The 70,288-nt window shown below is 41.7% G+C and overlaps 1 protein-coding gene across 3 annotated transcripts; it reads right to left on the bottom strand.

Annotated features, from left to right (window-relative positions):
* Window positions 1-10,084: 10,084 nt before the first annotated feature.
* Window positions 10,085-60,688, bottom strand: LOC135845482 (zinc finger protein rotund-like). Of its 3 annotated transcripts, none has more exons than XM_065364061.1 (7): window positions 58,475-60,688; window positions 55,576-55,887; window positions 42,717-42,794; window positions 42,395-42,434; window positions 41,440-41,777; window positions 20,726-20,794; window positions 10,085-14,846 (listed from the first exon to the last, which is right to left on the bottom strand). In XM_065364061.1, the coding sequence occupies exons 1-7, from the start codon at window positions 59,294-59,296 to the stop codon at window positions 13,572-13,574; spliced, it is 2,934 nt and encodes a 977-aa protein (XP_065220133.1). In that variant the 5' UTR covers window positions 59,297-60,688; the 3' UTR covers window positions 10,085-13,571. The 3 variants fall into 3 exon arrangements, with proteins under 3 accessions (XP_065220133.1, XP_065220134.1, XP_065220135.1); XM_065364062.1 differs by having other exon boundaries at window positions 42,717-42,791; window positions 58,475-60,686; XM_065364063.1 differs by lacking the exon at window positions 20,726-20,794 and having other exon boundaries at window positions 58,475-60,687.
* Between the last annotated feature and the right edge of the window lie 9,600 nt (window positions 60,689-70,288).

The following is a 70,288-nucleotide window of genomic DNA, read 5'->3' as shown; positions in this document are numbered from 1 at the left end:
AAATGCGGCCAACATGCAATAAAATTCCATAAATAACTCGTGTTAATTCGACACAAAGCAAACACCAACAAGCAGATAGGAATAAAAAGCCACGCCTACTTACCAAAAACTAAATAAAACAATGAATTACATGTAAAAGCATTTTAGTGGAAATAATTAAATGTTCATTCGCTTACCAAACTGTATTGTATTTATTCCTTCCTCGCAAGTAATGAAAATTTCTGATCTTGAATTCTGAAATAAAACATCGGCTGGATAACGTGAATCAAAGACTGCTACACACATAGGTACACCAAAGAAAATCACGAAGCCAAAAACATGATCTGCACCGGAATTGCAAAGCAACCGCACAGGTCCAAACGACGTGAGGGACTGAGCCAGACCAAAACCACAGAGCAGTAGTGCCCTCGACGGAGGTAGAACGCGGACTGAGCTCCGCAATTGTAACCCTTCTCGAAGTAAACAAAATTTGGAACTGAAATACCCCACACCCACCGCACAAGCCTCACTAACAACATCTCATCTCCAATCACTTTACATGGAGTAGAATTCAAGCAATGGGCATTATAAATTTCGAATTTGTAACGCAATAGCGGACAATAAAGATGAGAAATGAAATTTTAACAAAGGACACGTTCCGAAATCACATAGCAGGTGGTAAAAATAAAATCTCTCACAGCAGGTGTTCCTACGGTAAATGTTTTTTTAATCTATGTATGAGTACCATAATAAAAATTTGCAATCCTATCAAAAATGTCTCTCTTATTCGTTCAAATGAAAAAAAAAAACAACAAAAACTTCAAATTTCCAAATAACAATAAATTGTTCTTAAACATCAGAAATGAGACCATTAAAACAAGAGAATGAAATGCAAACAAAATAACAAAAACTTTTTGAAACTAAGCAAAAATCAAACAAAAACTGCAGAAAACCAAAAGCAGAAAGAAATAGGTAAATGTAACTAGATGAACAAAATTTTGGAAAAATTGAAAACAAAACGGAAATTTGGAAAAAATTGCCATTGCATAAAAATCCATGAGAAAACAACACAATTTCAGAAACAAAACAACGAAAATAGACAAAAATTTTGGAAAAATTGAGAATACACAAAAATATGTAAATGAACAAAATTTTGGAAAAGTAAAGCCCAAAATCAAACACCCATGAAAAAAGTGAAAAAACTGGTTCCATCTTAAGTAAGCATATTATCACACACAACGTCTAAAATTTGCAAATGAAGCATTCCTGAAAAATAAAGAGCTCAGCGCTCGACTGGAAATAGAAATTATCAAACATTAGTCCGTATTCATGTCGTAAAACCCTGAGCGGTGCTATGACAGGCGTCAATTATTCCTACTTATTTTTGATGAAATTATTATTATTAGATATAATTATTACAAACAATAAAATCGTAAAAAATGCAACCTATTTTTTGAAACGATGCGTGAATTATCTGGTTATACGCGAATCACGCCAACAACACACACGTTAATAGATTTGCATAACCAGTTTGCCGTAAATACGCAAATTACACCAGCTTGACGGAATAGGGTTTGAATTTTTCTACATTTAAATACTAAGTACTTTTTCACAGTCAATTCTTCATAGTGGGATGGGGAAGAAAAAAAAGTGAAAATTTTATTCTAAAATCCAACGAAGTTGAACAATAAACTAGGGGTAAAATTGGAACATTGAAGCTCAATACAATATTTCAAATCGAAAGGTTGGGTATAAAAATTCAACCAAAGATAGGGGAAAACTCCGTTTCAAAATTGGAAGAAAAGAAAAGCATACTTGCATTTCAATTCAAAATCTAACAAAATTCAAAATTTTAAAAAAAATTCAACTCGTTAAAATATTATCTAATAAAATTGGAAAAATGACTCTTTTTGAAAAAAAAAACTAGACAGCTGCGCTGCTGTAACAGTGTGCGTAGCTTATTTGTTACTCTTACTTTCAATTGAAAGCATACACTGAAATCGTGACGAAAAACCAAAAGGGCAATGCACAACGCGTTGCCAAAAAGCACCGAGAACCACAACGCTATCTACAGATACCAAAAGTACAAAATCGCTACAATACTATAGCATAATACTGAAAAGCTCACCGGCACAACCAGATTCCGAATACGCTGCGCAATACTGAAAGCTCGAAATCACAACGTAATACTAAATACATTATGCCAGACTGAAAGCTCAAAAGCTCAACGCAATTTCTACAGCACAACACAAATTTGCGATTTTGATTTTGAAAGAAAGGATAACGAGAGTTCAGTTTTAAAAGCACAACGTGATTTTGATTTCGAAAGCACTACGCAATTTCGGAAAAAAAGCACAATGCGATTTTGAAAAAAAAAGCACAACGAGATTTTTAAAAAAAACGCGATTTTGAAAAAAAAAGCAAAATCACAAATGACTGGTGGGATTTAATTCCGAAAGGGTAACCACCTGCTTTCGTTGTCTAGGTACTGAACTTGTGTAAATGAAACACCTGCAGGCGTTCCAAAAACATTTCTCAAAATCGAACAATGGAGAAAATTTTATAACCCTTGCGGTGTTACATTTAGGTATAGCGAGACAGATAAGCGAATACAAAGGGTCATTTAAAATCAATGGGCGGCAAATCACTTTGATTTATAACTTTTAGAAAATAACCAAATTTGAAATGTTTGAAATTGAACAATGGGAAAGATAACACTGTAGATAAGAAATTTCAAAATTTATGTAACACCACAACCACAGGGGTTGTAAAATCTTTTCCATTGTTCAATTTTGAAAAATAAATCCGAAATTGCAATTATAATTACGGCGTTGAATGCCTCATGTTAAGCCGCATCTACGTATTCGAGCCAAAGAATTTTTCAACTTTCAAACCAAAAGTTGAAAAAAAAACAACAGAAAAATTCACTGAAAAAAAAAACCAAAGCCCCAAAAAAATTTAGTGCATTATTGAACATTTTTTCAGCAAAAATTATCAAAAAAGAAGTAAACCACAGAAAAATTACTGCCCTGCAAAATTGCAAATGATCGTGAAAATGCAGCCTAATAAGAGACACGTAAGTACGTAAAAGGTCAGGTAAAATCTTGAAAAACAACAGTGCACTCCAAAATCAAGTTAAATACTGGGATTAGCGTTGTTAAAAAACAATTCAAGCTTCAGGAAAAAATTGTTTTGGAAATTTACAGCGCGAATAATCAAAGTAAGTTACACCTACTACCTACTTGATTTAATTTATGAGAAAAATCCTTAAAGTGGAAAATTTGGTATCTGTAAATATTTTTCAGAATTCCTTTTTCGATTTTCTTTTTTCCGATCCTTTTTCCTATTCCCATTTTTACCATGCTCTATTTTCCCAGGTTTCATTCCTCCTGGAAAACAGCTAATTCTTCAGTAAGATTTCCCCACACATTTTTCCTATTTTTCCTATGCCTATACCCTAATACAGTAACAACGCTACAAACATGGAATCATCGATCACAATCGCCTTCCAGGAACATAGAAAAATATGAACTTGATTTGAAGAAGAGATACATAATTGTCACAATTTTTCATATTTCAATGAGACGAAAGCCCCCATTACCGGAAATTCCATTCCATTCGACCGAAACTTCAATGCGCAGTTTTTCACAAAAAATGCACATCATATTTACGGCAAACTGGTTAGGCAATTTTATTAGCACCTCTTGTTGATCATCAAAGAACATCCTCAATTTCACGATGAGGACCGATGTAATTATTTTTTGCATTTTGGAGATGCCTAAAAACTCCTTAGCCCTCGCACCTTCTTCATTGAAAACGGGCGCTTACCTCGCAATCAAAAAAGCCTGCATTAATTTTGACGTACTTAATATTCGTAATCACTAATCAGCGATCTCGAATTAGTCAGGAAACGTCATTAAAAGTGTAAAATTTGACAATTTTTTCCAGCTCATTTCAAGTACATACGAAAAAATGCTATTTTCGAGTAGAAGAAAGCTGCGTATCGGTGATTGGACGACAGAATTGAATTCCTCGTCCCAAAAAACCCCCCTGGCAAAAAAATGGAGTCGCTGACGCGCATATTCAGATAAGTCGATTTTTGGGTAAAAAAGCTGCATTTTGTTCCAAAAAGTGACCTATCGAAATATGCACGTCAGACACTCCAGTTCTTGAAAGGCGGTTTTTTGGGACGGGGAATTCAATTCCGGTGTCTATTAAACGACACGCAGCTTCCTCCCGCTCGATTATGTTTAGGGTCATTTTTATCTGGAGTCGATTTTTGTCGAGAGACGCTGCTTTAGCGAGAAACTGCAAATATTTCGCCGTATAAGAGTCCGATTGCAAGAAAAAACGTGATTTTCGAATTCAGCGTACTCGAATTAGTCAGAAAACGCGATTAAAAATTCAAAATTCGAAAACTTTTTTTTGAGGCCATTTTTGATGTCAAAAAAGATTGTGTGCGAGAGAACGGAGCACTGTGGTGAAAATCTGACACCGGAAATGAATTCGCCGTCCCCAAAAACCCCCTGAACCAGACTCTCAGCTCGATTGGCGACAAAAAGATTTTTTTTCAAAAAAAATGTATGAACGTACCCCTTTAGATTTTTTGGATTTTTTTGATTTTCAAAAAAATCGAGTAAAGGGTCGCTTTCGACTAATTCGAACAAGCCGAGTTCGAATCTGGTGTCAGATTTGAGCGATCGCCTAATCTTTGCGAGAAACGGGCGTATATCTCGCGATCTGAACATTCCGCATTAAATTTGATCATATATTCGAAATCAGCCCCCTCGAATTAGTCAGAAAACGCGATTAAGAATGCAAAATTTGACACCTTTTTTCAACCTCATTTCGAGTCCAAATAATGGCAAATTTCCCGTAGAAGGCAGCGTTCTGGCGACACTGACACCGCAAATGAATTCGCCGTCCCCAAAAACCTCCTGAACCAGATTCTCAGCTCGATTGGCGACAAAAAGTTTTTTTCTCAAAAAAAATGTAGATATGAACGTACCCCTTTGGAATTTTTTTGATTTTTTTGATTTTCAAAAAAATCGAGTCAAGGGTCGTTTTTTGATTTTTTTGTGTCTTAAAAATTTTCAGAAAACTTGGTATTTTTTCAGAAATGATTGTGCATACTTGGTTCTACCCGTGTCGCATTACTGTCTTTCATGTTAATAGATTTGCATAAGCAGTTTGCCGTAAATACGTAATCCTGATGAAATAATTTCTTCACGTAAAATATCGAACTTAAATGTAATGGGACTTGGGATTTCATTTCATCACAATTCCTTTTAAATTTCCACACTTACTTAGTTAATTAAAATTTTCACTATTCCCCAACTGAATGTCCGTAAATATTGCTCATCTATGAACTACATACTTCCTTCTTCTATGTTAATGGATTTGCATAAGCAGTTTGCCGTAAATACGTAGATCACGATGAAAAATAATTTCTTCACATAAAATGAACTGAAATTGAATGTGGCTTGGAATTTCATTTCTTCACAATTTCTTTTACATTTGTATCGTTCAATAAAATAGTCACTATTCCCGAAGAAAGTATCCACGTGTACTACTCATCTACAGAAGACTTGTTGTCAATTTTGAAAAAGAATAATTCTAAAAATAAGCTGTTATTCAGACCAGAAAAATCCAACGTCTATGGTTGTTTTTGAAAATGAAAGATTGAAAAAAAAAACGGCTGTAACAATTCGCAGTCACAATTAAGCCATAAGTTTGTAGACAAATTCAATTATGGATGAGAAAAGTTCTGCATATTATGAATTACTCGTATATACCTACATATATCATTTAAATTAATTCATCCGAAAAAGATGCCTTCGTTAATTAATAAATTTCGAACTTGAAAGAAGCCATTATCAATAGGTAAATTATCTGCAGCAAAGATTAACCCGCAAAAAAGTTTCAATATTTTTCATCAAATTCACTGCAAAAACAATAAACCCAGTCAGCTCTTTCATTGAAATTTTCTACTCGTCCTAAATACTATCTACTAAATATACCCATTACCCACCCATACAAAACATATTTTGTCGCCTCGTCGAATTAAAAGTGATTATTGCGCTTAACAAAGCGAAGTAACGAAATAAATAGATTGTTATAAGATATTGTTGCAAAAAATGTAGAATACACTTACCAAATTTGCAGCCACGGTTTAATCACATTCCACTACTGTAAAGTGTAAACAAAAAAATGGCGAAACCGAAAAAGCGAACACCGCGAACACTAACTGATAACGCGAGAAATTGGCGCACACGTCCGTCAGCTTCGACTGCCGGAATCGAAATGGCATAAAAATTTATCAAATCCGGGACCAAGCCAACGGTAGAAAAGAGTGGGGATAACCGAGACACCTCCCACTGAGCGCTGTTACAAACCGAAACCGGAATCGTTAATTCAAACAAAAATTCCACATACTAGTATAGACGAATTTTCGTTATCTGTCTTCCCATTGTTGGTTTTTGTAAATTTTAAACTTGAAACACCTGCTACATCGATGCTATAGAGCATTGTCATATCAGCGCTGTGCGGGATAGTTTACCCTCTGCCTGAACCGCGAGAGGACAACTTCGCCGACGCCACTATAGATGCCTACGACTTTTCATGTAAAAAATGCCATTTTTTTCGATTGTACTCGAGTTTGGGTGAATTTTTATGTAGTCTCAAATTAAAGACAATAAAATTCTGTATCGATTGATGTTAAATTTTCATAATTTCGCGTAAAAATAACGATTTTATGAATACTTCTATTTTACTGATTTTTGAATACTATATACGTCATCTTTAAACTAAAAATACTCGAAATTTTCAATGAGCACATATGTGTTTTGAATGATTAAAATATTCAGAATTTCATCCTCTTTAAAATGAGTTTTTCCCGAAAGCTCTAGCTTTTACCGTTCAAAAGTTTTCGAAGCTTCAAGTTGCAAAAACCAGCTGCGGGCAGTAATTATTGAACTTTGAACTGAAATTAATCGAAATTTTCAGTGAACACATAGGTATTTTAATACAGCGAAATGTTTGTAATTTCGTCTTGTTTATAAAATGGGGGTTTCCCGAAAGCTCTGCCTTTTACTGCTCAAAAGTTCTTGAAGATCAAAGTTGCAAAAGTTATCACTGATCAATATCAACGCAAACTGATATTGATGATACAATTTGACCACTTTCGGCAACTTTGATCTTCAAGAGCTTTTGAATGGTAAAAGATAGAGCTTTGGGTACAAATCTATTTTAAAAAGGATAAAATTACAAACATTTTGCTGTATTAAAATACCTATGTGTTTGTTGAAAATTTCGATTAATTTCAGTTCAAAGTTCAATACCTTACTTCTCATAGCTGGTTTTCGCCTTGTTTTTGCAACTTCAAGCTTCGAGAACTTATGAACGGTAAAAGGCAGAGCTTTCGGGAAACCCCCATTTTAAAGAAAATGAAATTACGAACATTTCGCTGTATTAAAATACCTGTGTGTTCACTGAAAATTTCGATTAATTTCAGTTCAAAGTTCAATAATTACTGCCCGCAGCTGGTTTTTGCAACTTGAAGCTTCGAAAACTTTTGAACGGTAAAAGCTAGAGCTTTCGGGAAAAACTCATTTTAAAGAGGATGAAATTCTGAATATTTTAATCATTCAAAACACATATGTGCTCATTGAAAATTTCGAGTATTTTTAGTTTAAAGATGACGTACGTACATAGTATTCAAAAATCAGTAAAATAGAAGTATTCATAAAATCGTTATTTTTACGCGAAATGATGAAAATTTAACATCAATCAATACAGAATTTTATTGTCTTTAATTTGAGACTACATAAAAATTCACCCGAACTCGAGTACAATCGAAAAAATTGCGTTTCTTACATGAAAAGTCGTAGGCATCTATAGTAGCGTCGGCGAAGTTGTCCTCTCACGGTTCAGGCGCTAGGGTATGCAGCAATTTTGTAAATGCTCTATAGATAAGAGTGGCAGGTGTCTCCATTTTTGCCATTCGCCTTTGTTCATCGAATCACTGCACAGCGCCACCCTAATTTTATCGCGTATATAAGGTAGAAAAATGGAATTTAGATATTCTATTTGTTGATAAGAGAGTAAGTAATTGGAATTTTTGATGGAAATATAGAATAAACGTGGGGCGGCACCTATCACCAGTCATCATTATTGTTATTCGTTGAAACCAATTTACATTTTCATAGACGGCGTTTTACCATAGCCTATAAAGGCTAAAAATTAAACCTAATGGTAAATGGTACCATAATATCTACTCGTAGTAGCCAAAAATTTGGCTGCAAGTTGAGCCAGCACGGAGCGGGGCACCTCTATAATAAACAAAATACCTAATTTGAAACGTTTGTTGATTTATTTATAAAAATTTTTCGGTTACATAACGCGCGAAATAGGATAGAGCTTAAAATTTTCAAGGTCAACCGAATAATTTAAAACGTGTTCATAAACAAACAAGAATGTATAAGAAAAATACGACGGTAAAGGGGAGCTGCGTGGGTAATTAACATGTTGAAAAAGGAAAACGAAACTAAACCGAACCGAACCAAACGAAACGAAACGAAACGAAACGAAGGAACGAAAAAAAATAAAATAAAAAAACGAAAAAAAGCAAAAAATAAATAAAAAAAAAATAAAAAAAGCGGTTACTTACGGTAATATTAATTCGTTGCATGAATACGTACGTATACCATACTCGTATACTGGTATGCGGCGATAAACCAGTTTATAGAAATAATTAAAATTCAGAATTAGTTGCTCGGCTCCGCATCTAATAATTATTATTTATTATTTTTATTATCGATAATTAAAATATTACAATATAGACTAGCTGCGGCTGGTGTAGCTGTAGGTACGTCTACGTTTACGTACATACTCGGATATGTTATGATTGTGTATCCACAAGTATCCAATTTGAGTGTTACCTACTCCTACTCGTATTACGAATCTGCGTATTATGGGCACTTTTTTGATTTAGGTAGGTACCTACTTTAGCTAGGATACATATTGTATTTGATACGAGTAGGCATTTTTTTGCCGTCTCGTAATATTGAATGATGCAAAAGCAAAAGATGACGATATGGAAAGAACGAAGAGTCGCGTTATATGAAATTGAAATAAAAATAAAAAAGCTCGTTGGCTGTATCGTATGTATACCTACTTACTACTTTTGGTTGCGCGTGTCGCTTATCTTTTTTTTACGGTATCGTTAGTTGTACAGAGGTACCTACTGTTACTAGGTATAGGTAAGTAGTTAGTACCTCTACCGACCGATACCGTATCTATTTTCGCTTTCGCGGTAATTTTGTTGGTTTTTCAGTGGAGTGAACGATGCGTCGGGCTCGCCAAAGCCAAGTCGCTATTTTCATTACCTACCTAGCCCTACCTATTTTCCTTTTCGGTTTTCAAATGCCGAGCTCAGATTGACGCATTGACGTAGTAGGTAACTGAAGAGCTAGACCTCGCGAATGCCAAAATACATGTACTCGTAGGTAGTGATATTGGATTGGATGATTCGACCGTCTAACTGGTGCAGTACGAGTACCAAAACGTAGGTAAGGTAAGTAATGGTAAGCGAAGCCGAAGCGAAGCGTACATATGGGTGTACGAGTACACTATACACTTATTGGGCACTAGTGTGTACTGTGTAGCCATAGCCATAGCCATAGCCAAAGCTAAACGAAACTTCTAAACAGGTGATTTTTGTAAACCAGTTTGTTCAGCCTACATTTTGATTATATGCGCAAAACCTACGCTATTTTAGCCTTGTTTTAGAAATAACATGTTGTAAGATTCTAACCTTGCCAAAACAAGGAACATCCAGCTAATAACTGGGTGTTTTACAAAGATACCGAATGCTAATTACCGCCAATTAAATTTGGTTTTTATACGACTTGTTCTGCTTTTTCATTTTCTTCTATATTTATACGCGCTCCACGCCACGCCGGCACGCCACGCCATACCTATGTATGTATTTTTCAACCAACTACCTCTACCTACCAATAGGCAAAATTGGCTACTGGCTAGATATAGTAAGAGTGATAAAGCGAGGGTATTTCAGCTAACCGTAACCATAATGCACTCGACAGAATAACACATAATACACAATTTATATATTTTTTTTTTCAAAAAGGAAATGATAGGAATTTTTCAGAATCTTCAAAATTACATCAATTCGAACTGAAAATTACAACAATTACTTATTCGATATAAAATTTTAATACAAAATCTCAAATTCAATCAACAAAAAAGAAAAATAGGTACATAAATTTATAATACCTACAGTATACCTATACACAGGTATATGTACTTCGATAATGAATAATAATACTTATACAACTAGAGGTACCTAAGTAAATACATTTTATAATCAAAATAATACACGTAAGTACATAAAAGTTACATTATTAATTTAAACACGCCGAATGCCTATTGCCTTTTGCCTTTGAAGGTATTGGCTGACTCGGGCATCACCCTCCGCTCTCCCTTCCCTCTTTCCATTCATTTTCACTTTCACACGCTTACACAAGTTACCTCTCTCCCCTTTTCTCTTCGGTAATATTACCTATTCTTTTATTCGTTGCTATCTACTCGTACTACTCGTAGTACCTATTTTACCAATTTGCCATTTTCGATAGCGATAGGTGGTAACTCTACCTACTTTTCGTTTCGTTCTTTCTCAATAGTATTCTCAATTTCTCATACCTACGAGTAGTTTTGGTTTGCTAGTTTGTTCCTTATTGCGCGGCGCACGAATCCAAACGTCATTTACACATTAACGCATTTTTGTGCATAAGTACGTAAGTCTATAGGGTTGCTTACGTATGCAAAGTATCATTTTACGGTAGGTAGAGGTACACAGACAGACAGACAGACATACGTACATACGCACAAATAGTTTCAACAAGTAGGTAAGAGTATACGTAGTTTGTCTATATGTAGGTACGGTAGAAAAAAAACAACATTCGCCGCGAGTGAAAAGTCGAGAAAACGAACGAAACGAACAAAAACAAAATCAAAGAGAAAAAGAACAAGAATGACAAAATACGTAACATAAAAGTAGGTAGGTAGGTAATACTTAGTAATTTGTAATCGATAAATCGATAATTCGATAATAGTACTCGTACGTATAAATAGGTAGGTAATAATGTAAAGGTAATTTAAACCGTATAATTGTCGTAACAATAGACATAATTACAAATAATTAAAAGATTTCAAAAGTCGTCATCGTTTATGCAAAGAGATCAACCTGATTTATGAGATCAATAATATAATCCGATACGAAAAATTTACAGGTCGCAAACAGCTCGCGAGCCGGAGCGCGCATTCGAATAATTTGGGAGGAAAAACGCGTATCCAAAAAAAGTAATAGCCTAACAATAATAACCATAATAATAATAATAATCATCGTAATAATGATAATAAAAAAATAAAACAAAATAACACGAAACACGAAACACGAAAAAAAAAAAAACGACGAAGAAAAACAAACAACGAGATAAGGCCGCCAACGAGGGAAGCGCAACACAGATAGCAAATTAACAAAGACGGAATGATGGACAAAAAAAAGGGGGTAAAAAGGAAAAACTGAAGAAAGAGCTAGCGCAGAGTTGAGATTGGCGATCGCTCAAAATTGCATTAAAAACCTAAATTCGCGGACAAGCGAAGTCGGCTTCGACGAGACAAGATAAGGAAGGCCGGCCCGCCCGCCCTTACTCAACGACTGAACGGAAATTTAGAAATGTAGCGGGCACCAGCGGAGTTTTATGGCTACGATTTCAGCGAATAAATACGGAATACGGACCGAACGCGAGCGGTTGCCAAATACTCAAATTATTCGGGAGCTCTCCGCTAACCGGTGGTACCCGCCACCCGGTACCCGGTGCTCGGGGCCTATCCTACAAATGAAGGTAAAACTGAAAAGAAACGTAGATAGATATCAGTGTAATGTGTATAGGATACGAGTACGTACAAGACACGACTACGAGTGTCTTGTGTAGTCCTCTCCAGCTGTAGCTGTGGCTGCGGCTATAAAACAGAAAACGACTCTCGGCTTAGCGCTCGGTGGACGAGCCGAGTACTGGCACTGGCTACAGCCACCAGCCACAGGTACTCCGACTGGTGGCTGTGCGAGTGTGTGTATCAGTGTACATTTATACGAATTCATTTATTTATTTATTCGTCGTCGTCGTCGTCGTCGTTGCCGCTTCGCAAATAGAATTCTTAATTAACGGGCTCGTTTGACGAAAAGTAACAGTGCTGCGATGCGAACACAACACGCATGTGCCAAATCATGGACAAGAAGCAGAACCACAACCGGACAAACTGCTAGAAACTGGTTCGAAAAATGCATTCGCCGAGATCACCGATGATACGCCGATAAAAAACCGCGCATACTTTTCATTTTTTTCTTTTTTCTTTCCTTTCGAATGCTTTTTAAATACAATTACCTACGAGTACACCACCGTACGGCGTACACGCACACGTACTTTCAGGTTCGTTATTGAGGGGAATCACGCAGATCGACGAAAAGGTACACTGATACACAGACACACTGATCGCTGACGATGACGAAGAGTAGGCGCGTAGCTCTACCCAACAACCTAACGACAATAATTAGCCATCGATAATGACGCAATTTCTCAATTTTTCGTTTAATTTTTCGAGAACTTCCACAACTACTCGTACATACAAAAGTTTCATCGTCATTAATTCATTATCCAGTCCAGTATTTAAACCGTCTACTTTTTGTTGTCTTTACCCGGAGGCGCGGCGGATACTTCGGAGTAGGCAGGTTGAGAATTCTTATTCGCGACCGAATGAAAATTGCTATTTACGTAGTCGTTCGATCGCGGATCGCGCCCATATACTACGAGTAAGTACGTATTGATCATGGTAAAAAAAAAATAATAAAAAATTTTAAAAAAACGGTAAAGATACCTATCCAAGTTTACGTCTCTACACATATTCGTAACAAACTGACGAAAGCGAACGCCAGACGAGAAAAAAAATGATATAGGAAAAACGAAACAATAAAACAAATAAAACAAAAAGACCTTAATTAGCGTTCGTCGAGAAGGATACTTAGGTCTCTGGGTACACACACACACACACTCAAAATCAAGCAAGTACGATAAAACGAAACAAAATATATAAGTATGTATGTAAACAAATGCGCGAGCTAAAAATAATTTAAAAAAAAAAACACACAAAAGAACGTACGTACAAATAAACGCGTAAAAAAACAAAACAAACGTATTGGTAAGACGGGGGACAAAAATAGAAAACGTAAACTACATTCGTAAAAGTTGGCGGGGGGAAAAAGGAGGGAAAAAGAGAAGGAGGAGGGAGGGAGGGCAAGAAGAAAAAGGGCGAGTTAAAAAAAATGCACAACCAAAATAATTAACGCGTAACGTTCAACAAACCCAAGTCGTCGAAACTGCAGAGTACTCTTGGCATTTACGAGTACATCGAGCTGAGCTGAGCTGACCAAGCGGCGCGGCGGCATGACAAAAATACGCGTGGCGAGCGTCCGCTAATGAGGAGCCGGAGCCGGAGTCAGAGCCGGAGTCGGCGTTTTATAAGATCGAATCTTTCTTGTCTTTGATTCCTTGCATAAATTGCTCGGTGAGCGGCGACTGGTAGTTGCGTATCTGCTGCAGCGAGATGAGCTGATTATGAAAGTGATTCGACGATATGGGATGGGAATTCTTGGTGGACATGTCCATCGAGTTGGGCATGTTGACGAGGCCGGAGAGCTGGCCGCCGGCCGCCGCCATTTTGCCGCTGCTGAACGGATACGGTAGGTAGGCGGCGGCCCGGTCCGCTATATGGTGGTGGTGCTGCGGATGCGGCGGCAAATGGTGGCCGGGATGGTGATGGTGGTGGTGCGGATGGTGGTGGGCGCCGATGCCCATCGACTGGATCGGCGTGAAGGCGGACGCCGACGAGCCGGACGAGGTGGGCGTTTTGATGGCACCGGCCGGCGTCGTCGACACCGTGATGATGGGCTCGTGCGGATGCAGCGGCGACAAGGCGGACGGCGTCGACGAAGACGGCGTGCCGCCGCCGGAAGCGGCGTTTGCTGCCGCTGCTACGGCGTGCGCGTGCTGCGACAGTCGCAGCACGTAGTCGTCGGCTCCGCCGTTCATTTCGCGATGCAGAGCGGCGTCGCCGCCGCCGCCGCCGCCGCCATCGTTATTTCCGCAGGCGACCGCTTCCTGCTGGTTGAGCACCTCGGCCAGATGGTTGGCGGCCGAGTCGGGCGACATTTTGGCGGCGGCCGCCGCCCAGTACGGCGGGCCGCCGTCCACCATGGAGGCGCGCGTCATGCCGAGCGCGACCGGCGGCCTCTTCTCCAGCCGTTCGGCGTGCTTCTGCATGTGCTTGGTCAGGTAGGTTTCCTGCGTGTACGACTTGCCGCAGTACTGGCAGATGTGCGTCTTGAGGTGCTTGGACTCTTTGTGCTTGGGTATGTGCTCGAGGAGGGAGGGCTCGTCCGAGAAACACTTGTAGCACGAGTTGCACTTGTACGGCTTGTCGGTCTGATGGCAACGCGAATGACTCTGCAGATTGCTGAGCTGCGAGAAGGCCTTGGTGCAGCCCGGATGCCGGCACTTGTACGGCTTGTCGCCGGTATGCGTGCGAATGTGCTGCTGCAGGTGCGACAACTGGGTGAACTTGCGCTGGCAGATCTCGCACCGGTACGGCTTGATGCCCAGATGGATGCGCGTATGCTGACTCAGGTACGAACTGTTGGCGAACGTTTTGCTGCACTGCGAGCACTTGTACGGCTTCACCTCGCGCATATGCAGCTGCGAGTGCAACTGCAATTCCGACTTGGACGAGAATATCTGCAACCACAAAAACAAACACCACCGCCCCCAGTAAGTCTCCGTATTCTCCATAATACACGTCGTATATGTACATTGTACATGTATGTATAACTACCACCTATAGACTAACCATATATATCTATCTACGTAGACATGCGGCGATACGCCACTCACACTACCCATTGCCATTAGTACTAATATTTACATGCGCATGTACTAGGACAAAATACTCGTAACATTGTAAGGTTAGGTTAGGTTAGGTTGGCTTTCGATTGCATCCCTAGACTCGTCAGCAGTCGAGTATGGCCGCTGCTGCCCATGTAAGTGACCAATACGAGTATACGAGTATGACTAAATATAGAGACACGATGCGAAACTGCAAAAGGCCAAATGCCATCACGTGGTAGGCGTCTCTAGGAGGTATATGGTACAATATCGCCAAAGTTTCGCGCAAAAAGCCAACTTTTCTATCGTATATCGTATATCGTATCGTTATTTTTGAGGAAAGCCGCCTTGCAAACGTTAATAGAATTTTTCATTTTCATTCCCAACGGTAATGCAATTTAAACGCGGCAAACTCATTATAAAAGTTTAATTGCAATTTGTTAATTCCCATGGCTGTCTGTCGGCCTTCTGTCCGGTTAATACTCCGCATAATTGGTAATTATTATTGTCTGCCATCGCGTACGTTGTACACTGTACGCTGTACGTTGTACGCGTAGTCGCGTACCATACCTCCTCGCCCTCACTTGGCAGCACCGCACCGCACCCTACCACCACACCGTTGTTCAAACGATAACCCGCTACAGCGCTTCAAACTCTTACGCCAAGCGCTTTTACAGCTTTTACTACGCATAGATGGTAGAAGGACGAAGGTAGATGCTAGACGCCTAGACGAGATCAGACTCGGACGCACCACGCAATATGCGTGCAATCGTCCGTGTCGACATTTGAAAAGGTCGCCAAGTCGCCGTAAAACAGGCAAAACAGGCACAGATGCTGGCCTTTTCTTCGTACTCCTCCTTCGTTCCTCTCGCCGGAGTGCCACCTCCCCAATTTAGATAAGATACTACGTATTTAGCGGATGCGGATTTTCAACACTTTGAATCTCGCACAATTCCATCCAAGTGATTGAAAAAAAAAACGCGATAATCGCAGATCGTCGTAAGAAAATTCGTTAGCATTTATAACGCTACGAAATCAATTTAAAACCACCGCGAAAAGTTCAAAGTTGAATTTCTAAAAAATGAAACTCCAAACACCGGATACAAATTTATGAAATGCCACGTAATCGCGAAAAAGTTACAAACTACATAAATCCTCATCGAACAATTTATTGTAAATCACCGCAAAAAATTCGTTCGCGTCACTTCCCTTGAAAAAAATTCGTTAAAATTGTACGCTAAAAAAATTAAAAAAAAAAGGAAATTCCGAATCACTAAGTAAAAATTTATTTTAAAAATGACCAAAAAACTCGATTGAAAATTTCTTTCGCCGGTACACTTTTCAACTACGATACCGAAATTTCAAAAAACAAAACAAAATAATCTGCAGTAAACACACGCAATTGCAGAACATTACAACTTTTCGATGGCAGGGCAGGGCACAGCAAACTCACACCACAAATCGACTCGTGAAAGCTAAAACGCTTCGAGGCATGGCAAACTATCAAACCCCTACCTACCACACAACCCCCAACGAACCAATTTTTCCTGTACAAACGTGCCTCCTGAAATTTCAACATCTCACGTACCTATCCAAAGTTACATAATTTAGAAAAAGAAACAAAGGATAAAAGTTCATACGTATTAATATGTACTATATGTTACCGTTAATGTGTTTACTCCAGGTAATGTATTAACGAAAAAGTACTTAATGCAAGTAAATTGTTCGTAGTTCATCTAGGTAATGCATGAAGAATCTAGTTATTCTATGAAATAGCGAGGTGTGATCAGTTAAATCATGAAATAAACTGTTAAAAATTGAGGTTTGCCGGGGGCTCGATAGCAAATTTCACGTAGAATTTGATGTGGCTAATAACTGCACCAAATCTTTAAATGAGAATTGAAAAAATGAAATTTTTGAATTTTTTCCAAGTTTTTGTTCAGCATTGAAAGTGGCAAATTTTGTTTACAAATTGAGATAGAGAGGCGCGGGTTTGCGGTAACAAAAATTTCACACTTGTTCAATTCGAGGAAACTGATAAAAAGAATTTATGTCACTAGGAAATTTTTTTTAGGTTTTATACAAAAACAGAAAAAAAAGGCCGATTTTTGAACACATTTTTTCCAATTATTTCGCTTGGTACAACTCTTCCTGTTCATCTGGTGCAGTTACAAGCCATATCAAAAAATTCTACCTCGAATTTGCTATCCAGCCCCACTAACCTCAACACTCTACCTATCACGATCGCTCAAAGGTATAATGTTGAAAGTAAAGTACTTACATACAAAATGAAAAAAAAAAAACTTTTTTTAGTGGCCAAAAATCTGCCCCTGGAGCTTGAAGGTTATTCTGTGGTGGGACACCCTGTTCCAGCTTTGAATTAACCTTCATTTACGTTTCACTCTGGAGTAAACACATCAACTGTAACATATATTTACCTGTTTCTAAACAATTTTATAAAATGAAGTATCGATAATCTAAACGTATTAAATATCTTATACTCAGCAATCTTCAAAAGCTTGACATTGATTCGGTAATACCGATTCCAGAAATCATCAATGCGGAACTGCGCGACATACGAGTACATGACTCAGAAATCAAATTCGATGATATCGCCAGAAATTTATTAGCACACTCTGGAGAAGACAAATATCAAAAATATTTGATCCGAATTCAATGCGTTACATTCAAGTTTGAGAAATTCATTAATTCAGAAAAAACATGAGAAATTACCAAAGCTTAATATACCCGGATTCAACTATGAGAGCAAAGATTGGCTAAATTTCCGAAATGTATATGTAAAAAATATCCATAATGCCAAGATTCCATCTGAGAGAAAGCACAGCTATTTTTCAACTCTATTAAAAGAAGAAGCTCTCGATTTGATCAAAAATTTACCGATCTCTGAATTGAATTACGAAAAAGCGTGGAACATCATCTCGTCACATTATAATGATCCAAAGATGCAGTTGTCGACCCATTTGAAATCCCTCAACATACACGATTGTGCCAATGGATCACAAAAAAGTTACATTGAAAACACTGCACTTTCATCAATCAATGAAGAAAACCAGAATGAACCAGATTTTGATCTTGTTGGTCAAATTTTAATTTCAATATTCATTGAAAAAATTCCGTACGAACTACAAAACATTTGGGAAAAAGAAAGCTCCAAATTGGAAAAGTTTCATACGTTCGGCAAATTTCTAAATTACACGAATCAACAAGCTGATGTGTGTGAACAAGCTTCGACATCTAACCATCAATCATCACCAAATGCTGTGGCTAGTGGAAGATGCTTTGTTGCAACAGTTACAGAGGGTGCAGCACCACCTCCAACAAAACTGTATTGTCAATATTGTAAAACTTGGGCAGACCATTATGTGAGGAGTGATACGAGTATTCCAAAACGCCCTCAGTGCAGTTTTTTCGAAGTGTTCCCAAACGCACTTTGTCCTTTTTTATTGAATTTTTTTAGTGGTATCTGGTGGATGAAATAGTAGCTACACTCCTAACATCATAAATCCACCCAAATAAAGTTTTAAACCCGCCTAAATAGCCAATTTACCAGACTAAACATTAATTTTTTAAAATGGACATAGGGCGTTTTGGAATATTGCTCCTCATATTCAAAAATGCAATAAGTTTTTGGATCTACCACCTGAGCAACGAAATACCTATACATGCGTAAACAACAGCTCTGCGCAAGGTGTTTTCGACGAAAATGTAATCCTCAGCAATGCCAACAATTCAAATGTAATGTTCTCTAACACCAGCGTTATACCTACTTATATTTTAAAACAGGCAGATAAGCAAACACAATCCGGTGTGATAAGAACCTTTCAGCTAAAATTTGAAAATTTTTCATCTAGAAAGTTACGTTCTGCATTGCTCATGCTCAACTGGGAAAATTCAAAATTCATTACCTAAAGGTTATACAAATGATAGATATGTATGAGACATAACCTAGGTATACGAGTATATAAATCGATAAAACTTATTGGCCTCCCTTTCAAAAAAATCATAAAATGAGGCATATTCTAGCGAACATGATGGATTGGAAATACACGTTGAAAATTTCTTATCTGGAGCGAGAGCGAGGGCGTCATCTTTCCCATTGTTCATTTCGAAAATTCAAAATTTACAAAATTTTCGAAAGGTTGCTTTGTACAAAAATTGCAATTTTTCATTCTACAATACATTGGGTACTGGGTAGTCTCCCATTCGAGGAAAACTTGGTCACCAATTTTTCACATGCGCCCAGGCAAACACTTACATACTCGTATACGAGTAATACCCATACCCACACCCACATGTAGGAGTATGCGAATACGCATACGCATGGGTAATAAGGCATCGGTAAATATTTCGAGGTGATTGAGGAATAATTTCTAAAAAAATGCTCAAAATCAACGTGGGAAAATTCCAACAACTTTTGATTTTGAAAATGTAATACCAAAAAAGGATATCAAACGATGTCAAAATAAACCCCAAACCAGTGTTACCAATAATTTCTTTTGCGTAAAAAAAAAATTAATATAAAAATTTAAATACTTCCCTTAAGTATAAAAAATAAAAAAAAAGATTTTTAAAAAAATTTTTCCATGTTGAAATTCAATTTAAAAATTTCAAATTTATTATTATTAAAATTCGATTGTTTTTAAAAAAACATAATTAACCATTTGCTAGTTTTTAGGATTGCTCCTTGATAGCTCACAGGGGCTGATACTTGTCAAAATCACGCCAAAAAGGATATGTCCCTCAACATATTTATTGTTGGGACGAAGTAAGTAATATGTAGCTGTAAGAGGTGAGCAATCCAAAATTGGTAACACTGATTTGGGATTTATTTTGACATCGTTTGGTATCATTTTTTTGGTATTACATTATCAAAATCAAAAATTGTTGGAATTTTTTCACGTCAATTTAGAGCATTTTTTAGAAATTTTATTGTTCCCCAATTCCCTCAAAATATTTTCCGATGCCCGATTATACTCCAGAATCTTTATTTGGGTGCCAAAGGAGACCTTTTTGTCGAAAAAAAAATTTTTCTTACTGCATCCGGCCGAATACAGGATGGAATATTCGTGTCTGGGAAAACACGAACAACGCCGCGCGGCCCTTGTGGGGTAATACAGTGACTACGCGGTCTATCAGTTATTCAATTTCACTCGCTCTGTCTGCGGCACGGTTTAATATTCACCTACGCCGCTAAAACTTTCAGGGATTTATTTTCTCATAAAAGGGAACAACTTTGAGGGGGGGGGGGAATCAAAATTGCAAAAAAAAATTTCGACCATGTAAATAAGGACCACCCTAGTCCGTAATGGGTAATAATTATAGACTCGTCGTAAATTAGGCACGCGTATTTACAAGCAAGTGCGCATATGCGGCGACGCGGCGTAAAATGGATTACGAATTAAGATATTACAATTATTTGGTACTCGTAAAATTACACGTACATTAAGTATTACGACTAGAGAGAAGTTACCAATTACCATACACCACACCGATATCGATTACGATTACGATTAGATAGTAAAGCTTACGTATTTGTATGTACATGGTACGCTTATGTTTACGTTTACGTTAAATGTCGAATATAGACGTTATTAAAAGTAGGCACAAGGTACGAGTAACGAGTAATCGTACCTCGAGAATGCGAGAAGAAAGAGAGCAAAAAAAAAGAAAAAAAAAGGAAAAAAAAGAAAAAAAAATTAGGAAAATCTTACTTCTTTGTCTTTATCGTCTACTTTGGTCCAACCATTACAGTTCTTGTAACATCTTTTTCTGGCATGGCCCTGCACATTTTAAATTTTCATCTTGTAATAAAATACAAATTGCAACATTTCGCATTTCGCCCCGCCATCCATACGATAGGTATAGGTAACTACAGACTAGAGACTTAGATTTAGAGGCTAGTACGATAATGGGTTGGTAAGGGAGGGGGTTAAATACGCGTAATAACGCGGGCTGCGGGCACTGGATATTCGGTGGGTACAAATACGAGTAATAGGTAAATTAGGCATCTAGCATCTAGGTATAAGTAAGTAATACGTAGTACGTGGGTAGATAAATTTACGCGCTTTGCGTCTCAAGTGCATGTAAATACGCGTGCTGCTGCTGCTACTACTACTACTACGAGTATGTAGTACAGATAAAAGTACCCCACCCCGGAAACAGGGACGGCCGGGCAGCAGTTACACAGGTAGATCAATCAGCGCTACCCCCATTATTCTTATTACATTTTAATCGTAGGGTATTTTATTTTACTGCGATTTGTGTACTGTGTAGGGTAGGTGTAGGTGTTGGACTGTTGGTGTTGGTTCTAACTCGAGTCAATTTCAATACTCGCATTCGTATTTGCATTCGCATTCGCATTCGCACCCGAGCTCGTAGGGGCGACGCGAAACGCGTTGCTCGCAGTCTGGCACTGCACGCAAACGGAACGTGCCTGGTGCCCAGTGGGCCAGTGCCCAACTGTCCAAAGGTCGACTGACGAGTGACGAGTGACTAGAGAAGTAGAGAAAAGTGCAAAGCAAAAACGCATACTAAACGCACGCAGTGTCAGCAGTCGAGTTTGAAAAGCACATTAGTAGCACGCGGAAGACCACTGGCTGGCAGGCAGGCAGGCTGGCTGGCTGGACGAGAAGAGCAGAGAGGAGAGGAGAGGAGAGGGTAGCAGTCTAGCAGGAACAGGAGAGACTCCGCGGCGCGGCACGGACGACGACGACGACGTTACTAGCTATATGTAGCAAGCTAGCTCGGTAATAGCTATCTGCCTATCTGGTATACGACTATACGAGTATTATACGGAGTAAATCGTATGTACCAGTACCAGTACGTAACGTACTCGTATGTATGTAAGTATGTATTATAGCCAGCGCCGCCAGTGCCGAGCAGCGTGTTGAATGTCATGTCGGAATTTCGTTGAGCCGTTCAGCCATAGCCATAGCCATAGCCGTAGCCGTACACACAATTCGAACCACCAGTGACCAGTTTACCTTGATCGAACCAACGACCAACGAGCAACGACTAACGAGAACGTTGGTTTTGGTTTTGATTCTACCTTCTGCCTGCCGATGCCGAATGCTGTGCTGTTCAGCTGTTCAGTCATCAGTGTTCTTTAAGCGACTATAAACTATAAAGCGTTAAAGCGTCTCTGTGGCTGTGGCACTTGGACTCGGACGAGCACAGAGCACAGAGCAAAGAGCACACCACCATCATCTTATCGCCTATAATTAGTAATTACGTCTACGCCCACGCCCGATAGTCGATCACTCGGTCTAAAAATGCTATTCATCACATGCCACCTTACCTCACCTCACCTCACCTCACCTCACCTCATTCACGTCGCTGCTGTATTTGCAGAGTTGCACATATCACACATAGTCGAGACGAGCAACACACCGACAAATGCAAATTCCAAATCGATGATACACGGCTCGGGCTCGGCCTCGCTCAGCCTGAGCCTGAGCGACGTTCAGGGATGCGATGATACCCGATATATCATGATACTTATCGATACGTATCAGATCAGTAATGTATCGATACGTATCGATCCAAACTTGATACCGAGCTTTTGAATTTTTTTTGTTTTTGGCTTTTTTTATCTGTGAAAGTTTTGGCATTTCAGCCAACTTTTTAAGCTAAAATAAACAAACAAAAGTACATATTTATCGATACGTATCATGATATTTTCAGAAGTATCGATACCGTATCGATACGGTATCATCGCATCCCTGGCGACGTTCAATTTTTACCCCACTTACGCGCGAAAAAGAACCTAGTCTACGCTACCCCTTTCCCTCCCTCACTCACTCACTCACTCACTCACTCGCTCGCTCGCTCGCTTTCGTCGAGCAAAGGGGGCGCCTTTTTTCCTTTTTCAACTCGCCCATTCTTCACAGTACTCGTATTTGCATTTGCATTATTCGCTGCGTGATTCTTCAACTCGTGAATTTTTCATCGACCATCGAGCACACATTACGAATTTTGGCGCCAACGACTCGCCCAAACCACCGGGTCAACGGTTCCTAAAATGGCGTGATTCGGCCATTTTTTAAATGGAAATTCGATTAAATATACAACGTGGACAAAAATCGACCAATTACTACAAATTCAGCTTGAAGGTGTAGTTCACATACGTACTTTACGATTGTACTCGTATTACGCTACCGTACGTATGCGATGCGATGCGATGCGATGCGATGCGAGTACTTAAATAGTGAGAAAGCAGTTTCCAAACAAAATTGCCTTATATTTTAGGCGCAAAAATGGCCAACAAATCATTTTTTATATTTTTCAACGCCGAGCGCTTCACCGAGAAGATGAGTTTGAAAAAATTTCGAAAAATTTCCAAGGCTGACCCTCGACACGTAGGTCGTGTCTAACATTCTTGAAAATTGAAAAAAAAAAATGTTTGAAAACTGGCAACTTTTGAACGAGTTATAGGAGGAGGAGTGATTTAGCGACCGATACGTACGAATATGTGAAAATTTGGTTACGTGGGGGGTTTTCGACAAAAATGACCAACTTCCGCGGCGGCTAATTTCAAAATCCCTGCCCGGGCGGGGGGGAGGAGGAGGAGGAGGAGGGTTGGCGATTCGCCTCTCACGACTCGTAACGCCGATTGTCGATGAGAATTTCATTTCGCGATCAAGGGTGGTTCATCAAAAAATGGGCCGACGATCGTAAAAAAATAACGGAAAAAATTCTACCTATTCGTTAAAAATTGTTGCGAGAAACAAATTCGATCGAGATGCGCATGTTTTAAAATAAAAAAAAATAAAAAAAAACAATAAAAATGTCATTTTTTTTTTAGGAAAAAAAAAACGATTTAATCGTCATTTTTCTCGTCAAGTTTTCTTTTGAAAACGGTCATAGGGTTAGAAAAATACAAATAGAAAGATTTTTTTTCTATTTATGTAGTAGGTATCAATTGAAACGACGTCAATTTGCACATTTGCTACGCGTATGCCGCATAGGTACGTAAAACGATGCGAGCGACAAAGGCGAATATAAGGACAAGGACCAAGGAGTGTATGGTGTATGCTACGAAGAAAGCGAAGAAAAACTAGCGAGTAAAAGAAGAAAACTCGATGGTCGTCTCGACAGCGACTAGCGAGCAAAAGTTGTCCTCACGCGACCTTGCAAAGTTTACCACGCCGTCGCGCCGTGACAATTTTTTCGCAAATTACCTACGTAGGTGCGCGACGGCGGCGACGGCGACGGCGACGTAAAGGCAGCAGGTGAAGAGTGGAGAGTGGAGAGACTCGGCCATACATTTTTTTCTTTTTTCATCTCTTTTTTTCACCCTACTCGCTTAGTCTCTAGCACGAGGAACGAGGAACGAGGACGAGTGGTCGAGTGCGGCTGCTGCTCCTAATTTTGCTTTTGCCTTTGCCTCATTAAAAAAAAAAAAAAAAAAAAAATACCTACCGTATACCGCCGCTGCCGAGCACGATAGAGCAATTTTCCTTTTACTTATTTTTAACAACGTCGCGTCGCGTCGCTTCGGGTGTACGACTGTACGTATACTCAAGTTTTCATTACTAGCCCGTTAAAATTCGATATCTATTTTTGTCGTGCGACCGCGACACAAAAGCGAGGCGAGGCGACGGCCTCCGTCACGAGAGAAAAAAAACCTCGGTACCGATTAGATGGTATTTTCAGGGCGAATTTTTCAAAATTCCGCTCGAAAATTAATCACGCGCGTGAAATCGAAAGCAAACTCAAGATGATGATGAAGCTGAAGCCTGCACACTTGAACAGAGAAGAAGCAACTCTCGCTAGACGACATCGACCATCGACAATCGACCGAGACACATTGGAGATTCGCCCGCTCCCAGTAGCCGTAATTCGGTCCGTCTCCGACTCCGTAGGGCGTACGGCGCGGCGTAGTGTCAGCATCAAGGTTCGAGCTCGAAGGTATTTGGGACTTTGGAAGCAGGACTACTCGAGACACGTTCAGCGTTCAGCTGTAGCATATGAAGGCATTATAAATACTCGGTTGAGTTGGGAAATAGAAATATGCCGAATGCCGAATGCCGAATGTCGGTGATATAAGTCGCGAGAAAATGAATACCGAATAGATATTGGTCGTTCAATACGAATTGGAGTATTCGTATTCGTGCGCATCAAGCCATTGACGCGAATTTGGTAAAAATTGAAACCTTCGGCTTCATCGTTGTTATCGCTGGCATATGGCATACATGGCATTAATGGCATATCGCTCCTCCTATCAATGACCAACCGCGGCGGCGCGGCGCGGCGTTCGAGTTGCACTGCAACGTTCAATCGCAACGCAGCCGATGGCCGGTTACGTTTTCAATTTTCAATTTTCGCTTTTCGCTTTTCGCTTTTCACGTTCCTTCGATATTCTAACGAGACTGCAAGACTGATAATTTACACTACGTACACGTCGTTATGTCGTTATTTATATTTTAAATACCGCTGTACAGGTATCGGGTATAGGTAGTAGGTACTAGATAGATTATCATTTATGTATAGTATGTGTATCTGCAGTACATATACAACGACAACGACAACGACTACGACGACGACCAAACGACCGACCGACCGAAAGAAGGAAAGGAATAAAAAAAAAATAAACTTTCAAACTCGAAACCAGACACCGCGTACGCGTACGTACAGCTAATATCGCTATTAATTGCCCAAAATAAAACCAGTTTTCGCCAAATCGTATCGTATCATTGGAAAGCATGCAATTCTACTAGAAGTGAGAGAAGCAGGAATACGAGTATCAAGAATTTAAGAAGGCAAAAAAAAAAAAAAAAAAAACAGAAACAGAAAAAAACGGCGCGATAGCGACCGGGCGTTCGTGCGTGCGAGCGAGCGAGTGCGCGAGTGTACCAGTACGTAAACGGTATATGTTGTACAGTCTGTACCTAAAGCTAAAGCTAAACCTATTACCTACATACGAATAGGTATGGGCCGGCCAAGGGCAAGGGGACGACGACGACGGAGAACAGCATGTGTGCAGTGCAGTGCAGTGCAGTATAGAGTGAGGGATTGGGTATAGTGGGTACTGGTACATGTTTTATACCTCTCACTCACTCACTCACTCACTAACTCTAGTCTCTATGCACAAATGCGAGTATCTGTCTAGCATCTATACTCGTATGTATGAATGCATGTACTACGAGTACGTACAACGTAAGTTGGAAATTGGAATATTCGTATGTAGTTAGACAAGCAGAAAAGCACAGAAATATACATTATACATACGTACTATACCTATACACATTACGATAAGATTTTTTTTATTCCAATTTCCAAGGGAGAGAAAAATGAAAAAGAGAGCAATAGCGACGGTGGCGATGGCGATGTCGATGGAGCGCGTGCAACGTAACGTAACGCAACGCAACGCAACATGTGTCGCACCCCGCCTCACCGTACCGCACCACAGCGCAGCGCACCGCAGCGAGAAAGAAAGAGAAAAAAACTAGTTTCAAGTTTGATAGCATTCGCTGATTACAGGAACGACGACGGAGAGGAACCTCAAGGTAGCCAGGCTTGTCCATCGTGTAGCCGTAGCCGTAGCCGTAGCTGTAGCTGTAGCTGTAGCCCCCGGAACCATACCACCGCCAACCGCCAACCGCCGCCGTAACATCAATATGAAGGAGACTCGCACTCAGACTACTGACTGCGTCGTCATAGCCGTCGCCGTCGTCTTGGACTTGAGACTTGAAACGAAAGACGACTGACGAGAGTAACGCGAACCGGCGGCGCGGCGAACGGCCGATCGCGTATATACGAGTAGCGATACATTCGACTGCAACATTAAGCGAATTTATCATACCTTACGCCCGCCTCCGTCATACTCCATAGTCCATACCTATTACCTATATACCTACAGATCCTTAAATCCATAAATCTGTAAAGACCTACGTAAACGTATACCAGGGACCAAGCAATACGAGCGAGATACGCGTACAGTCCAGAGTCGACTCTTTTCGCTACGTTGTCAGTTGTCACTTGACCAGCGTTAGCGGCTACCGGCTAGCGCCGACCTGTCTACCGCTCAAGGTTTACCGCCGCCCCGCCCCGCCACCGCCGTTCGCAAAGGCCAACACTTTAGCTTACAGTACAGCCCAGCCCAGCCCAGCCCAGTCCAGTCCAACCAACATCAAACTAAGGCGAAATGGCGATATCAGAAATCATATTTTTTGTCCATCTGGTTTATTATGCAAAGGTCAACAAGATGGGCAAAAAATATGATTTCCGATGATAATTCCAGATCCGGCCGACGGTAGTATTAATCGATTAGGTATCACGTATCAAGCATAAACAAACCCTTCGGCCAGAATTTTAGCTGCTCAAATTCATGCGGTGGGGAGAAACGGCCATTTTTCGAATTCGCCGAAAATATGAGAAAAAAAGTATAAAATTCTGTTTTCTGACCGGAAGGCCGTATCCGGCAAATGGTGGTACGAGTCGATCGGGTATTTAAAAGACTACCTTTGGCCCAAATTTGAGCTGCGGAAGTTGATACGCGAGAGAGATGGATATTTGTAGTTTTTTCCCATTTTGCGAGTTGAACAGCTTTTCCTGTGTGCGCAAAACTTCAAAAATTCGCCAAAAATCGAAAAATCGACTCGAGCAGCTGAAAATTGGAGAATGGGTGTTTTTTGAGGTCCTCTTTCCAACAGTCCAAGTTTCATTCAAATCGGAGATTCTCATATGGGGGGGGGGGGGCTTCCCTTGTCAGCGACATACCTACGTTTGTTGCCTACTTAATCGCGTAATTTTTATTTTTTCCTCGACGCGAAGGAAAAATACGAGTAGGTTTCAAGATCCACCCTTACCCTGACAGAATGTCAATGTGCGCGAATGACTCGACATGAAGTCGTGCTCGTGCTCGTGCTCGTGTGAGACCGGGCAGGGGTGCGGACAGCTACATACGAGTATCTACAACTTATAGTCAGAGTCAGAGTCAGAGAGAAAGACACAGCAATCAGCCGATGCCGATGCCGTCGAAATTGCCCGCAGACTACTACATAATACACATATAAAGGTCAATCAACAAGTAAGTTTCCCTTGTTCAGAAAATTAGGAAGGGAGATACCTAGGAACTTGAAATTTTCAGGGAATATTGATACAACCTTTGAGCACTACTCTGCAAAATTTTTTTCGGATCCGTTCAGTAGTTCGTTTATAATGAGAGTTTGAAGATGTGATAGGAGTTTTATAGCGTGTCCGAGGTTCAAGTGGCTCAACGAGGAGTAAAAAAAAATTTTAATTTCGAAAAAAATACGTCAATGGACTTTTACAGATGCCTACTGATCCTCCATGAAGAAAAAATTGTCCTAATTTGAACAATATGTGAGTGGTGCCGAAAATCCAGCGGGAGCGCACGAGTGTGATAAGTGATCACAGGGTAGGTTGCACAACTAGTGTTTCAAAAACGAACTCAGCAGCCAAAATTGATGAAATTATACACAATAATCTTAATATCAGTATCAAAAACATCATATGTGAGCATGATGCTTCATATTTGACTGCCTAAAAAACATTATTGAACTTTGAAAGTCATTTTCAGTACCGAAAAATTTGAATGTGCTGCATCACAAACAAAATTTCGCTGTTCATGTTGCTGCATGTCAAAAGAATTGTCAGAATTTGTGTAAGAATGATGTAAACAAGTTCCTTAACACAATGGTAATCAAAAACAGGGTTGAGTGCATCACTATGCTTCGCAAATTTGGCACGATCCCCATCGTGAAATCAATTTAAGTTTCAACTCGGACCCGCTATAGAACTCCTACCACATCTTCAAACTCTCATTATAAACGAACAACTGAACGGATCGGAATAAAATTTTGCGGAGTGGTGCTCAAAAGTTGTATCAAGATTCCCTGAAAATTTCAAGTCCCTAGGTATTTCCCTTCCTAATTTTCTGAACAAGGGAAACTTACTTGTTGATTGACCTTTGTATATACAAAATCAAGTCGATGCTGCAGGCTCAGGTATCGGATGCACACTTGCACAGGCAGTGCGCTGTCATAGGCTATTCATACGCGTAAATCAATTATCAGGTGTACGGTGTACGGTGTACACTGTACACTGTATACGCGTAATACTCGCACATAATACGTACGTATGTACACTTGCAAGGTTTAGGTACACTGTACGTGTACAGGTACGTACGAGTAATGGGAAAAAAAGGTAAAGGTATTTGTAATACGATCGTACTCGTATATACGGTACGAGTACGAGTGCGAGTACGAGTGCGAGAAAAATAAATAATGGGTATAAGAAGACGTAGACGAATTGATATCAAGTACCTCACCTCTACATACGTTTACGTGCCAAGACCAACACGCGTATTCGCAATTTCGCATACACACAATGCAGTATGCACAATGCACATGCATCTACGAGTACGAGTACACCTAGGCTATGAAAAATGTAAATACGTATGCACCACTACCTAATCTACGGTTAAGGGGTAACACACTAAAGGGTAGAAATCGGAACCAGGTAAGGTTCTCTATAGATGAGTAAAATCGTAAATCCACCACCACCAACACCACTACTACTACGAGTACGGAGTACCTAGTACCTACTATGTACTATGTACTATGTACTACGACACGCGAACGTCGCGCGACCACACTACGCAGCAGGTACGTAGACGTAGACGTACGTGTACGACTACGTACAACGTAAAGGTATCGTATACATCGCTCGTATCGTATACGTAAATATACTCGTAGTTGGAAATTTGTACTTTTCGTGCGGTCAGGTGCAGGTCGCGCTGCGCTGCGTTGCGTTACGTTACGTTACGTTGAGATTTTTTACACCTTTCGAGTTTTAAGAGCCGATCGGCGATCAGCGATCACATACCTTATTGGAATGAGGAGAAGACAGATCGTCCGGGGTATGAGGCGACGAATGGTTACTGTAGCAGCTTTTATTGTCGTCTTGTCGTTCTTTGAGATAGCCATTCGGTACGGTCGCCGAACCGCCACCTCCATTCATGCCGTCGCAATCGGGGCTGGGGCCGGGGCCGGCACCGTGACCGTGGCCGTGGCCGTGGCTGAAGCCCAGCGGATGGGGCACCGCCGCCGAATTGTAATGCGGGTTATCGATACGACCCACACGGTAATCATCTAATCGTAGGCCCGCCACCGTGTCGTATTCTCGCTGATTCCTATCCGTCGACTATAAGCTGAAAAGCTGACAAGCTGATTGATGAACCGGGCTGCGTAATCGCAGGTTGCAGGTTGCAGGTTGCAGGTTGAATCTTGGACGTTGGCTGTGATTGTTACTCGAACGGATAGCGGATACTCGAGTGTCGAATTACGTCGCAGGTGCAGGTACAGTTACTACAGGTAAAGGTAGAGTTAGAGGTACAGGTACAGGTACAGGTAAGGCACATAAATAAACAGAAACACGTGTAGCTGACGCTGTCCGGTGTCTTCAGTCGCGTGCTAGGTACTAATATCACATTTTCGTTTTCGACAACTAGTAAATAAGATTGCGCTACTCAGTACTCGTACACGATCATCGGTCGACAACATTCGTCGATAATAGCTTACGCTTACGCTTACTTCGCCCAACTTGGCCAGCTACGAGTGGTGACTATCACAGATACGGAAGATGTAAGCGGCGTCTTTGTTGCTGCTGCTGTTGCTGTTGCTGTTGTTGTCGTTATCGTCGCAACAAGGTGACCAATGCCAATTGCCAATTGCCGAAGCCGAAGCACAAGCACACTGTTTCTCGTTGGTTTCGGCGTCCGTCTCAGCCGTACGCGTACACGCCACACTTGATGATGAGGATGATGACGATGACGATGACGATGATGAAGAACAACAACGATGATGAGTACACATTTACGCGCCGAGTCGCCGATCTGCACAATATTTTACCGGTGCAGCGGCGGCAGCTATTCTACTTATGATGGCGATAGCGATGGCAATCACACATACACTACGTTGTCGTACGAGTAGTATTAGTATACCTATCGTACACAAAAATACGAGACGAGATCAACGATGATATCGCACTGGCACTCGCACACGCACACGATTACGATTACGAATTACGACTTACGAGCAAGCTCGCCAACACACAACAATACTACATCGACAGACACGTGCACGCATACGCACATGCACTCGCACTGGCACAGGCACACGTGCATCAACAGCGGCGGCGGCGGCGGCTATTCTTTTACTTTATCACTGTACAGTGGACGCGGTTTAATTAGCGACTAGCGACCGGCGACCGATAGACGATTTGTCGAAAAATGCGACGACCACGACGATGATGGCACGGTGAAGAACGAGATTTTCAGTTTTTTTTTGGCAGTTTTTACTTACACAGATGACCAAGTCCGACTACAAGGTGCGTATAGCGTATAGTTGGATTTATTTTCGCCTCTGGTTGAAACGGCGATGTAAACGAACGCAAACGCTGCCGGCTGTCCGCTTCGTCGTCATAATAATCATTCGTACTCGTTATCGTATGTACAACTACAAGCAGAAGTAGAAGTAGAAATGTCAGCGTCAGCGGACGCACTAAGAATAGGTATGCCAACTCGAAACAGCAAAATATCGAGTGATTACGATTACGCCAGCTTCAAACTCACGCACAATAAACTCGCCACTCGCCACTCGCGATCGGCGATAGCTGGTAAAAAAACGAAAACCAGCGAAAGAATTACTCGTATGTACTTTCGTACGAAAATTACGTTACGTTACGTTACGTTACACGGAGACGGAAAAAGAAAACTGAAAAGAATCGCTTATTAGTTATTACACTACACGTACACAACCATCAACCATCGAATCGAATCGAATCGCATGAAAATATTACGCGTGTATATCAGATCGGTACTTGAAAATTGAAATATGTAATAACGAAAAACGAGATTGATGGCTCACGTTGGACGAGTTCGGCTTACTCGGTACACCGATACAGACATACTAAACTAAGACTAAACCGACTAAACGCTACATACGCGTATAAACAATAAACAGTGCCAGTGCCAGTCCACCACACCAAACCGAACCAAACCTAAACAGAAACAGAACACGGCGAACGCGAACGCGAACGCCAAGCCGACACCAACACTAGCACACTTGGACACGAAACCAACGTCGCGTCAACTTTTTACTCGTTGTACTGCCGTAGTAGTAGAGTAGTAGTGGTGAGGCGATGGTCGTGGTAGTTGTAGTAGTAGTGGTGGTAGTGGTGGTAGTAGTAGTAGCAGCGACGGACGGCGACGGCGGTGACGGCCGCCGCAGTCGACTCGACCAACAATGAATGTACTCGACTAGCGAGTAGCGACTTCGACTACACACACACACACACGCACGCACGCACACTACACAGCTCTGATACACGCACAGCGTCGATAAAAAATAGTATATGAAAGAAAGAAAGAAAAAAAAGGCAAATAGTAGGGAGCCGTCTGCAGTAGTAGGGGAACTCGCATGTGTTTTTTGGGGTGCAGCTATAGCTGCTCCAGCTCCAGCTCCAGCTCATGCTTATGCTCATACAGTCATACTCGTACAGCATACTCGTACTCATAATATTCATTGCACAATGCACATACGTATGTATAATATGCCTGTCTTCGCAACCTCTCATATTCTTACTCGTATTTAGCTTATAATACTACGATATAATGTTGTAAGAAGCAACCGACTCTATTTTTCATATGTAGTATTTGTATTTGAACGTATATTACGTAGTATTGTAACTACATTATTTATGTAGGTATAGTGCACTGCATGTGCATACACACTGCACACTGCACAGTACAAGGGCGAGGTACGAGATATTTTGTGGTAGCCCTAGCCCTACTTTTTTACCTACGTAGCGTAGCGTAGCGGTATCGGCACCGCTCACCGGTCACCGGTCACGCAAAAGGCAAGTTTATGTTCGAGTTGATTACTCGCAGTCGCAGTCGCAGTCGCATCGCGAATTCCGCGTAAAAAGATGATAAAAGTAAGAATAGGTACGTAGAAAAAAAGGCGTAGGCGCCTCCCCCGTTACATTTTAACGAATTAATAAATACTCGTAAGTACGTAATACAGCCGCCAGACGAACTGGGCTCTTCTTCGTACTTATTAGCCATTACGCCATTAGGTAAGTTGGTTTTAACCAGCGTAAGCGTAGGTATGCGTATGCATACGAGTAAGAGCATAGCGAATGCGGAATTCACCACCGCCGTCCAGACAGGGATCTGTCGCTGTAGGTACTCTGCACACGCACACCCCAATGGTAACTCGTAACTCGGTATGGTAAGATACCCAAACCCAAAGGACAGACCGACAGAAGGCGAGGGCGAGTGCGGGGGTATACACTGCAGTGACAGCAGTAACGGCACATTGAAGCCCAGATCGTCGATTACGGATTACCATTTAGATTTACAAATACCGAATACCGAATACCGAAGCAGCAAGAGGGCAAGAAGAGTGAGCACCCATACGCCACCCATGCATGTATTACGATTTACCATGTACCCCCAGTGGCCAGAAGGAAGAGTACCCAACTACCCATTCACACATCGCCATCATAGCTCTACGTCTAGCCGGTCTAGGCCTAGGTCCAGGTGTAGGTAAGGTATGTACTTGCAAACTCGTATACGCAAGCACGGAGCACCAATGCACCATACAGCATCAATCATCATGCCTTACAACTTACGTTAGCATGAAACATTACGTACTGAGTACCTCAACGTAGACGTACTACACATCGTACATACATTACGCTTACGCATACGCATACGGACTCGTCACTCATGTGTCTGGTCCGTATTCCGTAAGATAATACGAGGCGAGTACCTCTACGTATGTATGTGTATTGTGTATTGTGTATTGTGTACGACCTGCCCTATGTACGTTCAACAGTAAAAAATGTGCACCGCATAATGTATGTGTAGGTAGAGGTACCAAATTACGAAAAGTATACAAGTAGGCACATAGTGTATAGCGTACAGCGTACAGCGTACAGCGTACAGTCTTAAGAGGAGGGGGGTATTGGGGAAGAGGAGTACCGGCTATCATAGGTCGAATGTACCTATACCTACTTATATACTCGTAAGTAAAGTATTCGTACACGTGTACAAATCTCGTCACGTAAGGTTTCCGTTTTCATTGCGATCTCGAATGTACGAGTAATTCTTACTTCTTACTCGTATTAGCACACGCATCCGATGACTTATACGAGTACACGCTTTTGGCTTTTGTTTTCCTCATCGTCGTCGTTGTTTTGTTTTGTTATGGTCATTTGGTTATCATTGGTTGTTTTTTTTTTTGTGTTTAGGTAATTCGTAGAAGGCTTTCGTACTCGAAGATCTATGTCTACGTCTACGTATACGTATATTATAGGTAAATGTCGAACCTTATGAGTTAAACGATAGATCTACTCCATTCGTAGTTTTCGTCAATTGTTGCGGGGCATGGAATATGTATTGTCTTTTCATGTCAATCTATCTCATTTCATCTCATCTCATTGGGTTTGATTTCGATTCTGTATTCTGTATTCTGTATTCTATACACAGTCACAACCACGTCTTAAGTATACGCATACGCAATACGCATACTCGTTCAGTTTGTCTGCGTTTTCTTTTCTTTTATTTTCTCTTCTTTTCTGGTAAACGTATTCGCGCTCGTTGGGGTGTTTTAGGATACTCGCGGTCGTACGTATAATAGATAGAGATATATGTATACTCGTCGTACATATGTAATGTATTGAATTGAATTGATGAATGTGTATTGTGTACCTATTATGTTGTCTCGTTCTCTCGAGTCTCGGTCGTGGTCGTCTCGTTCTCGTTTATTGTTTAGTCGTTTAGTCGTTTAGCGTTTAGCGTTTAGCGTTTACGTAGTTGTTTGCCTAATACTCGTCGATAGCGCCTAAGTTATTTATTGCCATATTGCCTTTTTAAGTCGCTCGCTTTCTTCAATGTCGTGTTTTCTTTCACACCATCAACATTCAACAGTCCAACACCAACTTCTCCTTTCCTGTGACCTGACACGTGACGTTGATTGTCTACTCCGACTTGTAGTTGTCACTTTGTCAGCGGCATCAGGACATCAGCGCTGGCGTTGGCGTCGGCGTTCGACGTCAAGTCAGCCCAGCCCAACCCAACCCAACCGTGCACCAAATGCCAATGTACCATACCCGTAGTTCATTCCATTGCATGCGTATTGCGTACATTGCGTACATTGCGTACCTAGTGAACACCACAAATTAGAGTTGCCCTTGCCCAACTACTCGGCTAGGGCTAGGGCTAGGGCTATGAAGACAGACATTTCAGCTAATCACACATTTAAACGTTACGCGTACAACCCAAACCATACCTTACCTTACCTTACCTTACCTAACACCTACCAAATACCAATGCCAGAAAACTGCCTGTAGACAGGTCGCTTCGCAACCGATAGAAATTTGTACCATCTGTCTTTTCTATTGCTCAATCTGTCAATCGCAAGTGTAACTAACTACTCGTAATTCAAAATTTACGACCCTGCACCCTGCACCGTACACCTATCTACCTACTGTACTCCTACAACAATATAAAAATTTCCTATCTACATACATAGCTAAGTAAAGTACCTACCTGTACCTATACCTACAGGGTACGCAAAAATATCGAGTACCCCGAAGAATGCTGTTTTTTTGTAAATACGAGTAATATAGGTTGGCAACGTGAAATACTTAATTGCCATCTACCTGGGTAGTGAGTACCTGTATTCCGTATCGTGAAAATTGTCAATATTACGAGAGTTACAAATTTGCTTTTAGCTCGACTACGTGTACGTACACGGTACACGGTACACGCTACACACGTACAGGCCTACCGCCTACCGCTATCAGCCTTCTTTTCGGTTCTCCCTTCTCACTTCTCACCGAGAAATTGAATTTTGAAAATTTGATCGAAATGACGATACGCGAGTAGGTATAGGTACAGGTCTACAGGTACGAGTATATTCCGAATACGTATCGCTTTATTCGACAAAATGTGTTTGCGCCGCGAATATACGAGAGTAGGTATTATTTTACGAATAAAATTTTCACGCCGTAATTGCAATTACGAGTAACATTTAACAAGACATCGTATCTTGTAAGACGTATCGTACACCATAATTACGTATACGTACATACGACTTACGAGTAGGTAGAGGTACGCACTACGTAGTACGTACTACGTACACATAGTACATACATAAATAGGCGTAGGGTCTATTTCATTATCAATTATCATTTATCACTTATCAGCGTCTAACGAGGAGACGAGGAGGAGGATGACGCGTGACGGCGACGGACGACAAGTCCAAAGTCACAATACTGTATTTACATTTACATATTACATTCGCACATCACACTGGCTGACTGGCAGCGCATTGCATCGGCGGTGATTGGATGGTGCATGGTGCATTGTGCATTGTGCATTGTGCTTGTGCATTATTAGAATTTAAAGGCTCGCCCGCGCCGCCGGATCACGTAGGGTACCTGCACGCGTGACGTATGTGATTTATATTATGTGTACTCGTATAATTGAGTGGTTTTTATCGTTTCGAAAATTCCACTAAAAAGAAAAGCAAAAAGCAAAAAACAAATAAGAATAGAAAATACTCGTAAAATACGGAAAGAAAAGAAGAACGCACAATAGAAGAAAGGCCAGCAGATAAGTAGTCGGCTAGTTGAATGAGTACGTATTTCTCTGTATTTTAGTGGTAGATATTGGGTATTGACTATTGGCTATTGGCTATTGGTAGGTATTTATTACGCGTGAATATAAATAAATGAATAAACAAACAGACAGACAAACAAACAAACAAAGGGCGATGGGACGATGGGACGATGGGCAGTGGACAGCGCGGACACCGGATAGACGAACAATTTAATGGACTGGCGTGCGAACAAAAAGATTTATACCGAGACGTGAGACGTTTGACGTTTGACAAGCAAAGGCTCCTGCAGCGAGTCGATTTGAATTTTACTAATACAATCGCTATACTCGTATTGGCCAGCACAGTGCACACTGCACACGCACACAATGAACCATATAACCATATATAACCATATAATAAACATGTTTTCAAAAAATAAAAGAAAAAAAATAAAAGAAAAGAAAGGACCAAAGAAAAGAATACGTAAAAATACTACGAGTAGAACACGATGAGGTAAACGAACTTGGTCTCGCGGTCGCAAGATACGTAACGTACCTATACCTACTACATACAGGGTGGACAGAAATATCGGGTACCCCTAAAAAAGTTTTCTGCTAAATACTTCGGTTGGTCACAGTGAATGATAATAATGGTAGCACATGATTGGTTGTTAGACTGGAGAGATAACATTTCACCAATCATATGCATCTATTTCACGTTGCCAACCTACGCGTATATTTTTAATGAAAAACTTTCTAGGGGTACCCGATATTTCTGTCCACCCTGTACCTACTACCTACTACCTACAAAACTGTGGGCATTGGAATTTGATTTACTCGTAATACGAGTACATACGAGTACCACATACCGGTAAGAGTATGTCTGTGTAGAATGCAGATGTACATACGATACAGATATACACTCATCATAACCTAACCTAAGGATTACTCGTAGATATCGTACGACGTACGAGAAAACGATTGACGAATACGCCGACCAGGCGACCATAGACCGTAGAGATACGAGCAAGTACGCAGCGCAGGTCGTAGTCGAGGAGTACACAATACACAATACACAATACACAATACACAATACACATACGAGTCTAATACAGTATGTATACGTACGTAGCAAATGCCAATACGCCAATAGGTATTAGGGCCTCGGGTACAAGGTATGTACTGGTACTTGTACTTATTGTTAGGCACATTCCAGCAAACAACGAACAGCGAAGAAATGATGAAAAATGCAATGGCAACTCGTCAGAAATACCCAACCGCCCCCGCCCCCGCCCCCAGTGGTCACTTCAAAAATTCAATTTTAATCGCCAATCGCCGACATCAAACACGTCAAGTTGAACATACATACTGACACTGGCATACGGCCCTGTAGCTCTAGCCCTAGCCCTAGCATGGCACAAGGGCTGAGGCAGGCGAATGAACCCGGAAATAAGCGGCAACCAATTTAATTGGACTCGGCGCGGTGCGGCGCGACGGCAGACGCAGTGACGGCAACGACGCGACCGGCGCTGGCGCTGGCGCTAGCGCTACATCTAATACGTATACATCTACATACATCTAGAGATACCTACTCGAATTCTACCATCCACCTGTTGGCTTTTCGAGTTTTCGCTTCGCCCAGTCCGATACGATACGAAACGATGCGATGCGATGCGACGAAAAAGCCACGCTGCTGTTGCCACCATCGCTGCAGTAGTATAAAAGCCTTAATGTAAACGCACCTACTTCGCGCTCTGCTCTGCTCTGCTAACTCTTATGGCACGGTACTCGTATGTATCGATATCACGTATCACGTATCACTCCTCCTCAGTCCGTACTCCTTAGTTCCTTACAACTTTGATACATATTTGTAATCGGTATTTTGTATTACATTATTAACCCTTTCGCCTTTCGGCTATGAGACGAACTGACGGATAAAACTTGAAGTGCTTTAAACTGAGTTGAGGTCGCTTGCTGCCCAAAACTCAAAATTGGCTGCAAATCGCACATTCAGAAAGTGTTCATGTCACAATGTCACGAATGCCAATAAACCTTAAATCGACTATTTTCCCATTTATGACGTCACACCGAATAGCATTAGGATGTAAATCAAAATCAAGCCTTCTGAGGCATCTGATATTTGTTAGTTTGTGAAAAAAAGCAATACCTATACCTATTGAATGAAAACAAGGCATGGGACTTGGGATAGTTACTCAAACTGCAAATGTTTGAAGGTGATTGCTTGTGGGAGTGGGAATGGGAGGATTAAAATTGATGGGAAAATCTTTGTGTTATAGAGAGCATTTTTCGAAATTTTGAAAACCCATGTCACAATTCAACGCTAATTTTCAATGAAATTGTGAAAAATATGTTATCATTTTCATTTTGTGACACATACATCTCTGTTGAGGTGATTTGCTTGGTGCTTGGGTGAGTAAGTCACCTCAGAAGATGACCAGGTGAAGTTTTGCGAGCATTTGAATTTTATGATGGATACTGTGTCATAAAGACTGCGCTCGATCAATTCATTATCTGTAAGATAACTTCTAAAAAGTAATTCCAGTAATTTCACAAGATATAATGTATTTTATTTTTATTATCTCATTATGATCAAACGGATTGAGGGCTGTATTATGACTAGGGCAGAAGAACATATTCTTTAGCATATTTTTTTCTGTGCTATTAGGCAGGGAATATCAAACACATCTTTGCGAATCAAGAGATTTCAAGTCGACTGAGCCAATGTTATTTTGCATATTTTAGCATATTTCGACTAAAAATGCACGTTTTAGCATATTTTCACCTGTTTTAGCGCATATTTCAGCATATTTAGTCAATTTTCACAGTTTTTCCCGATTTTTAGGGAATATTTTCAAAAATTTTCAAAATTTGCTTTTTTTGTAATTTTTTGAAAACGGCATTTTTCAAAGACGAAATTTTTTGAACACAAACTTCTATTTTTTTCTCATAAAACTTTGAATTCTTTATCCTTTCCTTGCAAATACCTCCTTGAATTGTCACTTTATCAAATTATCGAGGTTACCATTGAATTCGCTTTGTTTTTTCCTGTAAAACGATACCCATATTGTGTAGGAAATGGTGGGAATATTTTGGCATATTTTATTTCAACTTTTTAGGAAATTTTTTTGCATATTTTCATCAAAATAAGCGCATAAAATATGCGCATATTTTGGGTTTTTTAGAGCATATATTCTTCTGCCCTAATTATGACACAGTATCTATCATAAAATTAAAATGCTCGCAAAACTTTACCTAGTCATCTTCTGAGGTGACAGGTGACTTACTCACCCAAGCAAATCACCTCAACAGAGATGTATGTGTCACAAGATGAAAATGATAACATATTTTTCACAATTTCATTGAAAATTAGCGTTGAATTGGGACATGGGTTTTCAAAATTTCGAAAAATGCTCTCTATAACACGAAGATTTTCCCATCAATTTTAATCCTCCCACTCCCACAAGCAATCACCTTCAAACATTTGCAGTTTGAATAACCATCTGAAGTCGCATGCCTTGTTTTTCTTCGAAGATTTCTTTTTTTACACACAACTTATTTTATTTTAGCTCATCTTTTTTTCTATTTTCAAAACTGCTTGTTATCAATATTTTCATTTTGACATATCAGATGCCTCAGAAGGCTTGATTTTGATTTATAATGCTATTCGGTGTGACGTCATAAATGGCAAAATAATCTATTTAAGGTTTATTGCCATTTGTGACATGAATACTTTCTGAATGTGCGATTTCTAGCAAATTTTGAGTTCTAGGCAGCAACCAACCTTACTCAGTTTAAAGCACTTCAAATTTTATCCGTCAGTCTGTCTCATAGCCGAAAGGACTAACGCAAGGCATATTCTTTTCATTTTTCTGCTCTATTTTCTTCTTCATCGCGATTTTCCAGCATCCATTCGCAGCAGAGAGTACAAGCAACTTTTAAAAGAAGCGCCATCGCGCCACGTACTACATACATACTTTTGTATTTTGTTATTTTTTCTATCGTTCGTTCGTTCGTTCGTTCGTTCGTGTACTACTTTTTCATGTAGGTATGTACTCGTACGAGTATTTTTTTTTATACGGTAACAAGTGTTATTTTTCGGTATTTTCAAATACGCGGTACGACTCGCGACTGTTCGTTTAGTAAAAGGTCGATACGTCGATACGTCGATAGGTCGATATAGGTTTAGCATCAGAGATACATATACGAGTACTAGTACGTAGCTCGTAGCTATTGCTTTTGCAGCTTTTTTGAACAGAAACGGTACTAAAAAGTACATTACCTACATGTGGATTGTGGATATTCACAAACTACAATCTACATATACAATGTACCTAGCTACCTAGACCTACTAGCGCCGCGCCAAATTCGTATGAAAATTTGTGGTAATATGACAGCGGTAGGCGGTACAGATGGATGAAGGAGAAAAACACCATTTGCTACGTACGAGTATGTGCTTGTGCAGTATCAGGACTAAGTACACAATAACACAGTACACCCTACACAGGTACACACAGGCCAAGGGACAGGGACATTAATTATACGTACATTTACATTTACATACACGTACACGCGTAAATGTACTCGATTATGTAAGTAATGCAACCACGAACCACGTACTCCGAGGGTCTCCGATCCATATATCGATATCCTAACTATACGAGTACATATTATAAATTATATTATATTACATAATATGCGTAATGTATCTAGCTGCGATACTGTATACTGTATAGTGTATAGTGTATAGTGAATAGACTGATGAAGACTTACCGAAGGGCACATTTTGCACTGGTATTTGCGACCGGACGTATTCTGGGTGACCACGTGATGAGCGTCGGTAATTTTGGTGGCGTTTATGGCGTGAGGAACGATCAACATGTGCGAGCCGGAGACCGGAGTGCCGATCGGCGGTGACGTCGAACTGCTCCCGCCACTACTCAGCGATCTAGGCGCCGGAACCGAGCCACTGCCGCCGCCGCCGCCGCCGCCACCGCCGCCACCGTTGTACAAAGGCGATGGCGAAGCCACCGATCCGGCTGACATCGGATTATCATCCACGCCACCGCCGCCGCCGCCGCTGCCGCCTCCGCCGCCACCACTCGAACTGCCTGCGAATTTACACCGATATTAGATACAAATTATCAATCTCTCGTATAAAATTTGTCTCCTTCGCATGCCATGCCATGCCACCTCGGTAGCAGTAGCGGTAGTTATGTAATGCGCCCAAAAAAGCACCAATGTCAAAATTCAAAAACATCAAAATTGTACACTCGCATTCGCACAATATACCTACATACAGGTACATGGAACATAGACAATAGACAATACACATACGACATACGGTAGGAGCTAGGAAGCCAAAGTCAACGGCAAATTGTTCATCAAATGTCGTCAACGACGTTCGGCAAACGCAAAGAAAAATGCATCCCCTCCTCCACCACTTCATCTGTACAAATGTTGAATATTGCGGTTTCTCGATAAAAAATTTAACAACATATCTAACGAAAACTTTTTTTTTGATTTTTTCAATTTTTCGTCACATTTTTTCAAGTAGTTTCTTTCGAAAACGATAATAAAAAAGTCGTTGAAAATTTTGACATCGGTAGAGACTAGAGAGCTACGTAATTAGGTAATTACGTATAGGTAATACGAGTGTTGTATTGTACGAGTATATAGGCTGTATAGGTAATAATGAATAATGAATACAAAACATTGGTCGCCTCACCTTTTTGATTATGCTGCTCCGAATTATGGTTCATTTTGGCCTGAAATGAATACAACAAAACATTACGTTATCCGTCTTAATACGACTATACTCGTTACTCGTACGTTATTTCCTATACTTATAATATGTACTATGTAGGTACTTATTGGGTGTGTTGTGCATACGAGTACCTACACCTATAATGTAGTCGACTAGTCGTATAGCTGTAGCTACTTAGCTAGGTGCTAGAAGGGTTTACGATTACGACTACGACTACGAGATGGTACTGGTACACGGTACTTGTATATTGTACTTGGTACTTGGTACTTGTACGAGTACTTACTTCGTAACCTTGCTTCATGATGGACTGACGCGACCAGTTGTATTCGTTATCCTTGATGGCGTGCGATCCGGAACACTGCTGAAACACACCAAACATTCGCAACATCGCATCAGTTTTGGCTTCGGCTTTCGCTCCAATACGCAAGTAATTTTGTTTATAGCCATATAGGAATGTACGAGTACAAATAATTCACCTATGTAATTACGAGTCGGTATTCGGTATACATATATCTACGATATTAATACTAGTATTATAATATTTTCAGTCGGCATTGAGCTATTTTCCTCATCCCCACGCCCCACGCCCCACGCCCCACGCTATAACAGGTTGGATAAAAACTAGCATTTTTCCTTCTTCTCGAAATTGCCTACTCTTTGAGAGCTCATATCTGCCCTCCAAGAGCGCAGCTGCAGCTAAAAAATATTCCGACTAAATTTCACCGCAAACTGAAGCGCACCGAGGTGTTTGTTTGCCGAATTTGGCCAAAATCGTCCGCACCGCACCGCTCCAACCTAACCTATACAAAGACAAACAGGGTGTCTATCGTACCAAAATTTGATATTTAAAAATCGCGACTTTTCGCGACCTTTTTTTCTCAGTATCCCCAACACCATTTTTTAAACAAAAAGAACTGGGTTTCCAATAAAGTTCACACTTTTTCGAGCGAGGGACGGAGGGGGGGGGGGGTTATTACATATATTTGCAACTAAAAGTTATACCTAAAGTTAATTGAACGACATTTTTTTTCAGAAATTTCGCTTTTAAAAAGAAAAGAAAACAAGCCCGAGCAAAGCGAGGGCGGCAACAGATTTTGAAAATTTGCGTTTTAAAAAGTAAAGAAACTACGTTTTTTTTTCACCACGGGCTTTTCTTTGGTCGGGCCCTCCAGAATGAGAACGCCCGCCCGGGACAAACTGCCTTTTTTGACGCCCTCTCGACAACCCCGCTCCTCCAGCAATCTAACAATAATTTCCATACAATTCCAATATATAGCTATAGGTATTTCTGAAAATACGCGTATTTGTAAATGGCCCGAACGAAGCGAGGGCAAAAGCACTCGAAAGACAAAAATTCACAATCCCTCGGAAGTGAAAAAACATAATTTTTAACGCGAGAGGTCAATTTTTCTATCCTCAAGATTCAACTTTTGGTTTGAGAAAAGAACAATAATATGGCCGAGCGAAGCGAGGGCGAAAGCTTTGGAAATGTTGACTTTTTAATCGACACGTAGGTAAGTACGTAAACGTAATACGTACGTATATAGATGAAAATTTGCGAAATTTTTTCTACGCGTATTACCACAGTTGAGAGTTGTGAGATGGACGAGAATACGGCCGGCCATAGAGAACGAAGCGTCGCGTCGCGTCGCGTCAGACAAATGCGAATCGATGCGCCCAAACGCAGACGTGCAAAATTGAAAAACCGAAAAACTACCGAGGCCAGAAAAAAAAGAAGAAAAAAAGAACGCGTCTAGGTTGTTTTTTCAAGTTGACCTACTTTAGATTGTGGAGAAAGGCGAGTGCGAGTGGGAGTGGGAGTGGGCAGAAGACGGCACGGCGCGGCAGCAAAGGCGAGTAGAAGGACAGGGCCTCGCGCCTTCGACATTATTCGGCATTTGGCGAATGATTCGTCATCGCTTCGTATGCCCCATGCCCCATGCCCCATGCCCCATGTGACTGGACCCGCTTCCGCGGTTCCGCTCTTTTATATCGCCAGTCGTAGTAGCGCCGTTCTTTCTAATATTTTTAGTTTTGTCTTCGCCGCTCTTGACTGGCGAGAAATGAGCGATATACGGGGTACAGTACATATACGCAATACACATTGACGTACCTCTACAGCTACACATCAGATATCGCAAACGAGTATCGTATGTAATATAGGAATAGGAACGTAGAGAGTTGGCGAGACAGATCACCAGTCACCAGTCACCACACATGAAAAGAACAAGCGCTATTGCGAATCGTGATGCTGTCAAAATGCAAAAATTTGAAAATGCCAACCTTTAGTGTTAGGTGTCTGCGCTTTTGCGCTGCCTAGTGCCTACTGCCTACCTAGCACCTGCATAAAAGAGCAGCTAGATACGATACGTATGATATACACGTAGGTACTTGTGCGATGCGATGGGCCGATGGGCCGATGGCAGAGTGGCAGAAGCCTGGCGAGCGACAGCGACGAGAAGAAAAGCGAAAAAACGAGCGAGGGCGAGGGATCGGAAAAGCGAAAAAACGAAAAAAAGAAAAAAACGAAGAGAAAAAAACCGGGGAAAATGGAGAGAAAAAAAAAGAGAAGAGAAAAAAAAGACGCGTAAGCGCGACGAAGATGCGAAGAGAGTTGGCGAACTCGTGTCTAGTCGGTTACTATAGCGACGTCGACGACGGCGGCGGGCAGCTCTCGCGCCGCGCGGTGATTGATGCCAGCGGTGCGGGAAAACAAGGTCATCATCCAGACCAGACACCCTTCATAATGTCATAGTCATACGCCTCATACCGCTACACCCCCAGCACCCTGCACCCAACACCCTACTCTACGCACCCTTCTGCCATTGCCTTCTGCCTTCTGTTCTGCCGCCGCCAGCGCCGCCGCCGCCGCCGCCCAGTCTATCTTTTTTTCTCCTTCAGCTCACTCGCGGATCAGCTTTCGTTTCTTTCACTTTTTTTTCGTCGTCGTCGTCGTCTTCTTTTTCTTCATTTTTTTTCTCATCCTTTTTTATTCTCCAACAACCTTCTTATTTTTTTCCCTCACGAGCGAGAAAAAAGTCGCAGGGGGAGGATTCGTTCCAAGCTGGCAGTTTTCACCGTCGTCGCGTCGCGTCGCGTCGCGTCGTTCATCTTCTACATACCTACTCGTTCAATTTTTGCACTCGATATACCCGAATTGCCCGTACATAATCGTAACTACACTACACTACACTACACTACGCAATGCACCTATTTTGTATTTTGTAGATCGGATTCTGTGCCTGAGCCTGAGCCTCTGCCTAGCAGACCTTGTCCTCGTACCAATACTCGTACGAGTAGGTAGCTGTACCTGTATCTATTTCATATTCAAACGCCACGCCACGCCATACGCCTTGGTGAATAGGAAAGTTGACACATTCAGCCTGCAGAGTTTCCAGGTGTAGGTACGAGACTACGAGTATTTGAGCGACAGATAGGTACATAGTTACATACGACACGAGCGAATATGTACGAGTACGATGCTACCATCGAGCTTCCGGCGAGGGGAGAAAGTTTCAGACCTCAGACCTCCCCTTTCCCTGTCTGTCTGCCTGCCTGCCTGCCTGCCTGCCTCTTTTTATGAAATCACAATCACACCACAACGAATAATTTACTGTACGTATACTCGTAATTTTACTATTTTTCGGTACTCCTATGGTCCCTAGTAGCGAAAGATTAGTTTTCTACCTGCATGTTTCCAGCAAATTTTCCTAAATACATACGAGTAAGTATCGACTATCGACTATCGACTACCACTGCGCCGCGCCGTACCCACGCGTAATTTGCCGCAGATGAGATTTCTCAAGGTTTTTGCTAAATTTGAAGAATAGGTCGAGATTTCATTAGTTTTCCGCTCCGTACTTTTTCAACTTTTAACGCTATTCGAGTATCGTTACGTCATTCTCATTTTCAACACGTTTTAACCACCTTTCACATAATTCTTTCTGCGAATTTCGCCAAATTTCACCAAATTGCGCCACCCCCCCCCCCCCCACAATAATACTTGGGTACTCGTTCGTGTAGAATTTTTGCGGTGTAGTCTACAAATTTGACAAACCACATCGTTCTAACGCAGTAACGCAGTAACGCAGTAACGCAGTCACGCAGTCGGCTGTCGGCATACGAGTATGCTACCGGAGCCGGCAAACCGAATTGAATACCTGCCGCACTCGCAGCTGGCCGAATTAGGTAGCCACAAAAAAAACGGCGGCATAGCGCGGTACGCGTTAAAAAAAATTTCAACGCCAGCATCGAGTGTTCCATGCTACGTCGCCGCACCACACCGCAGCAAAAAAAATAATATCGATCGATCGTCCGCGCACGTAGACGTAGGTAGGTACATTAAAAAGGCAAAGGCTACACAATACACATACAATCATACACAGTTGCACACATATGGTTAATGTATTATCAATACGAGTACACTTACTCGTACATATGTATGTATACACAATACACATACATACACTACTACATACCTCATAAGTTGTACTTCACGTTTATACCCGCAAGTACGGTAGCTACTACAGCTACGTATAGCTAGCTAGCTAGCTAGCAAAGCAAGCAAGCCAGCCAGCCAGTTCTGGCCAGTTCTAGCTAGTTAAGTAGCTACTAGCTAGTAGGTCTAGGCAGACTCGAACATACAACGCACGTGCTCAAAAACGCCTGCAGTGTCTCATCTCCCCTCCCCCTCTTCCCCCTGGGCATCGGGAATACGATATCGTACCGATCGTTTCTCGCTGTCAATTGATCGGCACCTAACTTGACCTAACCCAACCTAACTTGACCGTAATTGGCGAGCAAATCGAAATTGTGTCTGTAGCGTACGAGTATAATTGTTGCCGATTTTTCTGGTCTTTTAGGTGTACGATATTATGCACCAACGTAATAATTGTCAGTCTGTGTCTGTATCGATGCACAATTGCACATTGCACATGTACACATGCTCGTCTCGTATACATTACTTACATAGGTAATATTATTGTAATTATGTACTCGTATCATGATGGGTCCATGGAATGGAATGGGAGGGGAGGGGAGGGGAGGGGACGCTCGCTATGGTCGACCGTCAATTGCATTCGAAGCGGACGAGCCGACAGCCGAGCCAACGATGTACGATGTACGAGGTACGAGTAAATGTAGCGATAGCGAAGCAAGCGGCGATATCGACAGAGAGTGCGAATGCGAATGCGAAAAAAAAGAAGAAAAAAAACGAAAAAACAAACGCGACGCATCTCGCTAGGTAGATGTAGTAAAAGTGCGGCAGTCACGCACCGCCACGCCGCCGCACTGTATTTTCGAGAAAAAAAAAGAAAAAAAAAGATGAAACACTCGAGGGTAAAAAAAAGCAATAAAATAAAGAGGGGAAAAAGGAGCAAGGCAGGAGGCAGGCAGGCAGGAAGGAAGGAAGGAAGGAAGGAAGGAAGGAAAGAAAAAAAGAAAGAAAAAAGCGACGAACGAGTGATAGAAAGAGAGAGAGAAAGAATAGGAAAAAAAAGAGGAAAAAAATCAATAATAAGCCTGGCGTAGAAAAAAATGGGGAGAGTTTTGTAATAAATCAGAAGCGCGCGCGGTGCGGTACACACTGCGCAGGGGTTCACTATGGACGGCTACGGCGTACGGCGTACGGCTCACGGCTCGTATTGTACGCTATACTCGACGTAATATGTAGTACTTGCCGGCGATGGCGATGCCGATGCCGATGCTAAGTGGCGGCGGCTGCGACTGCGGCTGCGGCATGGGGCATGGGGCATGGGGTATGGGGCTGGTGGTGCCCCTTATCACTGGAGCAGGCCCCGTCTTGTCGCATCGCATCGCGGTGGCGGATGGCGGCGAAATGTTCGTAGGTATGTATTGTTGTCTACAACACTGATCGACTGTATCGCGAATTGACGAACAGTCGAACAAATTTCACGTAAAAAAACGATACTATTGCGACTGCAACTACAACAGCGACAGCGACAGCGAGTTGGCATTGTCGCAAATCGCACCCAACTTTGCTGTTCCTTCGCAAACATGTACTGCTTACTAGTTACTCGTATTACGTTAACGTTAGGTTGCCGTACAAACATTGGCGAGCGAGTCTTCATGTCGCTGTCGCTGTCGCTGTCGCTGTCGCAGTCGCAGTCGCAGAGCACGCTTGAAAAAACGACAATTTTTAAAACCGCTCGATCCATCGAGTCAGCAACAATTCCATCACTTTGAGCCTTGTACCTTGTACAAACGTACGTGTACACTGTACACTGTACAAGCAACCGTGGCAAGTTCGAGTTGGCAGTTTTTTTCGTACCTACTCGTAATTTTAAGCGCTTTTTTGTGGTAGGTAAAGGTACATTACTACATATTATCTACATACGTATACGAGTACGCAATACGCATTACCCAAATTGGACGTCTTAGCGGACAACTACGTATAACTATACGTATGCATCTTTTTTCAAGCACCCGCGAAAATGGGAAACGAGTAAGTATGAAAAATAGCGACTGGGACACCTTTTCACGATAAGATAGTGAAATGCGCCCTTTCTGCAATTTTGACGAAACTCACCCAAAATGTTGGTATGGTACGGATGTAAAACCATGCCAAAAAGTTTCACCTTCAACCACCAAACACGCCAAAAAATGACAAAAAATCACCTTTTTTGCAAGATTTTGGTTTTTTGAGCACGTTGCGACGATTTTTGAGCTGAAAAAAAAGTATGTTATAACTTAGGGTGTAACTGAATTTCTAAGAAAATTTCACGGAGGCCCCATGCCAGTTTTTTTTTGAATTTTTGAAATTTTCAACCCCCTCCCCCCTCAAAAAACTCCTCAAATACGTACATTTTTTCTGAAAAAAATTTCACACGCGCACCTACCTAGTGACTATTTTGTGTCAAGTTTCAACATTTTTGGACCATCCCCTCCGGAGAACGAGAATTTTCAACACATACGGGGACATTTCATGCGTTACTTAGGGTGGGGTGGGGGCTCAAAAAATTTTTTGGATGGTTTTACATCCGTACTAAGTACTGACATTATGGGCGAGTTTCGTCAAAATTGGAGAAAAGGCGGATTTCACTATCTATCTTATCCCGAAGCCCGAAAAGCACTTTCAACGCAGTCGCTCGATCAAGTCGAGTAAGAAAGCGAAAGCGAAAGCGAAAGCACTGAATTAGTCAGCGTTAAAGGGGCGAACTCGCTTTTCGTCCAAGCCAATTCTGCGTCACGTCTGCAGCTGCAGCTGTAGCTGTAGTCGTAGCTGTGTAATGATGTATAGACACGAAATGACGAGTATTTCAATTTCATCGAGCCCACAGCCCAGCCAGTACGTATCTATGTATGTACCCAGACCTACCTACCTAGGTAGGTAGGTACCGATCTGATTTTGTGATTGTGCTGCCGTTCCCAGCAATAACCAAATGTTAGTCAGCGGCAGTAGCCACGCCACGCCATCCTCGCCACGCCGTGAGAAAAAAAATGTAAACAAAACAAAACAAAAGCGAAATAAGAAAATGTATAAGATTGAAAATGTTAAGTAGGTCAGTGGTCCAGGGTAAGATCGAAGGCGAAGGCGAAGGCGAAGGCGAAGGTGTTTTGAATACTCACACCCACCCTACCTCCTTAATGAGAGCACCATAACGTAACTAATGTGAGCCTGCTGCCTGATCCAGCATAGCAGCTGCGGACGAACAATACTCGTAAAAGCAAAAGTCCAGGTTTTACGGATACGGATTACGCTTACGCGAATAGCCGATCGGCAATAGAACTTGCTCTAATTCGACGTCAGAGAGTTAGGGTTGTCTGCAGTCGCCGTCGTGCCGCAGCTAAAAAGACTACCCGCGTAAGTACGAGAAACATTCCAAAACTCGCCACCGCCCCGCCCGCGCCAGTGGTCCCTCGCTCGTCCCAACAAAACACCAAAATCACGATGAAAGAAAATACGTAGGTAGTAGGTAACTATGTCTATGTACCTAGGCTACCTAAGTAGCTACGTGAATAAGTACGTTGAAAAGTGAAAAAAAAAAAATCACTGGATACAGGGTGGGTAAGTAAGTATACATATTACATATTACATAGGTGATAACTGATAGCCTGATTGATAAACGACTAAGCCAACGAAAGAAAGGGTTGCCCTAATCGAAAGTAGGTTATATATGTATGTATAAGTTTACTACATAATAGACGTAGTTATAGACGCAGCAGCATAAATGGAAAACGTGTCTGGTTTCAATACGAGCGACGACGTCTTTTCTTCTCTTTTATTATGTGTTTTTTGTGAGCTGAAGGTGCACTGGTGTAGGGTGCAGGGTGCAGGGTGCAGCAGGTCGCGCAGATACACAGATTTGATGAGTCGGTCGGTCGGTAACCATGTGGCAACTTTCACTCACCCTCATCCCTATGTACACGTATAGTTACTGTTACTACTCGTAGGTAATGACTAATGACTAATGAGATAGCACGGTAGGTTTACCTCCTTATATTCCAGCCTAATTACGAGTACATACGAGTAGGTACATACATATAGACGAACTGCCGCACGAACCCAACGACCTTCTTGCCCCCCTCCCCTCCCGCCATACTTGGGGTTGAAAAATTTCGGGTCAACACAGCCTCTAGATTCAGGTTTGATTACAATTTACAAATCCATTCGAGGCCACTGCCCACTGCCCACTGCCCACTGCCCGGCCGAAATTTTTCAATTTTTTTCACACATCAACGCCAATCCTTATTTACGAGTGAGTAAGTAAGTATGTAGGTCTAGGTACACTAAGTACTCGTACGTATACCATGCGTTTGAGAAATGGTACAATGGCCCACTCATTTTTCTACGTACCTACGAAGTACGTAGTACGTACTACGTACATCGTCGTACACAAATATACGAGTATGTACACTACACACTACACAATGTATTTTGAGTAGGTACCTCATCGTTTTGAACCGAATTTGAATCAGAATCGCAGGAAACAGTGCAGCGATAGCGAAACAGCAAAACCAGCCTTCACATTCGCGAGAAAAATGGAAGATAAGTAGGTATAGATGACAAAAGCCCTCGCTTACGAAAACTGCTTAATTTTAGTACCTAGGACCCTAGGTAGTAGGTAACTAGGTACATAGTACATACCGGTCGCGGTAGTCCGGTAATGATGCGCTATTTTACGTAGGTAGCCTATTATGGGTACGATAAAGAGTCAACTGCAACTGCAACTGCAACTGCAACCTTTTCAATTTTTTCAAGACGCAGCTACGCCGAAAAACCACTTGCGCGATAATTTTTAAAAAAATTTCGAGTACCTATATATGTACCTAGTTACCAAGCTACATCCACTTCTAGCAATCAACCAGCCCGGCGTGATAAAATCTGTTTTTAAATACATATCGTCACCCTAATACGTAAAATATCTAACTCCATTTTTGTAAATTGTTCAGGAAATGCGAAAAACAGCATTATCAACTATTGATGGGTGTTACACAGTTAAGTTTATTTATTATAGTAAAAAAAAATTCTGGTAAAAATTTTTTTCACTCGACACCTTTTAAGCCACTTTGAGTGGAGTTAGATATTTTTCCCAACTTGAAACGCGGATACTACGCCAATGAATTCACCCGAGGTAATTTTCAATGTCGGAAGTTATTTACGAAGTGTTCACCTTTCAGATGGTGTTCATAACTCATTTTCATGTAACGTAAAAATGAAACAGTTTCACGTAGCTAAATAAACAGTGCGTTATCCTTTGGTGGAGTTAGATAATTTTCCTGACTTCGAACGCGAATTGTACACCAATGAAATCGCCTAAAGTAGTTTTTAAGGTCGGAAGTTCCATATGAAGTGTTCACCATTCAGATGGTGTTCATAACTCATTTTTGAGAAAAAATGGAGTTAGATACTTTACGTATTAGGGTGACGATGTACGAGTATCTATACTTGTACTTATCGCTTTATCCACCTGTTGTGCAACTGCCAAAAATCTAAAATACTCGTAGGTACCTAATGTACGAGTATTTTTTTCCTGAAATTTTAGACCCATAGGTACACGTCAAAAAAATCAACAAAGTCAAATTTCAAAAAAAAAAAAAAAAAAAAAAAAAAAAAAATGAAATTGGAAGACAATTTTGTACACGAAGTATTTTTCAATTTCATCAAAAATAAACATTTTTTTCGACGAGATTCGAAGGCTTTATTGCTGCGCGTTTGAATTTTGTACATTTTTTTACTACCTTTTTGACTGAATTCACTACTTTATCACTACTTTCACTACCTGTTGAATAGCCTGTAGGCCTGTTTGTAGTTTGTACACAATACACATTGGTGCAATACCTATACAATCTACATAAATGTGTACATAGGCAGTACAAGTTATCCTACGAGTATTCGTTATGAAGGAATAGGTGATCACTGATCAGGCGCACCGTACGGTGTACGAGTATGCGTAAAAAAATGCGAGAAAAAAAAAGAGAGACAGAATGATGTTGAAAAATGTGTGAAAAAAAAGCTGCATGTCTAACGGACAAATCCGTACCCAGCGGCAGCGGCAGTCGGAGTCGCAGATGAGAAAAAAAACAAAACGAAACAATAAACAAAACGAAAAAAAAAATCACGTACACACGGACAAACGAATCGCAACTGGTTAATAAAAGGACGAGGTATTTAATATGCGAAAACACGAATCATCTTTATACCCCATCAGCGGCATCGGCATAGGCAACGTATGCAAATGATATTTAGAACAATTAACTCAAACCCTTCAACGCGGATGAATAGAAAGGACAAAGACGACGACGATGAAGACGATGAGGACGAGGAATACCAACAAAAGAGTTGAGAGCGATGCGCACCGCACCGCCGCACCGCGCCAATGAAAAGTGAAATTAGCCTTCTTATCGCGTTAAAATACGCGTACATAAAACAGGCGGGGTCGGCGGTCGGCGGTTAACGAAAAACGAAAATATGTACAAACATCTCCGAGAATACGAGTAGCGAGTAGTCGAGTAAGGTATAGAGGTATATTGGCACCTGGGACAGGACAGCACAGCACAGCACAGTGGGATTGGGCGGTGCTGGTGCTGGTGCTAGTACTAGTGCTCATCTCGCCTTTCATTTTCTCTCTCAAAAAAATGCATCACTTACTGTATAGTGTATAGCGTATAGGTACTCGTACTGTAGCGCACTATAGTTTCAATTTTCTTCCGCGCTCCCTGCCTGCCTTGCACACATGCAGTATTGTGCAGTGTGCATATGCAATATATGTACCTAATTCTCGTACACCACGAAATCATTACGTATACGATCTCGCACTCTCGCAGTCGATTACGCATAATGCGCAGCTATTTATACCTAATACACAATACACACTACACACTCGTAAGTAAAGGTATACCTCCTCTACCTCTATAGTCTATACCCATAGTTTTTAAAAGCCAGTCCGGTCACGTACATTATCAAATAAAATTTGAATATGAAATCCTTCCATTCTTCTCGAAGCAGTACCCATTCTTTTTCAGCTTCAGCTTCTTATTCTTCTGCTGCTGCAGCAGCTCTTTCAACTCTTTCAATGAAGATGCCTCATTACCCCGTTTCGTTGTCGTTGTCGTTGTTGTTTGGTCTAGAATAATGATTTTGTTTTCTCTCTCCGTCCCCTCGGTCGCTTTTATTTATTTACCCTTTTCCTTTCGCTTTTTTTTACACACGGCTAATGCTCGTTGTGCGTGTGTGCGTGTTTGTGTAGGTAAGGAGAAGGACTCAGGTGCGGTTTTTTACATCCCAAAGCAGGTATGCAAATCCAAAGGATGCTTTGTTTATTCGGTTGGTTTTTGTTTTGCTTTGTTTTGTTTTGTGTACTGTGTATACGAAATACGAATTACCAGGGCCAGTGTTTTTACTCGTACGAGGCGACCAGAGGTACAGGTACTGCAGGTACACAGGTACGTCTACATTTACATACACACACACGCACACGCACACGCACACACACCGTAGGTCCGTGGGTAGAGAGGTACGAGTATACACACTATGAGAACTCGTACTCGTACGACGATGAGCCTTTTTTTCTCCATCATCTTCGTAATCATCTTTCTTTCTCGAGAGGGGTTAGCTATGCAAATGACGCTTTTATCCGCCGTAATAGAAGGATTTTTTTTTACGTGATGTGTGTTTTTTTCTTAATAGCTGCTATCCAGCTGTGGATGGGTGCATGAGAGTTTTTTTCTTTTTCTTTTTTCATCGCACCGTACACCGTACACTGTGGACCGTGGGCTCGGGGTGTACCTACTAGTTTTTTTTTTTTTTTTTTTTTTGTCTTATACTGTTTTACGTAAAGGATGAGATTAACTCGGGCTCGGGCTTACGACCAGCGCGGCGGGGCTAATATATTAGTATTCAAATGCGCTGCGCCGCGTTCTCATTGCTCCGTAACCGATTTAAAAACGAGAGAAAAAAACAAAGCGAAACGAAACGAGACAAAACAAAAAACGAGATACGAGTAATATGCATATGTACCAAAGTACTCGTAATCTTCGCATCGCGGTTCAACGTATTTTTTTCTAATCTTTTTTCGTTTTTTTTTTTTTCATTATTTTTTTTATTCCTCTTCATTGTGGCCTTTGTTTTTTGTTCGGCCGTGTTAGGTGAGACATTAAAATGCAAGCGCGAATATGTCGCATAGGTAGAGGAATACTTATCGCCGCAAAAACAACCACATTCGGCAAATTGGTCGTTATATAACGGATTCGCTAGTACGCAGTTGCCGCAGCCGGGCAGCCGGGCATCGATACACGCGACATACACAATTACACATACACGTAGGTAGATAGGTAGGTAGACAGTTGGACACCTACTGGTTACTGGTTACAGTGGTTACTGCAAAAATGCGGCATTATCGTAAAATGGCGAATGAAGAAAATTGCATACTTATTACGTTTACGCCCGAATAGCTACGAATAATAAGGCTTCATCCAGCCCCCCCCCCCCCAGTGCGGTGCTTTCCTCCCACACATAATCGCTAACGCTATAGCTATATGTTATGCTAAATTACGAGTCTAATTATTTATCGTATAGGTACTAACGTAACGTAACGTAACGTAACGTAACGTAAAACGTAAACTATAGGTAAGAGGTAAGAGGTAAGGGGTAAGGTAAATGATGCGGCGAGCGCGAGACTTACGTCCACTCCATTCCACATGTAGTGCACCGGATCGTGATGGTGGGGAGTGGAAGCGGCGTTATTCATGTGTTCTGCCATTACGGACATCCAGTGCTGGACCAAACCCGGCGGTTGACCGCCGCCGCCACCGCCACCGCCTCCACCTCCACCCCCGCCGCCTCCACTGCTGCTGCTGCTACTGTTGGAAACTGTATGACCGCCGCCGCCGCCACCGCTGTTACACTTGTTGCTGCCTGCACCGCTTATGCTAGAAACGTTGTGTCCATGGTGTGCTTGTTCCGAAGACCATACGAATGCGGCAGCCGCTGATTTCTGCAAAAAAAAAACAAAAAAAAAAACTATAAAAAATCTGAAAATTAAACGTAACACGAAACTGCTACACTTAACTACGAGTACGAGTTCACCTACAGCTACGTCATAAATATTGTATGTATTACTCGTATGTATCGAGGCAAAGGCACGGGTATAGATAGGTACAGGAAGAATGTACGAGTATGTATAGCTTACACGTTTGTAATTTTTTGTCAGTCAGCCTGATGCTAACTGCGCACCAGTGTAAAATTTCAAATTGTTGCCGTTGCCATTATGTAGGTACTAGGTACAGCGAGCGTGTAGGCACCTACCTACCTACCTACCTACCTACGTATTTATGACCGAAAATGCCAAATGCCAAAAATCGGGGGGGGGGAGCGACTATTTAAACACGCGTACGCGCGGTGTCGGCATCACGAGTCCATGTTTGGGATGGAGGAGGAGGAGGAGGAGGAGGAGGAGGAGGAGGAGGAGGGGGGAGAACACTAAAAACTGAAAGTTTATCAACTCGGCTCGGCTAACCATAAGGTTTATCCGCATTTACGAATTACGAGTACGAGTACGAGTATAAGTAACGCTAACGGCATCGGCATTCGGCGACTCATCTTCGTCGTCGTCTTACTGCTCCAACTTGATCGCGACAATACGTATAAAAGAGTAAGATTCAAGTACGTAATACACGGTTGACGGTATACCGTTTACCTAATACCTATACGCCATTAGGTAATTTGAATTTGGTAATTCGGTACACCCTAACACCGGGAGCGTAGATATGCACCTCACCTCACCTCACCTCACCTACACCAATCGGTTATTATACGTAATAGTACCTCGCGTCGCTGTCGTACCGAAACTACTCGTAACAACAACGACGCGACGCGACGACGGCAATGTTAACTCGTGACGAACGTTGGACCACTACCGCACTTCGTCGCCCTCGCCAACGCCATCGCCATCGTCACATGCGAGTCGAAAAACGCGTTAATACTTTTGCAGACGCTAGACGCGGCAGGCGAAACATGCTCGAAACGGCCGCTCACGCCAACCAAAACGCAATTACTCGTAGCTAGATAGAGGTACCACTATTACTATGTGTGCATATTACGAGTATTACTATCACTCGCTTACACCTTGGCGCCCTGCCCCTTGTCCCTTCCCACAGTGCACCCATTTACATACTTACGCGATACGGGAGCACCCCCACCCCCACCCCCAATTTTGGGCAAAACATTCGAAAAATAATCTGGGGCATGCGATATACCGAATCGTATGTTTTTGGTGACGATGAACGCGAATATGACGTCAGATTTTTGATCGGAGCCCATCCACGGCCCTCAAATTTTTTTTTGGACTTTTACCTGCAATTGGGGGAGGTTCCGGGTCAATTTGAATAACTCAGGGTATACCTATTCGTGTTCAGCGATATCGAAAACATAGGTACTATTCCACGTGGCACACGAACGAAACTATTTTTTTTAGGTTACCCCCCTTAGGAAGGTGCGTGGGGACGTGGAAGAGCCCGATTAAAAATCTGACGTCAAGGAGGTCAAAATCAACGTTGGAACTCGAGAAATTGAAAATGTAAATCAATTCGGATACCTCGGAGCGCTGATAAATAATGAATTGATGGTAGAGATCGTAAAGAAATTAAATCGCGGATTGGAATGGCAAAAAGAGCCTTTAACAACCTTGTCAATGTGCTGGGAAATCGAACGACGAGTCTAGCGGTGGGTAGATAATGTTAAAAAAATTGAGCGAATTCGAAAGACAAGGCTCAAAAACGTTGGTCGAGTTGACATGGAATGAGCCTGGAGTAGGTAGGTTTAGGTGGGTAAATACAACAAATTGTTCAAACTGCAATACGAATCGATTCGATTTTTCAAGTTTTTTCATTTTACATTTTTTCATTTACCCCTGCCCGAGGCGACTGCGCAAAACTGAAGGTTACTTTTATTTTTTTTGAAAAATTCGACTTTTTGTTTTTTTTTGCGCAATATTTGGGGACTCGTATCCGCGCATTTACCATTTACTTACTCGTAGAATATCACCTTCGTTATTAATCATCGTTCATTACATTAACCTTATAGTCAAACGACTAAAAACTGCAAAAAATTGACAAATTAAGGGACTTTACTTGGAAACATTGGTTTCAAAGATTTCTTCTCTATATACGTCTACGACATACGTAGACGTTTCACCCAACAACGATTATAGTTACGTACTCGCATGTATTGTGTTTCGTACGATGAACACTGGATTCCTCTTACATTGATTCTAAAAGCGCTACAGGCATTCGCAGTTTTGGCAATTATCCTTCCCCCCCCCACCCTCTAGACAAGTACGCCGCCCCGCACTAGAGCGAAAAAACCATTATTTATTCGAAAATATTAGTACCCTCGGCGCGGCCTCGGTTTCGGAGGCATCTCCGGAAATGAAAATTTTCCTAGACGACATTTCCCGCTAAAAAAAAAATAGCTCTACATACTCGTAAGCACGTACGTGTGTGTAATGTGTATACTGTACATATGTGTATAATGTAAATTTCGGTGAAAATCTCGCGACCGACGTGGCACGGGCATGCTTTTACCTGCATCAAGTTGTCGTTTTCAATTTGATTAGAATCGTCGTTAGACGAAACGGAGCCGGTCTCGTCATCGGCCGCCGACGGTGAATTGACGCCGCCGTCCGCGTCACTTGCGCCGGCACCGGCACCGGCGCCGACGCCGAGCCGTCTATCTTCTCTGCCGACAACGGCGGCAGCGGCGGCCGCTGCCGCAGCAGGCGGATACAGATTAGCGTTGAAACCGATTTTGGCTGCTTTGCCGAATACGGCCACGTTGGCCGCGATCAGCTGTTTGTAATACAATTCGGCCGGAGAGCCGCTCAACACCATACCGCCAACGCCGACGCCGACACCGACACCGACACCGACACCGACGCCTTTCGAGGATATCCTAACGCCGGCCGACGTTTCGTCCACGTCCACGTCTTCGTTATCGTTGTCGTTGTCGTTGTCGTTCTCGTAGTCGGCAAGATGCTGTTGCAACTGTAACTGCTGTTGTTGTTGCTGCTGCTGCTGCTGCTGCTGATGGTGGTGGTGATGGTGATGATGCTGCTGTTGCTGGTGATGTTGTTGTTGATGTTGCTGTTGCAACTGTTGCTGCTGCTGCTGCTGCTGTTGTTGTTGGTGATGGAGATTAAGATACTCTTTGTATTTATAGGACGCGAGGCTGCCGATACCGCCGTCACTACCGTCGTGTTTCATTTGCTGACGCGGCGACAGCTGCTGCTGCTGCTGCTGTTGTTGCGGTTGCGTTTGCGGTTGTCGACGATGAGAATCATTTGGTGATCCGGGCGACGATACGGAATCGGCGCTATTTTCGATGTACCCGTCAACGCCGCTAGTCATCGAATTTCCACCGCCGCACCGCGCCGCACCGCCGGCTCGCCAACCCAATTCCGAACACGCGAGTCTCTCTGTCTCTCTCTGTACGCGTACGCGTACGCGTATATCTATAGGTAGGTACCTACTACGAGTAGGTAGTCCCTAATACTCGATATTTCGGCAGTATTTCGTCTCGGAGGAGCGGGTTTCAACGATGATCGCAGCTCATCTAAGGTGTAAACGAGTAGCATACGTAGCAGTGTAGTCGTAGTCGTCGCGTCGTCGTCTCGTCGATTTTGGCAGCTTTTTCATCGCGCCAAAAGACATGCGCGTGGATTTACGGCGTCAAGCAACCAATAGTCGAGCTTAAGCGCATGCGCACGCGCACGATCAGATGCGTACACTTTACCACTGCGCAGTGCCGAGGCTGATGGTAAAGTCACCGACAACGACGATGGCGATGGCGATGGCGATGGCGATGACGGCAGCGTCTCTACCAAAACGGCGACGACGTCGGCAAAACATCATATTGGTCGAAAGCGCGATCCGCTAATTATCGTAATCACGATCGCGTCGCAGGCGTTGGCAAGGTGCCTGATGCCGGTTCCCGCAAAACCCAACCCACTCTGCAATAACGCCTTTTTGGTTACGTTCGAGCCGAGTATTCGTACGGTTTACTACTTCTTCTTCTTCATTTTTTGACGCCGTCTCTACTTTTTTGTACACCTTGCCAGTTGCGGAGTTTCTTTTTTTTGCTCGCCCTGTTTTTTTTTTCGTCCTTTCGGTCGTTATTGTCGAATAATTCGGATTCGACACGTTTCAAGTGGTGGTGGTGGCGGCGGCGGCGGCGGCGGCGATCGTTTACCGTGCAATTTTGCCCTTTTTTTTCGTCGTCGTCGGCGTCGGCGTCTTCTTGCTCTGGTAGGAGGGTTTTCTCATTCACTCTCGGCAAAAATGAATACCGCCGGATCCAATATATAGATACACGTTCGGTCACAATCGACGATAGCGGCAGCTATACAACACGTTGCACGTCACTCGTCACACATACACTTATTCACCAACACACGTACACGTACACGCGGCGACGGCAACTTTGGACGGAAGATACGTACGGGGCGACCGGCGACTGCGACCGGACGCAGCGCAGCGGCACGATTCGGCTAGACGCTCGCGCTCGTAACACACCGACCAACCAACACGCGTGAGCGTACAGATAGGCTATAGATACTCGTAAACGTACAAATGCATATTTTTATCGGTTGGAGCGACGACCGCCGTTGCGTTGCGTTGCGTTGCGTTGTGAAGGAAAAAAATCGCGTAAAGACGTACAAACCGTTCACCATCGACGACTATGGAAAACTGCGGAAAAAAATCCTACCTCACATACATGGAGATACTACATACAAGACAAAAAGAAAACTCCAAGAGGCAGCCGACGAATGGAAAGAAAAACTGCCGGAGGGCGGCGGTGGTGGCGGCGGAGTCGGCGGCGACGACGACGACGATGCCGGCGATGGCGATGGCGGTGGTGGTGGTGGTGACGGCGGCGATAACGGTGCTGGCGCGCTGCAGCAGGAGGAGGAGGGGAGGAGGAGGAGGAGGAGGAAGAGCGGCGACGCAGTCGGTGGATGAGGGATGCGATATGGAAGTATTGAATAAGGACTTGGAATGGAATAAAATGCTACGAGTTTTCTGCGGCCCTTTTTTTCCACCCTTTTCGTCTTCGACTTACTTGGCGTATACCAGTATATGTGTAGCTTTAGCTACGCGTAAGCGTTCGTCTTTGCCCCCTTCCGCCGCCGCCGCCACCACCCTGTCGTCGTCGTCGTCGTCGTCGTCTTCGACTTGGACTTGCAACAGCAACGAATCGTGCAAAACGAACAGTGGTTACTAAAGCGTCGTCGGTTTTTTTTTCTCGCGTAAAGGTAGTTTTACTCGCAGTGTAGTTTGAAAAGTTTCTAGCACGTTTTTTCATTCCTTTTCCTTCCATTCATCTTGTGTTTTTTTCACACGCACGCACGCTCGTTCCCCGTCGCGTCGCGTCTATGACTAACTAATCGTAAGTAAATCGTACGCCACCATATCTGTCCTACATAGTACATACTAGACTGAAATCGCGAAGATGAGGCGGAAAGCCGAATTTTCATCGGAGGCACGTTGATGGGTCTTTCCTTTGGCCTTTATTACGCCGCGCCGCGCCGCGTCGCGCCGTCGTCGCATCTCGCATACGCATATCTATAATCTACTGACTTGACTCGTGTGTGCAGAAACGCGAATGCTCAACGTAACGAGTACTATGTAAGTACTAAGTAGGTACTAACTTACGTATGTACTACGAGTATGTATAAGAGAACCGGTTCCACAAGTTCTGCTCTTCCATGTACGCAATTTTACGTACAACTTGGCATATTTTTGTGCGTTACCAATTTCTCGAGCGAGCGAGCCTTTTTTTCCGAAGGTGCCGCAATTTTAGTCTACTATTGCAAAATCTTTCTTTCCTCGCGGAGGCTCGTTCATTTCTGTCGAATTCTTACAGCTATGTTTATGTAATAGGTAAAATAGGTATGCAATACTCGCGGTCGCCTTCCAGTCTCGTACTTACTACTGTACCGTACACTGTGCAGTGTACAATGTACATACAATCATACGCATACACATACGAATACTAGTATCTAACTCGCACACCGCACAGGCACATCCCTGGTGGGATGGGATACGAGACGAGACGAGAGTATCGTCGACGGACGTTTTTATTTCGCCGTCGTCGCGTCGTTTGCGCAAATTAAAGAAAAACATTGCGGTTCGAGTTGGCAAAAACTCTTTTCGGGCATTTTCCCTTCATTTTTTTTTTCTTGTATCAGCGCGTATTACCTCGGTCTCGGATGGATACTGATGGATTACCGGTACCTACTGGTAGCAGCGTAGCACCCCCACCCCCACCCCCACACCCACACCCACGGATACGAGTATCAGCAGTAACGAGTACATCTGTACACATGTACATATACTTGATAAGGCAATTACAATGTGCTTGCTTATAACCGCAACGTTCAATGTTTTTTCAGTATATGATTTCTTTCTTTCTTTTTTTCCTTCTTATTTCGAGATAGGCATACTTACGTTGGTAGGTAATAGGTATGTATGTATAATGTTTTTTTAAGCTCAAAGATACTACAACGAGACAAGCCAAACAAAATACCTCGTAGATAAGCAACTAAGCACCTCACCTACGAGTACATACCTCAAGTACGCGCGCAGTTCAAGTTATCGCACACTTGAACAGACTATACGAGTAACCTACGTAAAAGCTAGTACCTATCGTGCCACACTCTACCCGTACCCATATTATCAACCTTATTTCTGCGCACCAAAAAACAAAAACCAGAAAAATTGTCCGCCCCCTAGCCACATTGAGGACTGAACCAGGGGTCCTCAAAATGGAATCGGTTTTTTGGGAAGGGGTGGGGGAGGGGGGTGCGGGTGAAGTGGTTTTTCGCAGCGACGTAAGTAACCATCTCGATATAAACTTGTGAAAGGTGATGGGTAGCGGTATGGCGCGGTGGTCAGAGCCAAATCAGCTGCTATACATGCGATCCATTTCGATTTTCTCTAAATTGGATCGAATCGAGATCGTTATCGTTACATATCGTAAATATAACGAATACTTGGCCAAAGTCCCACCGACACCAGCAGAAGTAAAGAGAATATTAGAAGAAGAGAAAGAAGAAGCCTTAAACATACAGATACAGAGAGTCAACTGGGGTAAGATCTCAACAACATCGAATGGCATCTTCACCCTTATAGAAGAAATTGACAAAGACCTCGTGCGGTACTTCCCGCAGTATGCAGATGCACTGGCACACTGTGTCAGTGCAGACTTGGAAATGTCTCCAAGGGTTGCCTACACCATCACGAAGAGACTCGCAGGTAAGGCTAAGGATACCTTGAGGAAGAGGGCAGCTACCGTGTGGCACGTGGTCCAACTAAAAAAAGAGGGAAAATGGAATGGGAATAAGATCGAAAACTACATACTGTAGTGTATACCTACTCGTAGTGTATATGATAATTATTGATAACGCAATACCAATATAATGACAAACCTACTATAGAAAACTTTGTAATAACCCTTAAAAACTTAGTACAGAAATGTGCAGACCTCAAGATCAATAAGCTGGCAATCCCGAAGCTAGGCTATGGACGAGATAAGCTGGATTGGCTCCTGGTAAGGCACTCCACAATACTTGGAGTTCTTCAGGAATACGCCAATCACAGTCAGAGTCTGCAGCCTCCCTGAGAGTCAAGCAACCCGAAAATGACAAACAACACCAGACTTGAAGATAGTTATTAAGATGTAAATAAAAAGATTCATATATATATAGTTTGTAAGAGGTGGTCAGTGCCGAAGAAATATGCATAAATAGGCATTTTCCACATGTCTGTAGAATAGGGTTTCAGTGTAGTTAGTAGTTTGTTAACATGTAAATATTTTTTCTGAATAAATGTACAGTAGACTTCCGATTATCCGGACTAATTGGGGACTTTGGTTATCCGGATAAGCGAAAATCCGTATAATACGGATTAATATTTTTAGTGTGCGTAGCACACTATTGGTTTCGCTTTGAGAAATTGAAATTTCAATTGCAATGAATGTTCTCTTAAGCTATCCAACCATTTTTTGTACCTATTGGACACCATTTGAGAATCATTAAGGCGGAGGGTATAGATGTATTTTCATTCAATTCGGATGGGTAATTGCTGAGTAATTGCAATTTTAGTTCATTATTTTAATGCATAAATTCCTAAAAAAGGAGAAAGGGGACTTGTAAACCACCTGCCGCTCATTGTACCCTGCTATACCCCCAGCCTTATCCTTTCATCATTTTATAAACAGCTGCGTTGCATTGTACCCTGTTACACCCCCAGTCTGCCAGCTGTGTATTTCAAGTGGGAGTGGCTTGGTGGGGTGTTTACCAAACAAATATATTATTTTAATGCCGTAACCCTCGTAGTGAAGTGGTGGCTGAGTGGATAGGGCATGTAGGTAGGAATAGGAAATTTAGGGACCCAGGTTCGAATCCCCGTGAGGTAAGTAGGTAGGTGACAGATTTTTCGTAGGAAAATCGGATAGGTAAATGCTTTGGAGTTTACTACCTACGTAGTACATGATAATGGTGCAAAAATAATGCTGAAATTGAGTTATGATTTATGATATCATTTGCTAACTAAAAATTCATTTCATTAATTTTCTGTCTACCTATAGCCATAAGTATAGTAAGAATTACCTTGACATGAATAATTTTTAACTTTTTACTTATAATTTAAAAATTACTTCAAAATGAGTAATTAAACTAATTTTTGTACAATTGAAACATGAAATTTTTATTATCATGATTTAGTAAAAATTATTAAAACAAAATGATTTTTACTATTGGTACCTATAGCAAAATTTATTAAAATGATAATTTTTACTAAATGATTACAGTAAAAATTATTAAATGGGATCTGGTACTTAATTGTGCTAAATACCAGTATTTAGTTAAATTTTTTTGTAAAAATCACCCATATTTTTTTTCGTGTAATTTAGAGGCAATTCAAATTCTTAACATATTTTATAAGATTTAATTCTTAATTTAGAATAAAAAGCAAGTTCTGAAAGTTGGTTTGAAAATTTATAAATTTGAAGACAATGGAAATTCTAAAAAAAATAGTATGAAAATTTGTATTTAGAGACGCTGAGAATTCCAAAAATTGATTAAAAGTTCTGTAAGTTGCAGATAATGTGAACTTGAAAATTATATAAAATAAGTATTGTAATATTTATGAACAAGATGAGAATTCTGAAAAATTGGAGGCAATGTAAATTCCAAAAATTGAGTAAACGTTTTACAATTTGTGAACAATATGAACTTGAAAATTGAATTTGAAATTTTTTAATTTAAAGACAATAAGAATTCTGAAAAATTATTCAAAATTTGACTATTTAGAGGCAATGTGAATTCTAAAAATTGATTGCAAATTTCCTAACTCAGCAGCAATGCAAAATTCTGAAAATTTATTGAAAACTTTATGAAATTGTAGCGATGGGGAATTCGGGAAATTGATTTGAAATTTTGTAAATTTTTAAACAATGCAAACTATGAAAAACAACTAGAAATTTCTTAATTTAGAAGCAATACAAGCTTATAAATTATTCTGAAATAGGTACCTATTGTAATTTGGAAAATATGAAAACACCGAAAAACAATTATTATTTTGAAGCAGTGAGAGTTTCAAAAATTCTCATTACTGTGACATGGTTGATTCACTTATGCACTACCTAGATGTAATAACGGTTATAGCTGTAGAAAAGGCAGCTAGCTACGCACACTTTGCAGCTAAGCTTTGCTTAGCTGTCTAGTTTTGGTTGAATTTTGGTAGAAAATGACTGTTTTTTGATGATAATGGTGTATTTTTGCAATTTTTTATAAAAAGTGCAAAGGATAAATTTCATTTCCTCGCAAAATAGAGAAAAACAAACCAAAAACAAAAATTGCAAAAATTTTTGAGTATGTACCCGTAAATAATTTGCGTACGTATGTTTGTCCGGATAATATGGATTTTGTTGGGATAATCAAAAAATCGGATAATAAGGAGAATTTTTTTCGTGCGGATAATCGGAGGTTGGATAATTGGAAGTCTACTGTATATGTAGGTATATTTTTCATTCCCTAAGTAAACAAGAAGAAACCCAAGAAGAAAAAGAAGAAGCCAAAAAAATCCAATGGTCGAATTTTAAGATGAATTGGATAAAGATAACCTATAAAATAATGTAACATTTATATAGTTAATTAGAGAATAATAATAATCTTAAATGTGGGCAGTTGGTGAGAAGCCAGTAACAAGTGCACTGGCTGCCCCACAAATATCCCAATGTACCTTGTGGCCTATAACTAGGGGCCCCAACTTGTTGGGATCACCCCTAAGCAAAATCACTCCCCCTTCAAACTTCACCCCGAGACAGGTTGGGGGCTCGGTCGTGATCTGAACAGGTATGCGTGTAAACGAAACCTTGGAAGAGACGACCGGGCCTTAATCAACCACCTAGGGATTTGGGTCAGGGTGGCCAATCCGTCTCCCTCCTCCCATTCCCCTTCACATCCCTTATCTTGAGCTGGGGGGGGGGGTGTCATTCCACGTCAATTGGACCAAGAAACGGTAGGGGGGTTCGGCGATTTTTTTTGACATTTTTCCTGTGGAACGACCTTCCGAAGGGACGACCAATGGCGCAAATCGCAGCCCTCTAGCCCATTTTTAAAGACAGCCAGTGGGTGTCAAAGTTTTCAGAAAACCTAAAATATCATCCATTTCAGCAGTGGATTACTCGATAACCGCGATACCTACCAAAATGGAACATTTTCCCATAGTTAGAGGTTTTGAAAGGCTTTTTGGTGATATTAAAGCTCTTTAATACAAGTATGGAAATAGATTATACTCTTAAGAAAGTCATAGGATTTTACGTAAGTTTTACATACTGCGCAGTGCGCGAGCAAGCATCAAATCAGCTGTTCACGTACAACGTTGCACCCCATTGGTTGCTCCACCCACCTCCACCGCGTGACGACACCAACCTGCCATGCGCAGTACGTAATACATACGTATAATGCTAAGACTTTCTTGAGAGCATAATCTATTTCCATACTTGTATTAAAGAGCTTTAGGTGATATCATAAAAATCAATGTTGCCACTTCTTTTCGTACAAAAAATTAGCTCAAAAAGTTTTGAAACGTGGTTTTTATATCGTTCCGACTCTCAAAAATTCTGAAAAAAATATATTACGGACAACTGTTCATGCTGAACAACATATTGAGAAATTGTGATGGTGGATCGCGATTTTTCGATTTAAAACATGAAAAGTTTTTATAGGTGAAATTGACCCATTTGACCACTATTTTTACATATCTGTTGAAAAAGTTGAAAAACCCCTTCCACTCGGTGAAATAAACTCCTCACAAAAACATCAAAATTCGAAAAAGTTCAATTTTTAATTTCAAACATAAAAAAAAGTTGAAATTTATTCAGTTGTCTTATTTTGACCTCTTTCTGACGTATTTCATGAATCGTGACCCCTGAAAAAGTTTTCTGCCAAATATTTCGGTTGGTTACATGGTCATAGTGAATGATACGAGTAATAATGATGGTACTTATATGATTGGTTGTTGGACTGAGTGAGAGTGAGATGATAACTTTCGTTTCCACCAAGCCACCATTACCAACCATAGCCATAGGGGACCCTGCCCTATGACGGCGCAATTCAAATTTCTGGCATCTGGCAACGCTGATGTTAAAGCCAACTGCACACCGTCTTTGTGCTTCACATTCTTGACTTTTTACTGTAGTCATATCCGCTTGAACAATTACCTTGCTTTCTTGAGAACATATTTTTGTTTTTTTCCTTAAAAATTTGATTGTTGCAATTTTTTGCCGGAAGCTCTTCCAAATTGGTTTCATTACCAAAAGTGACTGAAAGTATATTATAATGTGCAAAATTTCGTCTACTTTCTAATGCACTACTCAGTTTTTTCATTAGTGTTCATGTTCATTCGTAAATTTACAAAAATTTGAATTTGTATAAACAGTCCTATGATGGCGCAGCCGCAAAAGCACGAGCTTCTCAGCAACAAAAACGGGTTGATTTAGGTGAATCGTGTAGTAGTGTATATAGTGTGCCTAATGTTACATGTTTCTGTTCAAAATACTTCATAAAAAGGTATTACCTACTGTGAAAATATTGAAAAAAGCAGAATTGTCAGCCAAATCACTAAAAAAAACTTCTAACAGCCTGAAACAAAAAAATTGGGGGTAAATTAGGGATCCTAATGTATTCGACATAATAATTTTAATCGAATTCAATCGATATAGTTACACGTTTTACATTAAAATAGGATTTGCGCCATCTCAGGAATGCATTTGCGCCATCGGCGCATTTGAACCTATTTACAATTCATTCGATTGAGACAAGAGTTTGAAACCAAAAGTTTTATGTTTCTGGTGGTAAGTAGTAGATATGAGTAGTCTGAGAGACCTTCCATCAAATTTTTGTCCATTTTGGTTGGATACTTTGGGAGCACCAGGCTTCGGAAAAAAAATTGCGCCGTCTTAGGGCAGGTTTCCCTACGCATCTTTTTAACCGTTCACGTTGTCAACCTGCGCGTATATTTTTAATGATAATGAAAAACTTTCTCCGCGGTTGAGGATATTGCCGATATTCCCGTCCACCCTGTACATTACATACGTACACGTACATGTATGTTTTGACTTTTGACTTACATCGTTGCCAACATAGACGCGATTGCAATTCGAATGCAACGAGCAGGCGACCACCACGCTTATCGTATGTACTAGTTCGGTTCACTTAGTTGCCGCGAAATTCTTTTCGTCTGGTTTTCGTATACGATCAGTACAATCGCACGCGATCGTGATAGGTACATAAATGCGTCCGTGGCCGAGGCCGAGGCCGGAGCCAGCACTCGAGCTGGGGCTATGACTATGGCTATGGATATGGCTGCACTCGGCAACCGCAACGTGATTTGTTACAGACACAGGGTAGAAAAGAAACAGAGATGGCGACTCGAGCTCGCAGCTGTCAAGATTTCAACCTGTACAAACGTCTACACACGCGTATTCAAATTTCAACTCACCATTTACACACATACGCGCATTTGTCCGTGTACTCGGCGGCGGCGGCGGCAGTGGCAGCGGCAACGGCGGCGCGGCCGGCTACTATTCGCAGATGCATCGCGAGTCGCCGCAACATGACATTCGCACCAAAATACGCGTCACGTCACGTCACGTGACGGCAGAGCGAAACAAGACAAGATGTAACACGATACACGAACACAGCACAGCACAGCACTGCACTGCACTGCACTACACTACACTACACGCAACAATGAAACACTGAAATTGATCCGCGCCGGTAAGGTGACCAAAATGCAACTTGGACTCCGACTACGACCTAGGTACGAAAAGGTAAACACACACGAAAATGATACACCATCGGTTTCAGCCAGCTAGAGGTAGCGGTAGAGGTAGGTACAGGTAGTGCCGCCGATGCTGTCGCGTCGTCGAAAACCAATAACGAATAACGAATAGCCGAATACGTTTACGTATATTACGGTAGGTATTACGTACAGTACAAGTAGCGTACTTGGCTTTACTCCACTCTACGTAAATAATCAAACGAAACGAAAGAGCGCCAACCGATTTTCACGCGAACGCGATCGTGTACGCACTGCACCGCGCCGCACCGCACCGCACAGTATAGGTATAGGTATCGGTATAGGTATAGGTATAGACCGGTCGTTAATCGAATTAATTATCTCAATTAGCGACGACGACGACGACGATGATGATGATGATGATGAGGACTACGACGACGACAACGATCGCGAACGACTGCAATGCTGAAAATACGTTACCGAAATCGCGAACCTCGACGAAAAAGAGAGAATTTTTACGGCGGCGCTTGCGAGAATTCCACCTTCGGGCCAAGTACAGTCCTCGCGCGGCTTAAAAAACGAAACAATTAACAGATGAGAGTTGATTTAAAAAAAAAAAAAAAAAAAAAAAAAAAAAAAAAGGAAAAAAAGAGGGAAAAAAGAAAGAAAGAAAAAAGCGGGCGAGAGGAACAGAGAGAGCGAGTATGAGAGAGGTCGTAGGTGAGGGGAGAGGCGACGGGGTTGAGGGAGAGGGGGAGGGGGAGGGGAGAGGGAGAAAAAAAGTTTCGTAAGAAGTTGCAGCTTAGGAGATAGCAGCGCGTCCCGGGGATGTCCCTCGCCTTGCAGCAGAAAAAAACGCCCGCTTCGTCGCTGCGGCGCGCCGCCGTTATTGGCGTGTAGCCGTGTACGAGTACTGTGCTATACTGTACTTTACTGTGTAGTGTGTGTATGTGTGTGTGTGTGTGCGTGTGCCAGCAACGACTTGTTAAACAAAGATACGGAGAAAGAAAGAGAGCAAAAAAAAAGCGAATCGAT

The sequence above is a fragment of the Planococcus citri genome, chromosome 4 (assembly GCF_950023065.1).
Source record: "Planococcus citri chromosome 4, ihPlaCitr1.1, whole genome shotgun sequence".
NCBI lineage: Eukaryota > Metazoa > Arthropoda > Insecta > Hemiptera > Pseudococcidae > Planococcus > Planococcus citri.
Note: the sequence above shows the minus strand (reverse complement) of the source record. Positions and strands in the feature narration are given on the sequence as shown.

Bases quoted from the DNA above. Each gene is read 5' to 3' on its own strand.
- LOC135845482 (XM_065364061.1), bottom strand. From the start codon at position 59,296: ATGACTAGCGGCGTTGACGGGTACATCGAAAATAGCGCCGATTCCGTA. The intron at 42,435-42,716 runs GTAAGTACTCGT...TATTCATTTCAG, and splicing joins TCATGAAGCAAGGTTACGAA to GCCAAAATGAACCATAATTC. The intron at 14,847-20,725 runs GTAAGATTTTCC...TTGTGGTTGCAG, and splicing joins TAGACGATAAAGACAAAGAA to ATATTCTCGTCCAAGTCGGA.